This window comes from Rhinolophus sinicus, chromosome 9, assembly GCF_057876585.1.
Source record: "Rhinolophus sinicus isolate RSI-liver-muscle chromosome 9, RSI-T2T, whole genome shotgun sequence".
Classification (NCBI taxonomy): Eukaryota; Metazoa; Chordata; class Mammalia; order Chiroptera; family Rhinolophidae; genus Rhinolophus; species Rhinolophus sinicus.
In genome coordinates, this window is record NC_142509.1 from 19,971,592 (window position 1) to 20,043,680 (window position 72,089).

Sequence of the window (72,089 nt, forward strand, 5' to 3'; positions counted from 1 at the left end):
ACACATGCAGCACAGTAGCTGAAATTGGAATCACCACCTGGTTCGCTTCAGGATGACCCGCTGTCATTTTCCTCCAAGGACATCTGTGTCCTGCACAACCCAGACAGGCATGTGAACTGGGGACATGTGGGGTCACTGCTCTCACATCCTCCAAGTCCTTGATGGTGGCACTAACCTCTGCAGTCCCTCCAGAATGCGGTGTTGCTTTTTTGTTTATTATTTTTATAGATGGGGCAGTTCTCGTGGTTTACTATTGGCTTTTTCTTCTTAACTCTCCCCATTGCAGAAGTCAGGAAAACTGTACATTCTGCTAGTGACTGAGTGTGTCTACTCCAATTATGTAACTAGGAACCAGGAAGAAAACACAGGATGGCTTCAGAGATGTCGGGAGCCACCGTGAGACCGACCTGAGCCCAACCCCACTGATCCCCTGACCTCCCTAAGCCCCGATGACTCCAGAGGCCTGTCTCTGAAATCTCCTTGAACCTGGGCAGGGACACAGTGGAGGAGGACCCGAGTCCAAACCGTGGTTGAGACATTCCAAGGGCTCCCTGGTCCACTGCTACTGGATACTATGTTGTTCTTTTCTTCCCTGACTGATGGGTGTGTGTTTGTGTGGTGTATTAGGCAAAATGAACCCATTTACACTCCACACCTTCAAAATATTTCTGTGTCCTCAGCACTGGACTCAGCTCCACTGTCAGGGGAAGGATGGCGATGTCTGGGAGCCCTGGGTCTGCCCTGTGGGAGGAAGCAGCTGCTGTACCGTCAGCTCAAGGTCTGTGTGGAAGCGCGGAGGCCATGAGAACCTCACCCCTGAGGGCTTCACCCCGACTCACCTCTGAGAGCTCCCACGTTAGTCCCTCGGGGATGGGAACAGTGGTTTATGGGCCCCATTTATGTCCACAGGTTATAAATGTAGGAATATTAACATGATCACGAGTGATTGGTGTCTCCACACTCCATTCATTTTCAAGGCTCTCTGTTTCCTGTCTTAAGGTGACAATATAGCACCATTGACTTTGGAAAGTCATCACTACATTAAAACCACCTTCTTGAGAGGGTATCCCAACACCCCAAAAAAGTAAAGAGCTACGTTTTAAATGTAGTAATTCATACTTTGAAATTTATTATGAAACCTAATCAATTGCCTGACATTTGACCCATATTATAGATAAATATCAACTATGTAATCTCTCATAAGCATCATTCAAGCAATACCTATCACTTCTCAAAAATAACAGAATTTAAAAAAAAATCCGTACAAAAATTCTGTAAAAACACTATTTGTGAATTTACAAAATCTATGTATACCACTATGAATCCAACGTCCATCCTATATTTTTCTAATATAAATTAATAAATTGCTAATATCTTTTGAATAACTAGCATTTTTATTTTGAACTAACTCTTGCTCAGCTCTGTTGGTGAGCTTAATGTGACGTTATGTGTTAATGACTCTTGTGAACAGTAATGCAAGGGTAATAATATCACACACAGAAACTTCTAACATAAAACACCAAGCTTACTTATAGCTCATTCTATGACACCACATCTAGAGATTAAAGAGTTAAGTTCTATATTGATATGAGGTATTTGTGATTGCTTATGGATTCGACATTCTATAAAAATGGGGAAAAAAATCCTGACTTTTTTACACTCTATAAACCATTCAAAGAACTAATTCCTTATTCGTGTCCATGGAACACCCAAAAGCATTCTGGATTAAGATTCAAGACAACCCTGATACAAACGCTTTGTCAAGACACCTGGTAGCATTGGTGATGTTGTCAGTGTTTATAGCAAAATTAGTAATAATCTCATCTTGTTTCTGGATAAAGACTTCAAAGAAATAAAACCAACTGTTCTCTAAAGAGGGGAAAGCGTTGATTCTCCGAAAGCTCCCGTAGCTGCTTCCTGTAAACACCTTGTTGTCTCCACACGTGAGTTGTACTCATCTGGGATGTGGACGGAGACGTTTCATGTAATAACATTGAGAGGGAAGGTGAACACGCCTGTTCTGGAGTATTTATGACAAAACACATTGTTGGAGCAAGATCACAAGCCTTGTTCAAGGCCCATTTAAACATTTTCAAATGAAGTTGATTGGTTCACAAATCTCAAAGATTTGACTATGTTTTAATTATAGTTATTATTTGTTTCTCATTAATATGGAGTCTTTTCTTCCTGAAACACTATTGATCGAAATGACCTTCCTCAAAGCAGCTGAATCATCCTTCTATTTAAGTTTTACACAGACGTATAAAAATCTTATCTACAACTCCTATTTCTATAAACTCTCACTTTATGCAATTATTACAAAAACACCCATGGAACTCCAATCTTGTCACTTACTTTAAAAAGTTAAGGTCACGCACACACACATATGGTAACTAGTGACATTAAACGTGCAAAGAAGAATCCCTGTGTACGTGTGTTTATGAAACAGCCCAAAAAAGAAGTTAGTTGTAAGTGAGATAAATTGCAAAAAGGGGAGAATGAGGAAGCGCGGGATCCCCAGAATCTGAATATGAACTGAGAAGACAGCCCTGGCTGTCGCTGTGTGAGGGGTGGGTGGGAAGACGCTGAGGAGATGACTACAAGCTGATTTCTCATGTCCTCACCTGATCATATGAGGAAACACTCTGAGAAGAAAGAACAAATAATCCATCTGAAGTATCATTGCTGCAGGGATGACCTTGGCTCTGGGCGCTCACGGAGGGGGGATCCCATCTCCTGGGCCTGGGGCTCGGGAGGAGACAGGAACCTCGGCGGTGCTGGTCAGTGATGTTCAGCTTCATCCTCTAGTGGAAACAAGAGCTTCTGCTGCTGGACACACAATAACAACACAGAGGACCCATTTCTGAGAGGATGTGGTCGTTCAGTGGGTCCATAGTGTTGATGAGACAGGCCTGGTGCTGATGGGTCAGACTCACCCCATTCCAGCCCCTGTTTTTGCTTCTCCCAGGACAGTGGGTGTTGCTGTCTGTCCGAGGTCCCAGTGCCTGGAGAGGCTGGATCAGCAGGGAGAGATGCAGGGCCTGTGAGCACAGGGCAGGGTCCACACAGCAGGCAGAGGGGCAGAGTCCAGGAGGGATGAACACGAGTGTCAGGATCCTTTCCCGGCTTCATGTCAGGGGCGGTGAGGAAGACGGGAATCCAGGACGTGATGCGGACAATCCACACCCGTTCCTGAGGCCCAGAGCTGAGGCCCAGCTGCCTCCCTGCTCGTCCTCTACTCCATGCCCACATCATCCTCTTCGTCTTCTGGTACCTTCTGGGGTCCTGTTCTGCGGAACAACTGATGATAAGTACTGGAGGATGGGAATTCTGTGTCCTGGGTGCTACAAAGGCCCTGAGAGTCTGTCTTTCAAGGACGTATAGGTCCCGGGGACAAGACTCCCCCCGTAGGAATGACTTCCCACTACAGCCACACCCACAGGACCAGACAACCGACACCACATGTGTGGCTGGGACACACCCACGCTTTCTGTGACAGAGTGAGGCAGGTTTGGATGGGATCCATTTTGTGAGAAGGGTCTTCAGATTGTGTTCCCAGGAATTACAGATGCAGGTTCCATTTCTAAGCTCTGGAAATAGAGTCAGAGTCAGAGTCCCTTAAATGACATGCTGCCTTCTTCAATATAGAGCATTTAGGGTCCTGATTCTCCTCTACCTGGGGACAGGATACAGGGACGTGTATTGGGATGAGGTGACAATCACAAACATGTCACGTCAGATGTACATTTCAGGTACAGCACAGGCTCAGCGCCCAGTGACACCCAGCCAGGCCTGCTGCGCCCACACTCTGCCTGTCAGCCCTCAGGGCAGCGTCTCCCCACCTGGTCTGTGCCTCTCCCGGGGCTAACGCTGCTGTCCCTGCCTCATCATTATTTGGTTCCTGTGACTTCACATCTACTTCGTCCCCCTCTCCTCCCCCAGGTGCAAACAGATCTCATGTAACTAGAGAAGGATCGTTCATAGGCTATTGTTTCATTTAGGTGTTTCCTTCCAGTTTCCATTTCTTTGCTGAAATTGCCTACCTCATCCTTTATTGCAAGGACATTTTACCCGAAGACGTTGTTGTGAGTTTGTCATTTAATTGGGAAAAATTGTTATCTTAAACTCACTTAGTTTTTCTACCCACAAACTAGTTATATCCATGTAAGTTTCATTTAATTACCTCACAATGTTTTGTAATTTTTAGTGTACAAGACTTTCATTTTTCTCAGATTTAGCCTTAAATATTTCATGCTGATATTGCTATAAATGGTATTGTTTTTATTTTGTATTATTTGATACTTCATTGCTAGTATATAGAATACACTTCATTTCAGCGTGTTGGTTTGTATCACAGAATTCAGATTGTAACGCTCAGACCAGAAGCTTTTCTGACTCGCTCCTCCACCCTGAGCAGGACAGGGCCTGAGTCAACCTGATTTGACCTCGTCAAGTGTCGACATTGGGAGACTTTTTATCTCTGAGCAGGGAATACCTGCCTGTGAAAACATGAGCAGAGTGAGAATATATGAGCAATAAATCAAACAGTTGAACTGAAGAGAAGAATGTGACATGGTAACAAGTACCGGCCCAGGAAAAGCAGGTGCTGGATGAAGATCTGATCACACAAGTCACAGCTGAGCCTGACTTGGTCAGACTCACCAGCAGGGTGACTGCACCAGGCCCGAAGGGCAGAGAGGAGATTTCTGTCTCACTTCCTTGTGGGTCTGGAACACTGTGTGAGTGTTAGAGTTGCCATCCCACATATTACAGTAATAGTCAGCCTGGTCCTCAGGCTGCAGCCCAGAGATGAGCAGAAGCCCTGCATTGGCCAAGGTGTCTTTGGATCCAGAGAAGCGGCTGGGGACCCCGGAGCCCTGGTGCTTAATGGAGTCTGAGTAGAAACTCAGGAGATACCGGGGAGGGCTCCCTGGCTTCTGCTGGTACCAGTATATCCGGTAGCCCCCAACACTGAAGCCACTGCTCAGGGTGCAGGTGAGTCTGGCTGATGCTCCCGGAGATGCAGAGAGGGAGGGCGGCTGAGTCAGCACAGGCTGGGAGAGGGAACCTGAAAACACAGACACAAATGGGTGATGGGGCAGGGACCAGGATAAAGTTTCATGAGCGAGAAGAGACAAAACAAGGGTAGTGACTCCCCTACGCCTGTCCCCACCTGCGCAGTGACAGAGGAGCACGAGGAGGACAGGAGTCCAGGCCATGGTGCACACAGCCCTGAGCCCACAGTGGGGCTGGGCCGCCCCAGGCCTCCTTTTCTTCCCCACCCTCTGCCAGAGGAGGGGCTGTCCATGCAAATGTGTGTCCATCCACTGACAGCCCAGCCCCTCCTGAGCCCTGGTCTGGAGCTGAATTCACACCCTAGACAGCGAAGGATGGAGGTTTGCTCCCCTCTGTCCCCACTGGGAGTTGGCACCTGTTGAGACCACACAAAGGTCCCTGCTCAGGGGACTCTGCCAGGCATGAGAGGGCACAGCTGCTGAGTCTACATCAGGGAACATAGGGCCCAGGTTACAGGACCTGACTCCTTTGAGTGAATGGTCCTCACTGAACAGCTCTGTAAGGACCACTGGGAAGTCCCACAGCACCCCCTGCTCGTCACAGGACTCACCTCTCTCTGTGGCCCAAAGCCCTGAGAGCCCAGCTGGTGAGTGCAGCTCACCAGGTCACTGTCTCTATTCACACAGCCATGTTTGGTTGCTAGCGCTGTGATCTCATAGTGCTGGACTTGTCTACTATGGTTTCTCTTTGCTACAGGAGTTTTTATCTATGGAAGGTAGAAAAATGTACAGAAATAACCACTTAGAGTGTTAGCGCCGCAGAGCATGACAGGTGAGACCGCCCCATTCCGTGTCCCACATGAAGCACCACAGAGCCCAGCACTGCTCTCCATGCGGTGCAGACCCCGTGACTTCATTTAACCTTAAAGACCTCCTTCATCTCTATCTCCAAATACAGTCACATAGGAGTCAGGTCTTCAACATATGAACCGTGGAGGGCACACAATTCAATCAACAACAACCAGCAATTATTATACACTTTTACTGATGAGGGTGAGTTTGAATAGGATAAAATATATAAGCATGGGAAAGACAGTCTTATGAGTATCACCTTTTACATGGTGCCCCCCATAGGCTAGTGTAACAATGTGTCCTGTGCAGGATGCCCGTCAATTCCATCTTTCTCTCCAAAGTGTGTCGGGAACCATAGCCAATAGCCCAAGACTCTCATAGGAGCATTTGCTATGAGTCTTACCTCTTCCTATCTGCATTCTCTGACTAATTAATTTTTTAGCTTTCTTCCAGGGAACGTGCAAATGCCTTGTATTCAGCCCTGTTGCTCTGTGGTGGTCAGCGGAAATATGATGAAATGACAATGGATTCTTCTGGCTAATCTGCTGAAGAAACTTTGCAGCTACGTAAAAAATGTCTTATATATTTTATATCTAATACTGTTCATGCTTGGGTGTGTGCCATGGATTTTCTAGCATCAGATATGAGTTTGAGTATCATGCTCTTTATTTAAATAAAGTCTTGGGGAAATTTTCTTACTTGTTTGTTAGCACTTCTTTGTGATGTCATCTGGCTTGGTCCCTGTGTGAGTGAAGATGTTTGACTACTGATGAAGGAGTGGGCCACGTGGGAGCTGCCTCCAGAATCTAAGGATGCTAAGTATAGGATTTAGTGCACAGAGCTATTGTTACCAGATACATTAATGTCACCTGACATTTGAGTTTGCTTATGCCAGGTGTCTGGTCTCATTACCAGTGTCCCGTCTACACCAAGTTCACAGTCTACAGCTTCCCAGTGTACATGTGGGTTCAACCCTCATAAAAATCTATATGAATTATCCTTAGTTTGATTAATTTTGTGGTTGTTTTTGTTTATGCTGCTGTTATGAGGGTCTCCTGTTATATTCCATCACCTTCATTGTACAGGCCCTGGCATTTGACGTCTATATTAGTCACAAGAATAAAATGCTTTCAGCAAAAATATCCACTCTTTATGCTTCTCACTCTCGGTTTTTATTAATGCTTTATATTTAGCCTACAAATTTGTTATTTCTTCTTGTATCAGTGTGACATATTTATAATCACTTTTCCTTTTTATTAGTCTAGTTTTATACTTGTTTCCAGTATGGGGGTTGATAGAAATAAACCATTACTAGACAGGGACCTCCCTGTTCTTAGAATTTCTTCTTCTACTCCTAAGATATGGTGTTCACAGGACATGGTATCTCACCCCCACTGGTTCTCTGTTATGTATATTTTGTAATTGCCTGAATTGATGCTAAACAAACAACAGAACTTTCTAGAAAATGTTCTGTGATATTGGAATTCTCTCTGATAATGAAGGTTGGGTTTATAGGCTCTGTTTTAAGTACTGAGATGAACTTCAATATCATCTCAACCTGAATCAGAGGGCAAAGAATTATAAGACATGACATTAAATTTTACTTGCCTCATCTTAATTCATTACATCTACAAAAAACCATGTTCGAATATATGGTGATGGAAGGAGAACTCTGGGTGATGAACACACAATGGGATTTATAGATGATGGAATACAGAATTGTACACCTGAAATCTATGTAATTTTACTAACAATTGTCACCCCAATAAATTTAATAAAAAAACAAAAACAAAAAAAAACATGTTCAAATAACGTCATGTCCTAAGGTATTGGGGTTTTAGGACTTCATCACATAAATTGTTAGAGACATAGTTAAAACCATAACAATCAATTACCAAAGTTGATTCAGATTTCCTTAGCTTTTGCATAATGTCTTTTATTTTTTTCTGTTCTGAGATCCCATCTAGGATGGTTTGTTAAATTTACTCATCCTGTCTCCTGAGGCTTCTCTCCACTGACAGTTTCTCAGAGTCTCCTGGTTTTTGATGGCTTTGTCCACACTTAGTGAGTGGGAATTATTCCCAACATCCTTCAGGGGACGACTTTTTATATATGACTTGAAATTCTATTGCATAGGAAGTAAGTTCTTCTCTCTCCATTTATTTATTTATTCAACTATTTAATAGCATGAAACATGAACATCTATTTTATATCTTGAATTATAACCCAGTATAATTCTGTTTGTTTATTTGCAGAAATCATTCCAGTTTCACCAAGGGGAGCCCTTTAATTTGGGTCATTTTGTTTTAGACAAACCCTGTCATTGTGTGTGTGTGTATTGTCCACACAACCATATACGCTGATGTGTTTGTGTTTGTTTTGAATGATCCTCTACTTTCTGGCACTGCAAGATGCTCTGTGCTCATCTTACGTATTCCCTGTTCTGAGAATTCAACAAGAATATTGCATCTTTGTGTTGGGGGGGTGATGCTATTAGACACCAATATCTGGCTAAAGTCATACTCTTTACTTGGGTGTCATTGTTTTAAATTCTCCTCAGCTGACAGAATAATAAAATACATGTAATACAGTAAACTATCCCAGTAATGTACACTATATGTAAATATTTCTATGTGCAATTTTCTGTCTCCATTAAACTAAACATGAATTCATTCTGCGATCTCCAACTCTGAAGCATGAGCATGTGGACGACTCAAGCCTCCTCCCCTTGGCTGTATAAGTACATAAATTTCTATTCCTAAAGAAGGACACGTGCCTCCTACCATGTCCCTCCATTTACTTGATTGTTCATTTCCAGTCCAAGCACAGATACCTCAATATGGTTGATCACCACGCTCACGAGATTCAACTATATCACTGACAGCAGAGTGTTTATCTTCAGTTTCTTTTGCTTTTAGTCATAAAGGCTCAACTGATTTTCAAATTGGGTTAAGTCAGCAGCTTTCTTCCTCCCTGATTGTGCCATTCAGAGACATTGGGTCACCCTTTTGTAACGCAGGTAGATGGGTTTTGTCACATTGTCTTTTCCATCATGGAACCTCCATGTTCCTTAATTATTTTTATGTGTATAAACATAAATTTTATTAAGTTGTAAGTTTCCAATGAATTTGGACAATGCCACAGTGTCATTTAAATGCTATTACAATATCATATAAAATAGTTGTTGCTTACAAAATAATTTAATTGAAAAACAACCTATGCTGTTTTTAATATTGCATTGACAAGTGTACAGGCTTTGACATATTATTTATTGTAAGACTTATTCTTTTTTTAAGAAAACTTTGATTAAATCACACAAGAGGCATTTGATGAAATTATATCCATTATCTGGTAGAAACCGATTTTTATAAACTATTCAAACCCTGAGTTTCCTCATTACTTTTCTTCATTTTTGATGATGCGGATTTTCACTGAATTTACTTCCCCTTTTCCGCCCGCATTAATAAGCAGAGATTTGTTAGTCTGCATAGACTCTCATGCAGAGGACGAGGCCTCCTGTGTCCCCAGTTCACAGGGTGCTGTCTCCCTGGCAGGTGCCCCCTCAGCTCTCAGGCTGAGGGCAGAGAGAGGAGCGTGTACACAGCTGACTCTCCCAGGTCAGGCCCCATCCTGGCCTGGATCCACATGTCCTGAGGTATGTGGAGCATGTCTCCATGGTAACTATTTACTGAGCACCCACCTGGTGTTGGGCACAGTGGCTGGCAGGGGCATGCAGGCTGAGCTAGACACCCTCACCCCTGCCTCATGGAGCTGACCCTGCAGAAGCAGCATAGGGGTGGGAGGTGTACAGGGGCCTCCCTTCCTCCCCTTCCACACTGGATGCAGGGAGACCAGAGAGGCCGCTGCTGCCCTCAGGGGTCTGAGAGGGGATGATGTTGGTGGGATCATAGGGGGGCAGGAGTGAGGGACAACATGACAGCTGAGGGGACGTGGGCATGACATGAAGATTGCTAGTGTTTAGGTGATGATGTGGAGAAGTCCACAAAGTGACATAAACAGAGGAGGACAGAGATGAATCACATGACCCAGGAGAGGTGGCTGACCAGGAACAACGGGACTACACTTCAGAGAAAGGAGACTCTGGCCGGGCAGGTGCCTCAGGATGAAAGATGAGCTTTGGTTTGTCAGGTCACTGAGCTCGCTGACTCACTGAGTGTGATCTACTGAGGCTCCTGGAAAGGAAGACAGGGAGGAGCCGTGTGTCGGAGGGTGAGAAGTGACAGAGGGAGGACAGAGTCCTCCTTAGAAACGATTGGACGGGAAGTGTGAGATGGAGAAAGTCCAAAATCTAGATGCTCTTCTTTGCATGTTTCAATAGAGGGAATCATGTTATTTTGTAGATTTTGGTCCCAAAAGCAGGTAAACCCAAAGCTTACAGTTCCCTTACACTGTAAAACATTAACCGGGTTATGTCCAACAGACACACTTTCCTTCATTTACAAAAACAAAAGAGGAAGCAGCTGTCTTGCCAGAGGAGTGAGTTTTACTCAGAAAAGCCCCATTACAGGGGGGACAGCAGGTTTTTGTCTCACTTCCCCACATTCCTGGAGCACTGTGCGACCACTGAGACTGTCATCCCATGCTGAGCAGTAATAATCGGCCTCGTCCTCAGCCTGGAGCCCACTGATCGTCAGGGAAGCCGAGTTGCCAGACTTGGAGCCAGAAAATCGGTCAGGGACCCCCGAGGGTCTACTGCTACTACCATAGAGGAGGAATTTGGGGGCCGATCCTGGGAGTTGTTGGTACCAGCTCACAGTATTACCACCCCCGATGTTGGAGCTGCTTCCAGCGCAGGAGATGGTGACACTCTGTCCCGGGGCCCCAGACACTGAGGGTGGCTGACGCAGAACAGACTGGGCCCACGATCCTGGAAGAGGGAGAGACACAGAGATGGTGATTCTGGGTCTAGAGACAAGAGGAGGAGGCAGAGCCTCATGTGTCTTCCCAGGGTCCCTTCCCCTGTCCCCGTATCCAGTCACCTGTGCAGTGAGCGATGAGAGTGAGGAAGAGAGGGGACCAGGCCATGGTGGAGATGATCACCAAGTCCTGCCTTCTGTGGCCCCACAGCTGAAGCAGAGCTTCCCCCAAATGTCTCCCTTCCCCTCTTCATACTCTGAGACAGGGAGGGTCCACTCATGCAAATGAGACCCCCAGCTTTCTGATCCCTCACTGGGCCCTGAGTCAGGCCTCTCTGCCCTAGGATGTCATGGGTGCGGGCAGGGGAGTGGCTGTGTGGGGCCCAGGGTGTGGGGAGGACACAGCTGTGAGCACTGAGCAGAGGGCACCAGGCAGTGCCAGGTGGCTGGTCCCAGCTCTGATCACCCCAGATGCTCAGAAATGGGCCCTTTGCACCCCCTGGTGCCCAGACACAGACACATCATTGTGATATGGTGACCAGAGCCCATCAGAGACAGCTCCCGCCTCCCCTCTGATCCATCCCGTGCTCACCTGCCTTAGGCGAGGACACGTGACCACTTAGGCAGCCTCCTCATCACCGGAGGGCTGTCTTTCTGCTCCACTCAGATTACAGGGGTGTCTGTCCTCAGCTCCTTTGACTGTGGAGGTTATTTCCTTTTTTTCCTGTTTCTTACTTGGAGCATATTCCTCTGTCTTCTCATTTTGTTTGATTCTCTGTGTTTGTTACTATGGATGAGATGAAATAGTTATCTCTCCCAATTGGAAAACGTGGACTTGTGTAGAAGTGACCTCTGTGTAGACTGTGCTGTGTGCTGTGACAAGCTGCATGGGGTCAGGGCGACACTGGGTTTCCAGCTGACCTGCAGGTGTGGGCTCAACGCAGGTGGCCTGGTGCAGGAGTGTGTGCAGTGAGGCCCCGTTGTTCTTGCGGGAGAGAGGTTCCAGTGGGGTGTCCAGGATCCCGCCACTGAGGCCTTACACAGTGTCCAGTGCACCTGGGTCGAGCTCCCAGCTGAGCTCTCCAGGTGGAGAGGAAATGGAAACAATGGCGCTTACCTGCTCCTCCAATCTTGGAGAGTCCCCTCAGATCCCACAGCTTTCCCAGTCCCCAGCCTTCTCTATGAAGTCTCTCTCTCTCCTTTGTTGTGCAGAAGCTGCTCAATTCTCCCTCAGTTGTCTCTTAGGAGAAATTGCCCTAAATGTAGGTGTACATTCATTGTCTTCCTGGGAGAGGAGACCTCAGAGTCTTCCAATGCCATCATCTCAGACCTTTCCTTGCTAATTACTTGTTTGATAACATTTGCATGATTGTTTAATTTCTCATCATCTGTGTTTGAGAGGCTCAATGCATGTTAGAATGATTCTTGTTAACTTCTGTTATTGTTAATAACCAAATGTGCCTCTGAGAGGTTAGATAAAAAGTACTGTATGTTTAAAGTGTGGACACCGATTTCAATGTGTGTAGTTGTGGCTGGAGGTGACCTCACACCAGCAAGCAATTCTGCAACAGCAGCTGGGCTCCCTCTGATTCAACTCAGTTCTGTCACTATCAACCTGGAGGCAGCATCAGATTCCACACGTTAGGAGTTTAGTCCCACAAGACTGTCCCCTTTCCCTCAAATCCACCCCAACTTCAGATGCCACTCGCACAAATCCAGGTTGTCTATTACCTTTACTTCTGCTCAGCTATAGTTGGAAAGTTCCAATGGTCCATCCCCACACCCCTTGGGTTAGATTAATTTGTTACAGGGGCTCACAGAACTCAGAGGAACATTTTACTTACAAACTCAATGGCTGATTATGAAAAGATAATAACTCAGAAATAGCCAGATGGAAGAGACGCATAGGGTGAACTACTGGGAAAGTGTGAACTTACTTTCCAGTGTGCTACACTCTAGCACTGCTGAGTGTTCACCTACCCTGAAGCTTTCAGTGTCCAGGTTATTTGAGTTTTCATGGAGACTTAATTACACAGGCACAATTGATTGAATCATTGGCCATTGACAAGTCATTTAACCCCCAGCCCCTCTTACCTCTCCAAATGTCAGGAGACTGTGACTGAAAATTCCAATCCTCTAATCACATGGTTGGTTCTCCTGGCAACTAGCTCCCAACCTAAGGGAAGTCCCAAAGTCATCTCATTAACAAACAAAAGACTCTTACAGCTCTCATCACTTCAGAAATTCATGGGTTTTAGGCGCTCAGTCCCAGAAATGGAATAAAGACTAAACTTATATTTCTGATCATAAATCACAAGATCACGTCTGTGTATATATTACACACACTTATATATATGTGAGGTGTGATCAATAAGTACACAAGATGCTTAAATTAAAAAAAAATTACAGTAAAATATACATTGCCATTAATCGCTCTGAAAATACTCCGCCTTGCTTTGATTCTTCCTCCAATACTGGTTATGAGGCCCCCAAATCCTGTTATCTCACATCCTAGGCCCTGATTCATTTCATTGGCAAATGCTAAACGTATTGACCTGAGCAAAAGCAGGACTTCACGGAAATGGTGGTATAAAATGGAGGTTATTTATTATAATAGCGGCTGGGACCATAAGGCTCTAGATTCAAAATAACTAAAATGTATTCAATGCCATCAATAAAAATGAATCAGAGAGGAAAATAACTGAAGAGAAAGACATGAACCTATCCCCCCTGAAGATTCACAGCTCAGAGAATGACCAGCAAATCCAGGGCCAGGAGGAGGGGAGGTCCATGGGGTCTGGCAGAGATGGAACTGGATCCCCCAATGACACAAGCTGGACTTCTGCTCTCCTTCCATCCCATCCTCATCCACACCCACCATGTGTGGGCAACTGTTTTTCCTTCTGAGATCAAACTGATTGTGTTTGTACGGGGAGACCAGCAAGAAAAGGACTTATTTTCACTGATCCCATCCTCTGCTATTAGTAGCAAGTGTCAGAGGAAGACCCATCCTGAGCAGGTGCAGGTCACAGGCAGCATAGAGGAGGGACGGGTCACACAGGCGTGGAGGGCAGGTCGTGACCTCACCTCACCAGGGAGCAATAGCTCTTGGTGACATGGAGGTTAAAGCCAGCTGTGTGACACTGAGCATCTGTCTCATCCTCAGTCTGGAGCCCAGAGCTGGTCAAGGAGACCGAGCTGACAATCCCAGAGCTGAGAAAATCAGGCTGGGAACCCGAAGGTCAATCAGTGCTGTGCTAACTGCACACGTAGGGGTTCCCCCTGGGAGCCCTTGCTAGGGGAACCCCCAGTGTGTCTGCTGCTCCCTGTGCAGGAGAAGGTGCAGTCTGAGTCTGGGCCTTCTCCACAGCGTCAGGGGCTGAAGTCATTTTAATCAAATCCGGGTAGTTTCTGCTCCCTGTGAGTCCCCAGCCTACACCTACAGCCTGGACTGTTGACAAGTTCCATCATGTAGGAGAGGAGAGGAGGACACAGGCAGTCCCTGTGGACCCAGGAAAACCCTCATCAGAGTCCCCATGGCACAGAGTGTTGTCAGCTGTAGGAAAGTCACATCCATGGGACCTTCTTCACCCACATTCCTTGGAGCAGGCTCAGGATTTACACTGTACTACAGGCCTTAACGTCCTCCATGCCCAAACCCCAATCATGACTTCACAACTGATGTCTATGAAACCAAGTGTGATTTCTAGTCTGGCTCTGTCCCTGGAATACTTGCCAGGCCTTTGTCCCCACCCATCACCTCACATCGTCCCTGGGACACAAGTGCGTCGTCCCTGGGACACAAGGCTCCATGGCCAGCCCTGAGCTCAGGAGCCTGGGAGGGATGGGAAGGTCTCTGCTCTGACCCCTGGGAGAGCAGAGTCCATGCTGTGGAGGACGGTCCACTAGATGGGATGGTCCTGAGCTCTGAACACAAAACCTAGGGGACGTTGGTTTGTCTTTTTAAAGAGAAAAAGTAACCAGCTTAAGAGGCTCTGATGTTGAAAGCTTGAACCACCAGGCAAAGTGTCTGTATCATCATAGGTTTTTTTGTTACTGTTTTTCTTTTATAGAGAGTTCAGATTATTAAATAAGAAACTGGGAGAAGGACATTGTGATCCAGAAGCTACATCCAAGTATAATTAGTATATATTCAAGTTATTTTAAATTAGAGGAGCGTCATAGCTAAGGGCCCTGAAAAGGCAGAGGTTTTTGTTCCAGTTCCCCATCTGCGTGTGTCAATGTGACAACTTTACCGGGCCAGATCATACAGTAATAGTCAGCCTCGTCCTCAGGCTGCAGCCCAGAGATGAGCAGAAGCCCTGCATTGGCCGAGGTGTCTTTGGATCCAGAGAAGCGGCTGGGGACTCCGGAGCCCTGGTGTTTATCTGAGTCTGATTTAAATTTCAGGAGATACCGGGGAGGGCTCCCTGGCTTCTGCTGGTACCAGGATATGGTATAGCTGCCAACACTGATGTCACTGCTCAGGGTGCAGGTGAGTCTGGCTGATGCTCCCGGAGATGCAGAGAGGGAGGGCGGCTGAGTCAGCACAGGCTGGGAGAGGGAACCTGCAAACACAGACATAATGGGAGATGGGGCAGGGACCAGGATAAAGTTTCATGCACAAAAAGAGGCAAAACAAGGGTAGTGACTCCCCTTTGCATGTCCCCACCTGCACAGTGAGAGAGGAGCACGAGGAGGACAGGAGTCCAGGCCATGGTGCACACAGCCCTGAGCCCACAGTGGGGCTGGGCTGCCCCAGGCCTCCTTTTCTTCTCCACCCTCTGCCAGAGGAGGGGCTGTCCATGCAAATGTGTGTCCATCCACCGACTGCCCAGCCCCTCCCTGAGCCCTGGTGCTGGAGCTCAGCTCACACCCCAGACTGAGGAGGATGGAGGTTGGCTTCACCCCTGGGAGAGCCCTGGGAGGAAGCACCTGCTGAAACCACACAAAGGTCCCTGCACAGGGACCGGGGAGAGAAGACAGAGCTCTCTGCCAGGAGAGAGATGACACAGCTGCTGAGTCCCCATCAGGGAGCTCAGGGCCCTGCCCCCAGGCCCAGACTTGTGAGTGAATGGTCCTCACGGAACAGCTGTGAAGTCGCCACAGGACAGTCCCACAGCGCCCCCTGCTGGTCACAGGCGTACACCTCTCCATGGCCCAAAGACGGAGCCCAGCTGGTTTCTGCAGCTCACTAGGTCACCGTGTCTCCACACATCCATGGTCTGATTTCTAAAAATAAACCCACCGTATGCCTCACCAATTCCACTTTTGGGCATTTAACTAAAGAAAGGAAAATACCAACTGAAAAAGATATACACCCACAGATTTATGACAAGGTTATTTACTATAGCGAAGATACTGAAACAACCGAAGTGTTCATCAGTGGTTGAATGGATAAAGAAGGTGTCATATATATACACATATACATAATTCAGCCATTGACAAATGAATAGATTTTGAGGTCAGTCTGTTAAGTGAAATAAGTCAGACAGAGGAAGGCAAATAATGTGTGATCTCACTTATAAGTGGAATTAAAATAAAACCAACTAAACAAAACAAAAATGTGCAAAAATCAAACAAAAAAAACAGCACATAGCTACAGAGAAGAGATTGCTGTTCCCCAGAGGTGGGGTGTGGGTGGTGGGAAAAATGGATGAAGGGCGTCAAAAGATACAGACTTTCATTATGAAAGAAATAACTCATGGTTATGTGATATACAGCATGATGACTACAGTTAATAATATACTGTATTGCATTATTGAAATTTGCCGCGGTGTAAATCTGAAAAGTTGTCATTACGAAAGAAAAATAATTATACCTATGTAAGGTGACAGATGTTAAGTAGACTTGTTGTTATCATTTCTCAATGTATACAAATATCATGTCATTATGCTGTACATCTAAAATAATATAATGGTATATATTAATTGTACATCAATTAAAAACTATACTTCAATAGAACTGGAAAATTATTTGAGTTACGTTTGTGTGTTGGATTGCTTAGAAAGACATATTATATTTTTTAGAAATGTATAATCTACTATATATGCATGGGAGTGGAATAAAAAAATCAAGATTGCTCATATATTTATAATTCTTATAATTAGATAATGGATACAGTTGTTCACTTCTATTCTCTAATATTTGTATGTTTTTGAATTTTTCCTTATTATAAACATTTATTTATAAATTACATAAGTAGCAGCTTTCAAAAACTAAATTGAGTTAAGAAGAAGAATTTCAAAAGGGAGCATTCTGGTCTTTCACAAATTGAAGTTAAACAGTAATAATAATAATAATAATATATTAATAATGATGATGATTATGATGATAATAATATACATGCATCGTTGAGTTGAATTAATTCTGGAGCAGAGTCTTTGCTTCTCTGTACTCTGACCCCCTCTTCCCGTGGAGTGTCTGCTCTCACTTGCCAAATCTCTGCCACCTTCACACCTCTCGGGTGGGCGTGGGGAGTGTTTCCCTTAATAAAATATGGACACAACATAGTCTTGGCACTCAGAACACCTCCAGTCAATAGCTGCTTTTTGGCACTGCCACATTTCATGTCCAATTTAGAACAAACTGTGTAACTCTCTGCCTCGCTCTTCCTGCTCACCTGCTCCCACTTTCTCCATCAACCTCGCTTTGCCTCAATTGTGTCAGATTCTTCCAGCTCCAGAATGGAAACTCTGCACATGCTGTTCCCTAGCCTGCAATGCTGTTCCCTTGGCACCCATATGGCACCTTCAACACTCACATTGATTTTCTCTGGGCAAAAATCAGTATCCTTCCAATGAATGTCCTTTTTACTTAAGTTTGTTTGGGTACTTTTGTTTCCAAAGAGATAGTAATAATAATTCACGATATAATCTCTTCCAGGAGGCTCCCGTCTCTTTTTCAATGATTATTCTCAGTGCAAACACTAACTAAGTCACTTTAGGAAAGTCTTTAAAAGTAAGAAAATTCACCACAATTTGAACAGTTTCTTCAAAATTATGCTTCAAAATCTAATGATTTTCAAAAAGATATGGAATAAAAATATTAAGTCTAACCAGGTTTCATGTCCTTTGATTTGATTGAATGTGTGCGTATGTGTGGATGTATATGTTTTGTGTATGTGTGTGCATGTGTATGTGTGTGAATGTTTGCATGTGTATGCATGCATGCATGTGTGTGCATGCGTTGTCTCTGTGTATCTATGTACTGCATGCTTGTGATTATATGCATATGTATGCGTGTTTGCAACTGTGTATGTATGTACTGCATGCATGTGATTGTATGCATATGCATGTGTGTTTGCATGTGTGTATATATGTACTGCATGCATGTGATTATATGCATATGTATGTGTGTTTGCTGTGTGTATGTATGTACTGCATGCATATGTTTAGGTTTGTTTGTTGAATCCATCCCTGGTTTTCTCGTACATAAGCCAACACGATAATATATTTTGTATACTTTTTACTTTACAATAACTGTAGCTTCTGTACCCAATTTTGTGTATGATACTTTTCTCATAACCATATATTTAGAGATCTTTCCATAAATGACTTCCACACGTTGTTTTTAATACTGTAAAATATTGCATTGGTTAGGTGTGCCATCCCCAAATAAAGGACATTGAGATCTGAGATATAAGCTATTTGGCACCATTTCAGATGTCAGGTAGTGTTCTTCACATGAGCTTGATAACCCTGGTATTTATAATATATTATTTTCTTCAATGATTATCTAAAATATGTAATATTTTTATTTTCATATAAAAATGAGGTTCAAAGACTATTAAAAATAAAGTCTAAAACAAAGAAAATTAGTTGAACACCCACAAAGAAAACACAGTTGGTTAAAAACCATGTAAAATACTAAACTTTAATAGCAGACAATGAAAGACCATTTTAGTTATACTGAGTTTGGGAGATTAGTTGTTAAATTAGGTAATGCAGCCGGAAACAGTGGGCTGACGGGAGCGTTGCTATTCATAGGTGTCGGGAATGGAAAACGGAATGAACCATATGAGTCACGTTCAACTACAACAGGGTGAACCACTCGTCCTGTTTACGCTGGATGCTCCTGAATTCAGCGCTGAAAGTCCCATATTCGAGGGCACCCTCGGTCCTGAGAAATGCAGGGTACATGGTCCCACCATGTTGAACTTCCAGTTGTTGAATTTAATACAAGTTTATTAGCTTTAAAAAGATTTTATGGAGGACTTCCGGAAAAATGGCGGCGTGAGGTGAGCCTCTGTAAAGCTCCCCTGGAATTTACAACGAATCGAACAACAAAAACTCCACAAAGGACTCCCTGCACAGCAGACAGGCAACACGAAGAGGCCCACTACCGACTGAAATCACCTACAGGTGGGAGATTCGCGCGAGTGGAGGGAGGAGGAAAGGGAGAAGTGCGCGGAGACGGAGACGCGCGGGCGGAGGACGCAGACCTAGCTCAGTGCACCGAGCTCGCTGCTTCCCGGAACTACCGCAGCTGTGGGAGAGGGAAGAACTCGGACTGCTAGGGCTCCGCCAGGGCTCCACAGGGCTGAGGGGACAGCATATAACACGGCTGAACCCAACGCTCACGGCAGATACCTCGGAGAAAAGACTGGAGGAAAAGGCTGAAAACGGTGGTTTAAGCCCACACTGCCGAGCAGAGAACGGAGCCTTAGGCACTGAGACTAGCCGCCCCCTCCCTCCCCTCCCAGAGCTCGTCCCGCCCCCACCTGCCCGGTGCTGGTGCTAGAAGCGAAACAGTAGCAGTGTCAGATCAAAACAACAGAAAATTTGCTGTTTTGAGAACTGTGGACTGCAAACACAATTTCACAGCCCAACTAGTTCCAGCAAAGGGGAGAGAGCTGTGGAAGCAGGACCGGCTGTGGTGGTGGTTGCCGCCATTGCTCTGGGCCACCTCTCACAACTCACCCCGCCTCTGACCCCACCTATCTGGGCGGATCCCTGCAGGAGTAAACAGAACTGCTGAAACCTACGGGCTCTGAATCAGGAGCTGGAAGAGCTTTGGAACATCAAAAGCTCTCCGCATACCCACCGGGACACTGGGCCCTGTGACCTAGACGAACTATTAACAGAGGAGAAGCCCGTCTCCCAGGGAATCCCCCCATTGTGTGAGAAGTTGGAATAGTGCAGAGAAAACATAGCACTACTGTGTGGGAGAAGGAAAATAAGTTGCAGTTGGAGAAATAATAAAACATTCTACCAACAAGTACTGGCAAACAAAAGAAAGATTGCTTTCTATCAGCCTCTTGCAGAAGCGACTCCTGTAGATGTCTAGGAAGAGAAATAGTAAACCAGTAATCGCCATGAATAACCAAGGCAACAAGATAACTCAGAAAGAAAGTGAAAAATCTCCAGAGAAGGCACTTAAAGATACAGAAATATGTGACTTAAATGACAGAGAATTCAAGATTGCAGTTCTGAAAAAACTCAACGAGATACAAGAAAACACAGATAGGCAGTTAAAGGAACTCAGAAACTCAATCAAAGAACAGCATGAGCATTTTACGAAAGAGATTGAAATCTTAAAAAAGAACCAAATAGAATTTCTGGAGATTAAGAACTCAATAGAAGAAATTAAGAATGAAATAACCAGCTTAGGTAGTAGAGTTGACCAGATGGAGGAAAGAGTCAGTGACATCGAAGATAGAAACCTGGAAATGACACAGAGAGAAGAAGAAAGAGACTTGAGACTTAAAAGAAATGAAAGAACTCTACAAGAACTTTCTGACTCCATCAGAAAGAGCAATATAAGAATAATGGGCATACCAGAAGGAGAAGAAAGAGAGAAGGGAACAGAGAATATATTCAAACAAATTGTCGATGAGAACTTCCCAAATTTGTGGACAGAACTGGACCCTCGAATCCAAGAAGCAAATAGAACACCTAGTTACCTCAATCCCAACAGGCCTTCTCCAAGGCACATTGTATTGAAGCTGTCTAAAATCAACGACAAAGAAAGAATCCTCAAGGCAGCCAGGGAAAAGAAGACGGTAACATACAAAGGAAAGCCCATTAGATTGTCATCAGATTTTTCAGCAGAAACTCTACAAGCCAGGAGGGAGTGGAACCAAATATTCAAACTATTAAAAGAGAGAAATCATGAGCCAAGAATAATATATCCAGCAAAGATATCCTTTAGATATGAAGGAGGAATAAAGACCTTTCCAGACATACAGAAGCTGAGGGAATTTTCTAATACACGACCTGCACTACAAGAAATACTAAAGGAGGCTATTCGACCACCATCAACAGGGACAATTTGTGGCAACCAAAACTCAAAAAGGGGGAGAGTAAAGGCCTGAACCGGAATATGGGAATGGAGAAAGTAAGCGTGCTGAAGATAATGGAATACTTTAAATATCAAACTTTCTTTTACATAAACTTAAGGGTAACCACTCAAAATAAATCCAGAATTGAAATATATACTGAAATAAAAGAAGAAACAGAGGGAAACATCATAGAATACCACCACACAGAAGTAATAGACAACAACAAAAAGGCAAAGAAACAATGGAGACACAACCTTACCAGAAAACTAAGGATAGAATGACAGGAAATCCTCACATATCAATAATCACCCTAAATGTAAATGGACTGAACTCACCAATAAAAAGGCACAGAGTAGCAGATTGGATCAAAAAACTAAACCCAACCATATGCTGTCTCCAAGAGACACATCTCAGCTACAAGGACAAGCATAGACTCAAAGTGAAAGGGTGGAAATTGACACTCCAAGCAAATGGTACCCAGAGAAAATCAGGTGTAGCCATAATGATATCAGATGAAACAGACTTCAAGGTGAAAAAGATAACAAGAGATAAAGATGGACATTTCATAATGGTGAAGGGGACTGTACAACAAGAAGACATAACAGTCATCAATATTTATGCCCCCAATCAGGGAGCACCGAAATACACCAAGCAACTACTAACAGAACTAAAGGGAGAAATTGACCAAAACACAATTATACTAGGGGACTTAAATACATCATTGACAGCTATGGATAGATCATCCAAACAGAAAATAAATAACGAAATAGTAGCCCTAAATGACACATTAGATGAAATGGACATAATTGACATTTATAGAGCACTTCATCCTAAAACATCAGACTATACATTCTTTTCTGGTGTACACGGAACATTCTCAAGGATAGACCATATATTGGGACATAAAATCAGTCTCAACAAATTTAAGAAGATTGAAATCATACCATGCATATTCTCTGATCACAAGGCTTTGAAATTGGATATCAACTGTAAAAAGAAAGTGGGGAAAAACACAAATACATGGAGATTAAACAACATACTTTTAAAGAAGGACTGGGTCAAAGAAGAAATTAGAGGAGAGATCAAAAGATACATAGAAACAAATGACAATGAAAATACATCCTACCAAAATTTCTGGGATGCAGCGAAAGCAGTTTTAAGAGGGAAATTTATCTCATTACAGGCCTATCTCAAGAAACAAGAAAACTCCCAAATAAATCACCTCATGTTACACCTTAAAGAACTAGAAAAAGAAGAACAAGTAAAACCCAAGGTCAGCAGAAGAAAGGAAATAACAAAAATTAGAGCAGAACTAAATGAAATAGAGAACAAAAAGACAATAGAAAAAATTAATGTGACAAAGAGCTGGTTCTTTGAAAAGATTAACAAAATTGACAAACCCTTGGCTAGACTTACTAAGATAAAAAGAGAGAAGACACTGATTAACAAAATCAGAAACGTAAAAGGGGAAGTTATCACGGACACCACAGAAATACAAAGGATCATCCAAGAATACTATGAAGGACTATATGCCACCAAATTCAACAACCTAGAAGAAATGGACAAGTTCTTAGAAACATATAGCCTTCCAAGGCTGAACCATGAAGAACTGGAAAATCTAAACAGACCGATCACCAGTAACGAAATTGAATCAGTCATCCAAAACCTTCCCAAAAGCAAAAGTCCGGGACCAGATGGCTTCACTAGTGAATTCTACCAAACCTTCAAAGAGGATCTAATACCAATCCTGCACAAACTCTTCCAAAAAATTGAAGAAGAGACAGTACTGCCTAACTCATTTTATGAGGCCAACATTACCCTGATACCAAAACCTGGTAAGGACAGCACAAAAAAAGAAAACTACAGACCAATATCTCTGATGAATACCGATGCAAAAATCCTAAATAAAATTCTAGCAAATCGAATACAACAATGCATTAAAAAGATTATTCATCACAACCAAGTGGGGTTCATCCCCGGGGCACAAGGATGGTTCAACATCCGCAAATCCATCAATGTGATACATCACATAAACAAAATAAAGGACAAAAATCATATGATTATATCAATTGATGCAGAAAAAGCATTTGACAAGATACAACATCCATTTATGATCAAAACACTTAATAAAATGGGTATAGAAGGAAAATACCTTAACATAATAAAGGCCATATATGACAAGCCCTCTGCTAATCTCATAATTAATGGAGAAAAACTGAAGCCCTTTGCTCTACGTTCAGGAACACGACAGGGATGTCCCCTATCACCTCTGCTTTTCAACATAGTGTTGGAAGTCCTTGCCAGAGCAATCAGGCAAGAGAAAGAAATAAAAGGCATCCAAATTGGGAATGAAGAAGTTAAATTATCACTCTTTGCAGATGACATGATGCTATATATAGAAAACCCTAAAGACTCCACCAAAAAGCTATTAGAAACAATCAACGAATACAGTAAAGTTGCCGGCTACAAAATCAACGCACAAAAGTCCATTGCCTTCCTATATACTAACAATGAAATCTCAGAAAAAGAAATACAAAAAACAATTCCTTTTGCAATTGCAGCAAAAAGAATAAAATACCTAGGAATAAACTTAACCAAGGATGTGAAAGACCTATATGCTGAAAACTATAAGACATTTTTGAAAGAAATTGAAGAAGACACAAAGAAATGGAAAGACATTCCGTGCTCATGGATTGGAAGAATCAACATAGTTAAAATGGCCATATTACCCAAAGCAATATACAGATTCAATGCAATCCCCATCAAAATCCCAATGGCATATTTTAAAGAAATAGAACAAAAAATCATCAGATTTGTTTGGAACCACAAAAGACCCCGAATAGCCAAAGCAATCTTAAGAAAAAAGAACTATAATGGAGGTATCACACTTCCTGACTTTGGCCTGTACTACAGGGCCACAATAATCAAAACAGCATGGTATTGGCAGAAAAACAGACACATAGACCAATGGAATAGAATTGAGAACCCAGAAATAAAACCACATAAATATGGACAGATAATTTTTGACAAAGAAGCTAAAAACATACAATGGAGCAAAGACAGCCTCTTCAATAAATGGTGCTGGGAGAATTGGACAGCCACGTGCAAAAGAATGAAACTGGACTGCTATTTGTCACCATGTACCAAAGTTAATTCAAAATGGATCAAAGACTTAAGCATAAGACCTGACACAATAAACTGCATAGAAGAAAACATAGGTACTAAACTTATGGACCTTGGGTTCAAAGAGCATTTTATGAACTTGACTCCAAAGGCGATGGAAGTAAAAGCTAAAATAAACGAATGGGACTATATGAAACTTAAAAGCTTCTGCACAGCAAAAGAAACCATTGACAAAATAAAGAGGCCACCAACTGAATGGGAGAAGATTTTTGCTAACAGTGCCTCCGATAAGGGGCTAGTATCCAGAATATACAAGGAACTCATGCAACTCAACAACAAAAAAACAAACAACCCAATTGAAAAATGGGCAGAGGACTTGAAGAGACATTTCTCCAAAGAGGACATACAAATGGCAAATAAACATATGAAAAAATGCTCAACATCACTAATCATCAGAGAAATGCAAATCAAAACCACAATGAGATATCACCTCACCCCAGTCAGAATGGCTATCATCAACAAGACAAATAGTAACAAATGTTGGAGAGGCTGTGGAGAAAAAGGAACCCTCATACACTGTTGGTGGGAATGCAGACTGGTGCAGCCGTTATGGAAGGCAGTGTGGAGGTTCCTCAAAGAATTACGAATAGAATTGCCGTATGACCCAGCAATCCCTCTCCTGGGTATCTACCCAAAAAATCTGAAAACATTTAGAGATAAAGACACGTGTGCTCCAATGTTCATTGCAGCTTTGTTTACGGTGGCCAAGACATGGAAACAACCAAAATGTCCTTCGATAGATGAATGGATAAAGAAGTTGTGGTACATATACACAATGGAATACTATTCGGCAGTGAGAAAAGATGATATAGGAACATTTGTGACAACATGGATGGATCTTGAGAGAGTAATACTGAGCGAAACAAGTCAGACAGAAAAAGCAGAGAACCATGTGATTTCACTGATATGTGGTATATAAACCAAAAACAACAAAAGAACAAGACAAACAAATGAGAAACAGAAACTCATAGACACGGACAATAGTTTAGTGGTTGCCAGAGGGTAAGGGGGGTGGGGGGGGAGGTGAGGGTAAGGGGGATCGAATATATGGTGATGGAAGAACTGACTCTGGGTGATGAACATACAATGGGATTTATAGATGATGTAATACAGAATTGTACACCTGAAATCTATGTAATTTTACTAACAATTGTCACCCCAATAAATTTAATTAAAAAAAAAAAAAAAAAAGATTTTATGTATGCAAGGTGATAATCAAACTTTACTCATACAAATTATATGTTTTAAATGCTATACAACTGCAGTAATACTTATATTCAAAACTAAGATTAAGTGTTCATTCCAGTATAGATATAAATTTTAAGAAACATTAAATAGCATATAATTGTTTTTAAAATTATACAATTACACAATTGTACATAATTATAATAAGCATGTGTCACAATGAGATTTCCAGAGACAATAGAGAAAAAGGTGGAATCCAGACCAGGTCCACACTTGAGCTACATCAGGAGACCCCTTTCCACGTCTGCCTTTGGGCTTGGTGCTCAATGAGAAGCCGCTGCAGCTCAGGCACCTAAGTCAACTCACGCAGGAAAAGGAGAAAAGTTGGTGCACAAATGATCTCAGTCCAGCCAGACACCAAGCTGAAAGGTTGTGCGGGCTGCAACTGAAAGATCAAGGACCAGTATCATCTAAAGGCACTGGACAAACGCTGGCATGAAGACTTACTGAAGGGTACCTGCTGTGACTGTCATTTGGGAGAGGTCACATTTCTGTCATTGGGACTCCCTGGAAAGCTGAGGATTCTGATCACGTGAGCTTCCGCCCATGAGATGATTCATAGACCAGGCTGGGCCAAGGGCAGGTTCATGTCCTGGTTTCCTATCAGAACCTGCCCCTATACCGAGCACCACTGCACACCAGCCAGCAGTAGTACTCAGCCTCGTCCTCGGGCTGGGCCCCCGGGGGGTTCAGGGCATTTTTGCTCCTGAGGATGGAGCCTGACAACTGGGCAGTGGTACATACATCTCTCCTGTGTATGTCAGACACCAACGTTGTGGGAACTTGTCCGGACTTCTGCTGGAACCAGGATGGGCAGTGATCATTGGTGACCACTCCAGTGCTGGAGCCACAGGGGAGAGTGACTGTCCCTCCTGGGGACACGGTCAGTGAGGGCTCCTGAGTCACCACAGCCTGAAGTGAGAAGAGACACATGTCAGAAATGAGGAAGGAAGGCATAGGGATCCCTCCAAAGGCTGGTCTCTGAAATGTCCATGAACCTGGGCACTGAGTGAGGAGGGGGAGCAGGAGGAGAGGCATCCAGCCATGGTGCAGACGTTTCAAGGACACTGGGCCCACAGCTGACACTGGATTCCCTGATGGCTTTTCTCTCCAGCAGCTCCTTGGGGAAGGGTTTGTGTTTGAGTCAGTGACACTTCATGTAAATCTGAGCCCTTTAGGTCCCAACCCTGCCCCCAATTACTGTGTGTCCTCAGCCCAGGACTAACTTCAATGTCAGGAGAAGGGATGGGAGCCTGTGAGTTCTGAGCCTGTCCCTTGGGAGGAAGCACCTGCTGTTAAATCTAACTCAAGCCAGTGGGCACCATTCAGAGCCCATTGAATCGGAACTTGCTGCCGGCCTTGCTCACCTCAAGCGGATCCACAGCGCCCCCTGGTGACATCCTCAAGAGGGTAGTTACAGTGGTGGGAATTAATTCAGAGCAGAAGGCCCCTTTTCTTTCAAATGTATTTTAATCTTTTCAAAGTTCCACTTTATTATGCAGGTAACGCCAGACTCATTGCTTTTCTGTCTTTGATAATCTTTGTTGGTAATTTATTTCTACAGGTGCATTAATTTTCTCTCAACACCTGAAATTCCATGGAAGTGTCACCCTGTTCCTCAGTTCATCTAGCGATGTGCATAGTCCATCTACTGCCATTCTCGTTTCTATAATTCCTCTTCAGTTTGTATAAATTACATATTGTATAATTTATATGCAATTTTTATAATTTATATTTCATTTCTGAGTTTTTCTCCTACTCATTTGTTTCAAGAGTGCCCATGCTTGCTCGTCAAGGTTACTTTATGATTTCTGCTTTAAAATTGGTGACATACACAACTGTCTTACCAAACAGGAACAAGCTTACATGTTAATCTGCGCAGGCAAAGATACAAACAAACAAACAAACAACACATACAGCACAGTAGCTGAAATTGGAATCACCACCGGGTTCGCTTCTGACGACACCCACTGTCATTTTCCTCCAAGGACATCTGTGTCCCGCATAACCCAGACAGGCAAGTGAACCGGGGACGTGTGGGGTCACTGCTCTCACATCCTCCAAGTTCTTGATGGAGCCACTACCTCTGCAGTCCCTCCAGAAATGAGGTGTTGCTTTTTTGTTTATTATTTTCATCGATAGGGGCAGTTCTCGTGGTTTTCTATTGGTTTTTTCTTCTTAACTCTCCCCATTGCAGAGGTCAGGAAACCTGCATTCTGCTAGTAACTGAGCGTGTCTACTCCAATTATGTAACTAGGAACCAGGAAGAAAACACAGGACGGCTTCAGAGATGACGGGAGACTCCGTGAGACCGACCTGAGCCCAACCCCACTGATCTCCTGACCTCCCTAAGCCCCGATGACTCCAGAGGCCTGTCTCTGAAATCTCCTTGAACCTGGGCAGGGACACAGCGGGGGAGGACACGAGTCCAAACCATGGTTGAGACATTCCAAGGGCTCCCTGGTCCACTGCTTCTGGATTCTATAATGTTTTTTTCTTCCCTGACTGATGGGTGTGTGTTTGTGTGGTGTATTAGGCAAAATGAACCCATTTACACTCCACACCTTCAAAATATTTCTGTGTCCTCAGCACTGGACTCAGCTCCACTGTCAGGGGAAGGATGGCGATGTGTGGGAGCCCTGGGTCTGCCCTGTGGGAGGAAGCAGCTGTTGTACCGTCAGCTCAAGGCCTGTGTGGAAGCGCGGAGGCCATGAGAACCTCACCCCTGAGGGCTTCTCCCCAACTCACCTCTGAGAGCCCCTACGTTAGTCCCTCGGGGATCGGAACAGTGGTTTATGGGCCCCATTTATGTCCACAGGTTATAAATGTAGGAATATTAACATGATCACGTGTGGTTGGTGTCTCCACACTCCGTTCATTTTCAAGGCTCTCTGTTTCCTGTCTTAAGGTGACAATATAGCACAATTGACTTTGGAAAGTCATCACTATATTAAAATCACCTTCTTGAGAGGTTATCCCAACACCCCAAAAAAGTAAAGAACTACATTTTAAATGTAGTAATTCACACTTTGAAATTTATTATGCAACCTAATCAATTGCCTGATGTTTGACCCATATTGTAGCTAAATATCAACTAAGTAATTTCTCATAAGTAGCATTGAAGCAATACCTATCACTTCTCAAAAATAACAGAATTAAAAAAAATCTGTACAAAAATTCTGTAAAAACACTATTTGTGAATTTACAGAATCAATCTATGTATAGCACTATGAATCCAACGTCCATCCTACATTTTTCTAATATAAATTAATAAATTGCTAATATCTTTTGAATAGCATTTTTATTTTGAACTAACTCTTGCTCAACACTGTTGGTGAGCTTAATATGACGTTATGTGTTAATGACTCTTGTGAACAGAAATGAAAGGGTAATAATATCACACACAGAAACTTCTAACATAAAACACCAAGCTTACTTATAGCTCATTCTATGACACCACTTCTAGAGATTTAAGAGCTAAGTTCTATACTGATATGAGGTATTTGTGATTGCTTATGGATTCGACATTCTATAAAAATGAAAAAAAAGATCCTGACTTTTTTACACTCTATAAACCATACAAAGAACTAATTCCTTATTCGTGTCCATGGAACACCCAGAAGCATTCTGAAGTAAGATTCAAGACAACCCTGATACAAATGCTTTGTCAAGACACCTGGTAGCATTCCTGATGTTGTCAGTATTTATAGCAAAATTAGTAATAATCTCATCTTGTTTCTGGATAAAGACTTCAAAGAAATAAAACCAACTGTTCTCTAAAGAGGGGAAAGCGTTGATTCTCCGAAAGCTCCCGTAGCTGCTTCCTGTAAACACCTCGTTGTCTCCACACGTGAGTTGTACTCATCTGGGATGTGGACGGAGACATTTCATGTAATAACATTGAGAGGGAAGGTGAACATGCCTGTTCTGGAGTATTTATGACAAAACACATTGTTGGAGCAAGATCACAAGCCTTGTTCAAGGCCCATTTAAACATTTTCAAATGAAGTTGATTGGTTCACAAATCTCAAAGATTTGACTATGTTTTAATTATAGTTATTATTTGTTTCTCATTAATATGGAGTCTTTTCTTCCTGAAACACTATTGATCGAAATGACCTTCCTCAAAGCAGCTGAATCATCCTTCTATTTAAGTTTTACACAGACGTATAAAAATCTTATCTACAACTCCTATTTCTATAAACTCTCACTTTATGCAATTATTACAAAAACACCCATGGAACTCCAATCTTGTCACTTACTTTAAAAAGTTAAGGTCACGCACACACACATATGGTAACTAGTGACATTAAACGTGCAAAGAAGAATCCCTGTGTACGTGTGTTTATGAAACAGCCCAAAAAAGAAGTTAGTTGTAAGTGAGATAAATTGCAAAAAGGGGAGAGTGAGGAAGCGCGGGATCCCCAGAATCTGAATATGAACTGAGAAGACAGCCCTGGCTGTCGCTGTGTGAGGGGTGGGTGGGAAGACGCTGAGGAGATGACTACAAGCTGATTTCTCATGTCCTCACCTGATCATATGAGGAAACACTCTGAGAAGAAAGAACAAATAATCCATCTGAAGTATCATTGCTGCAGGGATGACCTTGGCTCTGGGCGCTCACGGAGGGGGGATCCCATCTCCTGGGCCTGGGGCTCGGGAGGAGACAGGAACCTCGGCTGTGCTGGTCAGTGATATTCAGCTTCATCCTCTAGTGGAAACAAGAGCTTCTGCTGCCGGACACACGATAACAACACAGAGGACCCATTTCTGAGAGGATGTGGTCGTTCAGTGGGTCCATAGTGTTGATGAGACAGGCCTGGTGCTGATGGGTCAGACTCACCCCATTCCAGCCCCTGTTTTTGCTTCTCCCAGGACAGTGGGTGTTGCTGTCTGTCCGAGGTCCCAGTGCCTGGAGAGGCTGGATCAGCAGGGAGAGATGCAGGGCCTGTGAGCACAGGGCAGGGTCCACACAGCAGGCAGAGGGGCAGAGTCCAGGAGGGATGAACACGAGTGTCAGGATCCTTTCCCGGCTTCATGTCAGGGGCGGTGAGGAAGACGGGAATCCAGGACGTGATGCGGACAATCCACACCCGTTCCTGAGGCCCAGAGCTGAGGCCCAGCTGCCTCCCTGCTCGTCCTCTACTCCATGCCCACATCATCCTCTTCGTCTTCTGGTACCTTCTGGGGTCCTATTCTGCAGAACAACTGATGATAAGTACTGGAGGATGGGAATTCTGTGTCCTGGGTGCTACAAAGGCCCTGAGAGTCTGTCTTTCAAGGACGTATAGGTCCCGGGGACAAGACTCCCCCCGTAGGAATGACTTCCCACTACAGCCACACCCACAGGACCAGACAACCGACACCACATGTGTGGCTGGGACACACCCACGCTTTCTGTGACAGAGTGAGGCAGGTTTGGATGGGATCCATTTTGTGAGAAGGGTCTTCAGATTGTGTTCCCAGGAATTACAGATGCAGGTTCCATTTCTAAGCTCTGGAAATAGAGTCAGAGTCAGAGTCCCTTAAATGACATGCTGCCTTCTTCAATATAGAGCATTTAGGGTCCTGATTCTCCTCTACCTGGGGACAGGACACAGGGACGTGTATTGGGATGTGGTGACAATCACAAACATGTCACGTCAGATGTACATTTCAGGTACAGCACAGGCTCAGCGCCCAGTGACACCCAGCCAGGCCTGCTGCGCCCACACTCTGCCTGTCAGCCCTCAGGGCAGCGTCTCCCCACCTGGTCTGTGCCTCTCCCGGGGCTAACGCTGCTGTCCCTGCCTCATCATTATTTGGTTCCTGTGACTTCACATCTACTTCGTCCCCCTCTCCTCCCCCAGGTGCAAACAGATCTCATGTAACTAGAGAAGGATCGTTCATAGGCTATTGTTTCATTTAGGTGTTTCCTTCCAGTTTCCATTTCTTTGCTGAAATTGCCTACCTCATCCTTTATTGCAAGGACATTTTACCCGAAGACGTTGTTGTGAGTTTGTCATTTAATTGGGAAAAATTGTTATCTTAAACTCACTTAGTTTTTCTACCCACAAACTAGTTATATCCATGTAAGTTTCATTTAATTACCTCACAATGTTTTGTAATTTTTAGTGTACAAGACTTTCATTTTTCTCAGATTTAGCCTTAAATATTTCATGCTGATATTGCTATAAATGGTATTGTTTTTATTTTGTATTATTTGATACTTCATTGCTAGTATATAGAATACACTTCATTTCAGCGTGTTGGTTTGTATCACAGAACTCAGATTGTAACGCTCAGACCAGAAGCTTATCTGACTCGCTCCTCCACCCTGAGCAGGACAGGGCCTGAGTCAACCTGATTTGACCTCCTCAAGTGTCGACATTGGGAGACTTTTTATCTCTGAGCAGGGAATACCTGCCTGTGAAAACATGAGCAGAGTGAGAATATATGAGCAATAAATCAAACAGTTGAACTGCAGAGAAGGATGTGACACGGTAACAAGTACTGGCCCAGGAAAAGCAGGTGCTGGATGAAGATCTGACCACACAAGTCACAGCTGAGCCTGACTTGGTCAGACTCACCAGCAGGGTGACTGCACCAGGCTCGAAGGGCAGAGAGGAGATTTCTGTCTCACTTCCTTGTGGGTCTGGAACACTGTGTGAGTGTTAGAGTTGCCATCCCACATATTACAGTAATAGTCAGCCTGGTCCTCAGGCTGCAGCCCAGAGATGAGCAGAAGCCCTGCATTAGCCGAGGTGTCTTTGGATCCAGAGAAGCGGCTGGGGACCCCGGAGCCCTGGTGCTTAATGGAGTCTGAGTAGAAACTCAGGAGATACCGGGGAGGGCTCCCTGGCTTCTGCTGGTACCAGTATATCCGGTAGCCCCCTACACTGAAGCCACTGCTCAGGGTGCAGGTGAGTCTGGCTGATGCTCCCGGAGATGCAGAGAGGGAGGGCGGCTGAGTCAGCACAAGCTGGGAGAGGGAACCTGCAAACACAGACACAAATGGGTGATGGGGCAGAGAACAGGGTAAAGTTTCATGAGTGAGAAGAGACAAAACAAGGGTAGTGACTCCCCTTTTCCATGTCCCCACCTGCGCAGTGACAGAGGAGCACGAGGAGGACAGGAGTCCAGGCCATGGTGCACACAGCCCTGAGCTGCCCCAGGCCTCCTTTTCTTCTCCACCCTCTGCCAGAGGAGGGGCTGTCCATGCAAATGTGTGTCCATCCACTGACTGCCCAGCCCCTCCCTGAGCCCTGGTCTGGAGCTGAATTCACACCCCAGACAGCGAAGGATGGAGGTTTGCTCCCCTCCGTCCCCACTGGGAGTTGGCACCAGTTGAGACCACACAAAGGTCCCTGCTCAGGGGACTCTGCCAGGCATGAGAGGACACAGCTGCTGGGTCTACTTCAGGGAATATATGGCCCAGGTTACAGGCCCTGACTCTTTTGAGTGAATGGTCCTCACTGAACAGCTCTGTAAGGACCACTGGGCAGTCCCACAGCGCCCCCTGCTGGTCACAGGACTCACCTCTCTCTGTGGCCCAAAGCCCTGAGAGAGCCCAGCTGGTGAGCTCAGCTCACCAGGTCACTGTCTCTATTCACACAGCCATGTTTGGTTGCTAGCGCTGTGATCTCATAGTGCTAGACTTGTCTACTATGGTTTCTCTTTGCTACAGGAGTTTTTATCTATGGTAGGTAGAAAAATGTACAGAAATAACCACTTAAGGTGTTAGCGCCGCAGAGCATGCCGGGTGAGACCGCCCCATGCCGTGTCCCACATGAAGCACCACAGAGCCCAGCACTGCTCCATGCGGTGCAGACCCCGTGACTTCATTTAACCTTAAAGACCTCCTTCATCTCTATCTCCAAATACAGTCACATAGGAGTCAGGTCTTCAACATATGAACCGTGGAGGGCACACAATTCAATCAACAACAACCAGCAATTATTATACACTTTTACTGATGAGGGTGAGTTTGAATAGGATAAAATATATAAGCATGGGAAAGACAGTCTTATGAGTATCACCTTTTACATGGTGCCCCCCATAGGCTAGTGTAACAATGTGTCCTGTGCAGGATGCCCGTCAATTCCATCTTTCTCTCCAAAGTGTGTCGGGAACCATAGCCAATAGCCCAAGACTCTCATAGGAGCATTTGCTATGAGTCTTACCTCTTCCTATCTGCATTCTCTCACTAATTAATTTTTTAGCTTTCTTCCAGGGAATGTGCAAATGCCCTGTATTCATCCCTGTTGCTCTGTGGTGGTCAGCGCAAATATTATGAAATGACAATGGATTCTTCTGGCTAATCTGCTGAAGAAACTTTGCAACTACGTAAAAAATGTCTTATATATTTTATATCTAATACTGTTCATGCTTGGGTGTGTGCCATGGATTTTCTAGCATCAGATATGAGTTTGAGTATCATGCTCTTTATTTAAATAAAGTCTTGGGGAAATTTCCTTGCATGTTTGTTAGCACTTCCTTTGTGATGCCATCTGGCTTGGTCCCTGTGTGAGTGAAGATGTTTGATTACTGACGAAGGACTGGGCCACTTTGGAGCTGCCTCCAGAATCTAAGGATGCTAAGTATAGGATTTAGTGCACAGAGCTATTGTTACCAGATATATTAATGTCACCTGACATTTGAGTTTGCTTATGCCAGGTGTCTGGTCTCATTACCAGTGTCCCATCTACACCAAGTTCACAGTCTACAGCTACCCAGTGTACATGTGGGTTCAACCCTCATAAAAATCTATATGAATTATCCTTAGTTTGATTAATTTTGTGGTTGTTTTTGTTTATGCTGCTGTTATGAGGGTCTCCTGTTATATTCCATCACCCTCATTGTACAGGCCCTGGCATTTGACGTCTATATTAGTCACAAGAATAAAATGCTTTCAGCAAAAAGTGTCCACTCTTTATGCTTCTCACTCTCGGTTTTTATTAATGCTTTATATTTAGCCTACAAATTTGTTATTTCTTCTTGTATCAGTGTGACTTATTTACAATCACTTTTCCTTTTTATTAGTCTAGTTTTATACTTGTTTCCAGTATGGGGGTTGACATAAATAAACCATTACTAGACAGGGACCTCCCTGTACTTAGAATTTCGTCCTCTACTCCTAAGATAAGGTGTTCACAGGACATGGTATCTCACCCCCATTGGTTCTCTATCACGTATATTTTGTAAATGCCTGAGTTGATGCTGAACAAACAACAGAACTTTCTAGAAATTGTTCTGTGATATTGGAATTCTCTCTGGTAATGAGGGTTGGGTTTATAGGCTCTGTTTAAAGTACTGAGATGAACTTCAATATCACCTCAACCTGAGTCAGAAGGCAAAGAATTATAAGACATGACATTAAATTTTACTGGCCTCATCTTAATTCATTACATCTGCAAAAAACCATGTTCAAATAACGTCATGTCCTAAGGTATTGGGGTTTTAGGCCTTCATCACATAAATTGTTAGAGACACAGTTAAAACCATAGCAATCAATTACCAAAGTTTATTCAGATTTCCTTAGCTTTTGCATAATGTCTTTTTTTTTTTTCTGTTCTGAGATCCCATCTAGGATGGTTTGTTAAATTTACTCATCCTGTCTCCTGAGGCTTCTCTCCAATGACAGTTTCTCAGAGTCTCCTGGTTTTTGATGGCTTTGTCCACACTTAGTGAGTGGGAATTATTCCCAACATCCTCCAGGGGAAGGCTTTTTATATATGACTTGAAATTCTACTGCATAGGAAGTAAGTTCTTCCCTCTCCATTTATTTATTTATTCAACTATTTAACAGCATGAATCATGAGCATCTATTTTTTATCTTGAATTATAACCCAGTATAATTCTGTTTGTTTATTTGCAGAAATCATTCTAGCTTCACCCAATGGGGGGCCTTTTAATTTGGGTCATTTTGTTTTAGACAAACCCTGTCATTGTGCGTGTGTATTGTCCACTCAACGATATACGCTGATGTGTTTGTGTTTGTTTTGAATGATCTTCTACATTCTGGCACTGCAAGATGCTCTGTGCTCATCTTATGTATTCCCTGTTCTGAGAACTCAACAAGAATATTGCATCTTTGTGTTAGGGGGATGCTATTAGAAACCAATATCTGGCTAAAGACGTACTCTTTACTATGGGGTGTCATTGTTTTAAGTTCTACTCAGCTGACAGAATAATAAAATACATGTGAGTAAACTATCCCAGAAATGTACACTATATGTAAATATTTCTATATGCAATTTTCTATCTCCATTAAACTAAACATGAATTCATTCTGCGATCTCCAACTCTGAAGCATGAGCATGTGGATTACTGAAGCCTCCTCCCCTTGGCTGTATAAGACCCACAGGGGTCTGCAAGGGATGAGGTTGGTGGGATCATAGGGGGGCAGGAGTGAGGGACAACATGACAGCTGAGGGGACGTGGGCATGACATGAAGATTGCTAGTGTTTAGGTGATGATGTGGAGATGTCCACAAAGTGACATAAACAGAGGAGGACAGAGATGAGTCACATGACCCAGGAGAGGTGGCTGACGAGGAACAACGGGACTAGAATTCAGAGAAAGGAGACTCTGGCCAGGCAGGTGCCTCAGGGTGAAAGGGGATGCACTTTGGTTTGTCAGGTCACTGAGCTCGCTGGCTCACTGAGTGTGATCCACTGAGGCTCCTGGAAAGGAAGACAGGGAGGAGCCATGTGTCGGAGGGTGAGAAGTGACAGAGGGAGGACAGAGTCCCCCTTAGAAAAGATTGGACGGGAAGTGTGAGACAGAGAAAGTCCAAAATCTAGATGCCCTTCTCTGCATGTTTCAATAGAGGGAATCATGTTATTTTGTAGATTTTGGTCCCAAAAGCAGGTAAACCCAAAGCTTACAGTTCTCTTACACTGTAAAACATTAACCGGGTTATGTCCATCAGACACACTTTCCTTCATTTACAAAAACAAAAGAGGAAGCAGCTGTCTTGCCACAGGAGTGAGTTTTACTCAGAAAAGCCCCATTACAGGGGGGACAGCAGGTTTTTTGTCTCACTTCCCCACAGGCCTGGAGCACTGTGCGACCACTGAGACTGTCATCCCATGCTGAGCAGTAATAATCGGCCTCGTCCTCAGCCTGGAGCCCACTGATCGTCAGAGAGGCCGAGTTGCCAGACTTGGAGCCAGAAAATCAGTCAGGGACCCCCGAGGGTCTACCGCTACTACCATAGATGAGGAATTTGGGGGCCGATCCTGGGAGCTGTTGGTACCAGCTCACAGTATTACCACCCCCGATGTTGGAGCTGCTTCCAGCGCAGGAGATGGTGACACTCTGTCCCGGGGCCCCAGACACTGAGGGTGGCTGACGCAGAACAGACTGGGCCCACGATCCTGGAAGAGGGAGAGACACAGAGATGGTGATTCTGGGTCTAGAGACAAGAGGAGGAGGCAGGGCCTCATGTGTCTTCCCAGGGTCCCTTCCCCTGTCCCCGTATCCAGTCACCTGTGCAGTGAGCGATGAGGGTGAGGAGGAGAGGGGACCAGGCCATGGTGGAGATGGTCACCGAGTCCTGCCTTCTGTGGCCCCACAGCTGAAGCAGAGCTTCCCCCAAATGTCTCCCTTCCCCTCTTCATACTCTGAGACAGGGAGGGTCCACTCATGCAAATGAGACCCCCAGCTTTCTGATCCCTCACTGGGCCCTGGGTCAGGCCTCTCTGCCCTAGGATGTCAGGGGTGTGGGCAGGGGAGGGGCTGTGTGGGGCCCAGGGTGTGGGGAGGTCACAGCTGTGAGCACTGAGCAGAGGACACCAGGCAGTGCCAGGTGGCTATTCTCAACTCTGATCACCCCCAGACACTCAGAAATGGGCCCTTTGCACCCCCTGGTGCCCAGACACAGACACATCATTGTGATATGGTGACCAGAGCCCATCAGAGACAGCTCCCGCCTCCCCTCTGATCCGACCCCTGCTCACCTGCCTTAGGCGAGGACATGTGACCACTTAGGCAGCCTCCTCATCACCGCAGGGCATCTTTCTGCTCCACTCAGGTTACAGGGGTGTCTGTCCTCAGCTCCTTTGACTGTGGAGGTTATTTCCTGTTTTTCCTGTTTCTTACTTGGAGCATATTCCTCTGTCTTCTCATTTTGTTTGATTCTCTGTGTTTGTTACTATGAATGAGATGAAATAGTTATCTCTCCCAATTGGAAAACGTGGACTTGTGTAGAAGTGACCTCTGTGTAGACTGTGCTGTGTGCTGTGACAAGCTGCATGGGGTCAGGGTGACACTGGGGTTCCAGCTGACCTGCAGGTGTGGGCTCAGGGCAGGTGTCCTGGTGCAGGAGTGTGTGCGGTGGGGCCCCATTGTTCTTGCTGGAGTGAGTTCCCGGCAGGGTGTCCAGGAACCCTCCACTGAGGCCTTACACAGTGTCCAGAGCACCTGGGTCGAGCTCCCAGCTGAGCTCTCCAGGTGGAGAGGAAATGGAAACAATGGCGCTTACCTCCTCCTCCAATTCTGGAGTCTCCCCTCAGATCCCACAGCTTTCCCAGTCCCCAACCTTCTCTATGAAGTCCCTCTCTCTCCTTTGCTGTGCAGAAGCTATTCAAGCTGTCTCTCAGAAAAAAAAAAATGCCCTAAATCTAGGTGTACATTCATTGTGTTCCAGGGAGAGGTGAGCTCAGAGTCTTCCAATGCCACCGTGTCAGACCCGCCCTTGCTAATAAATTGTTTGATAACATTTGCATGATTATTTAATTTCTCATTATCTGTGTTTGAGAGGCTCAATGCATGTAAGAATAATTCTTGTTAACTTCTGCAATTCTTAATAACCAAATGTGCCTCTGAGAGGTTAGATAAAAAAGATTGTATGTTTAAAGTGTGGACACCAATTTCAATGTATTAAGTGTGGGGAGAGGTGACCTCACACCAGAAGCAGTTCTGCAACAGCAGCTGGGCTCCCTCTGCTTCAACTCAGTTCTGTCACTATCTACCTGGAGGCAGCATCAGATTCCATAGGTTACGGGTTCAGTCCCACTAGACTGCTCCCCACCCCCAGCCCCAGCCCCAACTTCAGAAGCCAGTTGCACAAATCCAGGTTATCTATCACCTTTACTTCTGATCAGTTATAGATGGAAGGTTCCAACGGTTCCTCCCCACCCCCCTTGGGTAAGATTAGTTTGTTACAGGGGCCCACAGAACTCAGAGGAACATTTTACTTACAGATCAGTGGCTGGTTATGAAAGGATATCACTGAGAAATACCCATATGGAAGAGATGCAGAGGGTAAACTAGGGGCAAAGTGTGTGGAGCTTCCATGCCCTCTCCATGGAGCTAGTCTCCAGCACCTCCAGTGTTCACCTACCCTGAAGCTTTCAGTGCCCAGGTTATTTGGGTTTTCATGGAGGCTTCATTACATAGGCACAATTGATTGACTCATTGTCCATTGACAAGCCATTTCACCTCCAGCCTCGCTCCCCATCCCAGAGGTCAGGAGCCCATGACTGAAAGTTCCAACCCTGTAATCACATGGTTGGTTCTCCTGGCAAATATCTCCCAACCTGAGGTGAGGCCCTAAGGCATCTCATTAACAAACAAAAGACTCTTTTATAGCTCTCATCACTTAGGAAACTCCAAGGGGTTTAGGAGCTCAGTGACAGAAATGGAATAAAAACTAAGTATGGATTTCTTATCATAAATCACAATATCATATATGTGTATATATTAGACACACTTGTATGTGTGTGAGGTGTGGTCAAAAAGCACAGTGAATGTTTCAATTAAAAAATATGTTACAGTAAAAGACACATTGCCATTAACCCCCCTCAAAATAAGCCCCCTGCTTTGAGCACTTATCCCATCATTCTTTCCACTTTCTGAAGCAGTTCTGAAGTCCTCTTTCATGAGTGTCTCTAGTTGTGCTGTTGTGGCTGCCTCGATGTCCTGAATCGGTTGAAAACATTTACCTTTCATGGTCATTTTGACTTTGGGGAAGAGACAGAAGTCCTACGGTGCCAGATCCAGTTAATGAGGTGGATGAGAACACACCGTAATGTTTTCATTGGACAGAAATTGCCATAGGCCAGAAGTGATGTGTGACACGGAGACTTGTCATGATGGAGGATGATTTACAGCACACTTTAAAACACACCTTCTCTCAACCGTAGCTCACACCTCACTGACGAGACCAAACAAGATGAAACTGGTCACACACTGTTACTAAGGTTCCACGTGCTCCTTCCCACGTTGCAGAACCCTGCCTTTCTCTTGGACGGCACTCGGCAGCTGCGTTCACCATATTTGTTGATCACACCACGTATGTGTATTCATGCACACATAATGCACCTATATACACACTTATGTAAATTTTTGAAAAGAATGAGAGGATCTCAAATTTAGTACAAAAGGAAAAATGACAAAGGATAATTCAATATCTGAAAACACAAAAATATTAGCTTCCATGGAAACTATAAGCTAAAACAAAATGACAACATACTTGTTAGAAATACAATCTAAAATATGACCAAGGACATAGTATTTATTACACACGTCACCATGCATAAGCTGGGAGGTCACAGTCACTAGCAGGGCCCTGATGTGTGTCATCCCTACACACTGGCTCCCCATTCACAAGGCACCAAGGCTCACGTACTCTCTCTCATAGAGAAGGTCCAGGTGGCGATTAGGGGCCAGTGGTGAAGTGATGATGGGAAGGAAGCTGCACATGGCAGAAGGACCAGGGCCCAAGAGCTCCCCCTGCAGGAGGAGCAGAGAGCAGCTCCCTCTGCTCTGTGGGTGACTGCATGTCCCAGATAAGAGCTGCTTCGGGCTGTGCTTTTATCCCTGAAGGCCCGTGCTGATGCCTGCTGCCCACCATGGGCTGGGGATGGATGTCCCATTGCAGTGACTGCATCATTTCCTCCCTCAGTGTGTCAGGACCACATGCTGAGAGCTCAGAGATTCCTGTCATGATGGTAGCATCTGACCTATGGCTCAGAAGCTGTTCATATCATATCAGAACCTGTTCCCTCCTCCAAGTTCATCGTCACCAACTGCACAGGCCTCCCAAAGATCCTGTTCTCAGCCCTAAATTCCCTGGAGGTGAAAGCAAATGTTTCAAACAAGAGCTCTAGTTGCTAACAAGCAGAGTACTCCTTACATCTATGTTCATAGATGATATTGTCCTCATATTTTCAGATCTGATTCTGTTCCTGTTGGACTTGGTGTCACGATTTCACTAAAATAAGAACTTGAGTTTGAGATAAACGATCTCTATTTTAAGTTCATAGAATGTTTCTTGAACGTTTGATGGAATTCGCTCATGATACCTCTGGCTTCGACTTCGTTTGAGGGAAGATGCTCATTGATCCGGTGCACATACGTCTGTATGTGGATAAGCATTACTTTTTTTTTCTCTTATTAAACACAGAACCTCGGAAACTATGGAGATGGTCAAGTGAGGAGTCAGCACAGTCACTGGAAGCAGTGAGAGAAGGTGGTAGAAGCAAGGGGATGACTGACACCTGGGCTCAGATGCCAGGAGCAAAGGACAGACACATGTGCCCCGAATGGAATCTCCTTGTCCAACGACTGAGGAAGGTGAGAAGAGGAGGCTGGGCCGTTTGGAAGAAGCCCCACAACTCTGATGGTTGGAACTGAGACCCCTGCCCTATTCCCCAAGTAGCTCGTACTCTCAGTTTTCTTGGTTAGGTTTCCTCATGAAAATGAGTTCCTGAGGTGTGACTGTCTGTGCATCTTTCCTGGACGTCAGGCCTGGACAGCAACTCCATGCAGGGTAAATAGTGACATGTGGTGCAAGGGTGTGAGTCAGAGCTGAGATAGGTCCTGAGGCACCAGATGCAGGAAAGTCACATGTTGTGAGGACACGACTTGACCGAGTGTGGGAGGGCCATGAGAGTATTGTCCCACCTGGCCAGGCCCACGACCCTGCCCTCTGAGGACTGTTTACCTGAACCTCTGCTGGGCTCAGATCCTCCATTTGAGTCCCTGAGACTCCGCCCAGCACCCTGCACAGGCTCCCTGATTTTGTAGATGAGTCTCCGGTGACACCACTCAGGACAGTAGAATGAGTAGGTGCCCTCCATTGGGTTTGTGCTAAGACATTAGTTGTCTCCGGGTCACTATTGTCAACAAGGCTGCTAAATACAGCGTGTCCTGCGCATTCCTTAAATGACCATATGTGTCAGCACAACCTGGCCTGTGAGTTTGCTTCTCCAGGTGTCTGGGTGATTGTCCAATAGGACCCTCTACAACCAACTTTAAAGCTTACACTCCCCCAAAATGCCTCATACGTGGAAACACCTCTGCATGGTTTCCCTTAGAAGTGATCTTCTTAGTGTCTGTGCTGTGTTTGTCGCTGTCGCTGTGTGAGGGTCTCCTGATAGGTGCCCCTCCCCCAGGTGCAAGCAAACCTCATGGAACTAGAGAAGGATCATTCATCGGCCGTTGTTTCATTTAGGTGTTTCCTTCCAGTTTCCATTTCTTTGCTGAAATTGCCTACCTCGTCCTTCATTGCAAGGAAATTTTACCCAAATACCTTGCGGTGAGTTTGTCATTCAGTTTGGGAGAAATCATTATCTTAATCTCACTACGTATTTCAACCCATAAACTAGTTATATCCATGTCAGTTTCATTTAATTCCCTCATAATGTTTTGTACTTTTTAGTGTACAAGACTTTCATTTTTCTCAGATTTATACTTAAATGTTTCATGTTGATGTTCTTAAAAAATGATATAGCTTTTCATGTGGTGTTTTTTGTTTCTTTGTTTGTTTGTTGTTGTTGTTTTCTGGAGGCTGCATCTCACAGTGGAGCATGTGTGGATCGAACTGGCAACCTTGGTGTTATTAGCACCACGCTCTAACCAACTGAGCTAACCGGTTACCCTGTAAACGATGTCGTTTTTATTTTTCATATTTCGATACTTCATTGCTGGTATATAGAATACACTTCATTTCAGCGTGTTGGTTTGTACCACACAATTCAGATTGTAATGCTCAGACCTGAAGCTTATCTGACTCACTCCTCTACCCTGAGATGAACAGGGCCTGAATCAACCTGATTTGACCTCGTCAAGTGTCAACATTGGGAAATTTTTTTCATCTCTGAGCAGGGAAGATCGGCTGTGAAAACATCAGCACAGTGAGAATCTGTGAGCAATAAATCAATCTAACAGTTGAACTGCAGAGAAGGATGTGACATGGTAACAAGTACTGGCCCAGGAAAAGCAGGTGCTGGATGAAGATCTGACCACACAAGTCACAGCTGAGCCTGACTTGGTCAGACTCACCAGCAGGGTGACTGCACCAGGCCCGGAGGGCAGAGAGGAGGTTTCTGTCTCACTTCCTTGTGGGTCTGAAACACTGTGTCAGTCTTAGAGTTGTCATCCCATATATTACAGTAATAGTCAGCCTCGTCCTCAGGCTGCAGCCCAGCGATGAGCAGAAGCCCTGCATTGGCCGAGGTGTCTTTGGATCCAGAGAAGCGGCTGGGGACCCCGGAGCCCTGCCCTTTATCTGAGTCTGATTTAAAGGCCAGGAGATACCGGGGAGGGCTCCCTGGCTTCTGCTGGAACCAGTATATGTATTTACCACCAACACTGATGTCACTGCTCAGGGTGCAGGTGAGTCTGGCTGATGCTCCCGGAGATGCAGAGAGGGAGGGTGGCTGAGTCAGCACAGCCTGGGAGAGGGAACCTGCAAACACAGACACAAATGGGAGATGGGCAGGGACCAGAGTAAAGTTTCATGAGTGAGAAGAGACAAAACAAGGGTAGTGACTCCCCTTTGCATGTCCCCACCTGCGCAGTGAGAGAGGAGCACGAGGAGGACAGGAGTCCAGGCCATGGTGCACACAGCCCTGAGCCCACAGTGGGGCTGGGCTGCCCCAGGCCTCCTTTTCTTCTCCACCCTCTGCCAGAGGAGGGGCTGTCCATGCAAATGTGTGTCCATCCACTGACTGCCCAGCCCCTCCCTGAGCCCTGGTGCTGGAGCTCAGTTCACACCCCACACTGAGGAGGGTGGAGTTTGGCTATTTTGTGTAAATTGTCCTCACTGAGCAGAGGGGTAGGGACCACAGGGCAGTCAGTCCTACAGCGCCCCCTGCTGGTCCCAGGGCATACACCTCCCCATGGCCTAAAGCCCTGAGAGCCCAGCTGGTTTCTGCAGCTCACAAAGTCACTGTCTATTCACACAGCCATGTCTGGTTCCAACAAATGGAACTACCTTATGACCCGGCAATTACACTTCTGGGTATTTATCTGAAGAAAATGAAAACACTAACACAAAAAGATATCTGCAATCCCCATGTTCACGGCAGCATTATTCACAAAAGCCAACATATGGAAATCACATAAGTAATCATCAATGGGTGAAAGGATAAAGAAAATGTTATATATGTATAAAATATATATAATGTTATATAAATATTGTGTATTTAATAATGCAATATAAATATTATATATGTCATTCAACTATTAAAAGCAATGGAATCTTGTCATTGGGACAACATGGATAGAGCTTGAGGACATTACGCTGAGTAAAGTAAGTCAGACAGGGAAAGACAAATACCATATGATCTCACTTATATATGGAATCTAAGGAAACAAAATGAAAAACAAACAAACAAATATACAAAATGGTCATAGATACAGAGAATAGATTGTCGGTTGCTGGAGGCAGGACTAGGGAGTGGGAGACATGGGTGAAGGTCAAAGGTACAAACGTGCAGTTATAAAATAAGTTAGTCATGGGGATATAATGTGCAGCATGTGGACTATAGTTAATACTGTATCGCATGTTTGGTAGTTGCTATATATTATAAATTACATAAGTAGCCACTTAACAAAAACTGAATTAGCTGAGTTAACAGGAGGATTTAAGCAGACTGAATAATCTTCTTTCATTGAAGTTAGCTAGTAATGGTAAAATAATTATAATAATTAATAATAATAATAATAACAGCGTTTCCATGGTTGACTTGGCATTAACCCTGGAGGCGGAATCTTTGCATCTCCGTACTCTGACCTCCTGCCCATGGAACGTCGGCTCTCACCTGCCAAATCTCTCCACTTCACTTCACACTTCTGGGGTGGGGGTGCAGAGTGTTTCCCTTAATAAAATAGGGACATGATATAGACTTGGCACTCAGAACACCACAACTCAATAGCTGCCTTTCAGAGCTGCTCCATTTCTTGTCAGTTTTAGAGAAAATTGTGGGACAATCTGCCTCCCTCTTCCAGCTCACCTGCTCCCACTTTCTCCACCCACCTCGCTTTACCTCAACTGCATCAGGTTTCTTCCAGCTTCAGAAACTCGCACATGCTGTTCCCTAGCCTGCAATGCTCTTCCCTTGGCACCCACACGACACTTTGAACACTCTCATTGACGTTCTGTGGACAAAAATCAGTAACCTTCCAATGAGTGTCCTTTTTATTTAAGTTTCTTTGGATACAGTTTGTTTGCAAACAAAGAAAACTGAATTCATGATATGATCTCTTGCAGGAGGTCCCTCTCTGTTTTTCACTCAGTTCTGTATTCTCAGTGCAAACACGAACTAAGTCACCTCTGAAAGTCTTTAAAATTAAGTAAATTTACTACAAATTTAAACAGTTTCTTGAAAATTATGTTTCAAAAAGCCAATAACCTTCAAAAAGACACACAGGAGGTAAAAATACTAGGTCGAACCAGGTTTCCTGTTCCTTTCAGCTCCAAACATTTACAGGGTAACCACACACACTCTTATCTATGTATGTGTGTATGACTGTGTGTGTGTGGGCAAGCATGTGTGTGTTTCTATATGTATGTCTGTGTGCATGTATGTGTATATGTATATGTACGTAGTGCATGTATGTAGTTACATTTGTTTGTTGAATCCATCCCTGTGATTTTTTATATAAAAGCCAACACTGCAATATATTGTTATGTCCCTCCTTCTTCAAAAAACTGTGGCTACAACACAATTGTGAGCATGATTCTTTCCTCTTTACCTTATATTTGGAGACCTTTCCATGAAAATACCTTTCACTTTTATTTTTAAAACTGCAGAAAATTCCACTGGTTAGAGGTACCGTCCCCATTTGAAGGACACTGAGAGCTGAGATATAAGCTGTGTCACTACATCAGATTTCAGATAGTTTTCTTCAGTCGTTGAAAACCATGACCATTTCATCTTGATATTTATAAATATATTCTTTTCACAGTAATTGTGTTAAATAATGCCTTTTAATTTTTACAGAAAAATTTGGTCCAAAGACCGTCAGCAATAAACTCTGAAACAAAGAAAATTAATTGAATAACACTCAGAAAACAAAGATGGTTAAAAATCACATAAAGTACTAAACTTTAACAGCAGACAATAAAAGACAATTTTAGTTATGCCAAGTTTGGGAGTTTAGCCCCTAAATTAAGTAATTAACCTTGGAAACAGTGGGGTGATGGGAGCGTTCCTATGCGTAGGTGTCGGGAATGGGAAACGGAATGAACCATATGAATCACATTCAACTACAACAGGGTGAACCACTCGTCCTGTTTACGCTGGATGCTCCTGATTTCAGCGCTGAAAGTCCCATATTCCAGGGCACCCTCGTCCTGAGCAATGCAGGGTATATGGTCCACCCATATAGAACTTCCAGTTGTTGAATTTAACACAAGTTTATTATGTTTGAAAAGATTTTATGTATGCAAGGTGATAATCAAACTTTACTCCTACAAATTATATTTTTAAGTACTATACAACTGTAGTAGTACTTACATTAAAAGTAATATTATGTGGTCACTCAGGTATATGTTGATTTAAATTTTAAGAAACATAAATAGCTTATAATTGCTTTTAAAAACAATTGCACGGGACTAATGATACAATTATACTAAGCATGCATCATAATGAGACTTCCAGAGACAATAGAGAAAAAGGTGGAATCCAGACCAGGTCCACACTTGAGCTACATCAGGAGACCCCTTTCCTCGTCTGCCTTTGGGCTTGGTCCTCAATGGGAAGCCGCTGCAGCTCAGGCACCTAAGTCAACTCACGCAGGGAAAGGAGAAAAATTGGTGCACAAATGCTCTCAGTCCAGCCAGACACCAAGCTGAACGGCTGTGCGGGCTGAAACCTAAACATCAAGGACCGGTATCTTCTGAAGACTGCCGGAAGTGGGCCTGCTGTGATGGTCCTTAGGGAGAGGGGGGCCCCACACTATACACGAAAGGTAGTCTCATCCTTGTCGCAGAGACTGTCTGAGGCTCTTCCGTGTGACGGGAAACAGTGCTGCCTGTGCCAGCTCATCCCCACCTGTCAGATGGTGATGCCAAGGACCGTGTTTACCGCCTGCATTGCTTTACGTTAGTTTTGTAACCAGAGGTTTTGTGTTGGAGATAAATTTGTCCTAAAGAATAACGTGATCCTTTGCCAGACGTACGGCGAGGAGGGTTTAATGACAGGTTATGCACCCCAGGTTCGCTGATCTAACAACATCACCCCGTTAAGAATACAAAGCACTACATTCTTTTTTTTTAATTTTATTTTTTAAATTTATTGGGGTGACAACTGTTAGTAAAATTACATAGATTTCAGGTGTACAATTCTATATTACATCATCTATAAATCCCATTGTGTGTTCACCACGCAGAGACAGTTCTCCTTCCATCACCATATATTTGATTCCCCTTTACCCTCATCTCCCACCCCCCACCCCCCTTACCCTCTGGTAACCACTAAACTATTGTCTGTGTCTATGAGATTCTGTTTCTCATTTGTTTGTCTTGTTCTTTTGTTGTTTTTGGTTTATATACCACATATCAGTGAAATCACATGGTTCTCTGTTTTTTCTGTCTGACTTATTTCGCTCAGCATTACTGTCTCAACAACCATCCATGTTGTCACAAATGTTCCTATATCATCATCAACAAGACAAATAGTAACAAGTGTTGGAGAGGCTGTGGAGAAAAAGGAACCCTCATACACTGTTGGTGGGAATGTAGACTGGTGCAGCCGTTATGGAAGGCGGTGTGGAGGTTCCTCAAAAATTACGAATAGAATTGCCATATGAGCCAGCAATCCCTCTCCTGGGTATCTACCCAAAGAATCTGAAAACATTTATACATTTATACATAAACACACGTGTGTTCCAATGTTCACTGCAGCTTTGTTTACAGTGGCCAAGACATGGAAACAACCAAAATGTCCTTTGATCGACAAATGGATAAAGAAGTTGTGGTACATATACACAATGGAATACTATTCGGCGGTAAGCACTACATTCTTTTATCAGTGTTTGCTCCCCAGGTATATGAAAATTAACACGGAAACCTGCTGAAAAGCGTAGATACATGAAAGTAGGATGGTTATAAGGGATGGAAGGAGGACTGCATCTGCATGCAGTGAAATTGCCCCAGTTGAGGGTTGAATGTTCGTTATGGAAGAAAAAATGTAATGTAAAAAAAATGAATCCACTCAAACTCTGAAACGTATACAAGTTGATAAGGAGTAAACTTTCTTAAAAAATGTGTAATATCCATGTTGCCTAGATTTTATTTAATGAACTTGCATTCATTAAAAATGCTATTTGAAGAAAATATAAACTTGAGTCTTATACACAATGAGGGTTACTTTTCTTTGTTCTTAGCTAGCAAAGTCCATCATTGGGACATCTCTTTCTGGAGGACAAATGTTTGACCTGAGAGTATTCAGCTGATCCAGCTTTCACAACTCCCTGTGGATTATAAAATTATTGGGCTCTGGTGTAACTGGAATATGTCTTCCAACCTCATTCACTGTGATCCCCTCCACCTTAGTGTTCAAAGGGGCTAATAATCTGTCTGGTTACCTCTCTGTCATTGGGATTAGCTGGAAAGCTGAGGAATCTGATCATGTGACCTTCCGTCCATGAGATGATTCATAGACCAGGCTGGGCCAAGGGCAGGTTCATGTTCTGATTTCCTGTCAGAACCTGCCTCTATACCAAGCACCACTGCACACCAGCCAGCAGTAGTAGTCAGCCTCGTCCTCGGGCTGGGCCCCCGAGAGGGTCAGGGCACTTTTGCTCCTGAGGATGGAGCCTGAGAACCGGGCAGGGGTACATACATCTCTCCTGTGTATGTCAGACACCAACGTTGTCGGGACTTGTCCAGACTTCAGCTGGAACCAGGATGGGCAGTGATCATTGGTGACCGCTCCAGTGCTGGAGCCACAGGGGAGAGTGACTGTCCCTCCTGGGGACACGGTCAGTGAGAGCTCCTGAGTCACCACAGCCTGAAATGAGGAGAGACACATGTCAGGAATGAGGAAGGAAGACCTCCAAACGCTGGTCTCTGAAATGTCCATGAAGCTGGGCACTGAGTGAGGAGGGGGAGGAGGAGAGGCATCCAAGCCATGGTGCAGACGTTTCAAGGACACTGGGCCCACAGCTGACACTGGACTCTCTGATGGCTCTTTGATGGCTACTCCCTGGAGAAAGGGTTTGTGTTTGAGTCAGTGACACTTCATGTAAATCTGAGCACTTTAGATCCCACCCCTGCCCCCAATTACTGTGTGTCCTCAGCCCAGGACTAGCTTCAATGTCAGGAGAAGGGATGGGGAGCCTGTGAGCTCTGAGCCTGTCCCTTGGGAGGAAGCACTTGCTGCAAACTCTAACTCAAGCCAGTGGGCACCATTCAGAGCCCATTGAATCGGAACCTGCTGCCGGCCTTGCTCACCTCAAGCGGATCCACAGCGCCCCCTGGTGACATCCTCAAGAGGGTAGTAACAGTGGTGGGAATTAATTCAGAGCAGAAGGCCCCTTGTCTTTCAAATGTATTTTAATCTTTTTAAAATTTCACTTTATTATGCAGGTAACACCATACTCACTGCTGTGTGATGCATTATGGAAAATGAACCATTTATACTACACATCTCCAAAAAAAGTTTCTGTGTCCTCAGCACTGGGTTTAGCTCCACTGTCCGGGGAAGGATGGCGATGTCTGGGAGCCCTGGGTCTGCCCTGTGGGAGGAAGCAGCTGCTGTGTCATCAGCTCAAGGCCTGTGTGGAAACACGGAGGCCATGAGAACCTCACCCCTGAGGGCTTCTCCCCGACTCACCTCTGAGACTCATTCAGAAGGTGCTGAGGAGGGTGCACTGAGGTTTGGAGAGTAACACAGGGTGGGAGTGGAGGGAAAGACAACTAGCCTCTTCCATGATGAGGGTCATCAGGAGGCCAGCAACTGGCTTTTCCAGACACAGAGGAGACACAGTTCCTTGCTGAGGAAGCTGAATTGCACACCAGGGGAAAGACTGAGCCAACCATTCTGATATTGGCATACCCCATTGAGAATGTACTTCCAGCCCCAGCACTGCAAAGCTGCTAGGAGTGACTTTCAGGGTGACTCCCCATGATCCCCACTCTGTCCCATCTGTCTATACCTCCTGTCTCCCAGTATCTCCCATTTGCTGTCCTCCAGCCGGAATGTTGGGACCCTCCATACCCCACTCTCCTGCATTCTACCCTCCAAGACGTCTTTATCCTGGAGAACAGGGGAGAATAGAGTGAGAAGAGCAATGGGAAAGGCGGGTTCCTTACCCTCTGAGACCCAGACCTCCTCCTGTCAGAGAGGGGGTTCCTTCCTCAGGGGTGAGGGGCCTTGGGGTCTCCCCTGCTGCAGCTGCTGCTTCCAGGGGACACTTTCTCCTTGAGACAGACCTTGCTGGCTTCTCCTCCCGGAGCTCTCTCTGTCGGTATTCATAGTGTCCACACCCTGCTTTCAAGCTGTCCCCACTCCCAGAAGGGGGACGATGGAGAAAAGCATGACAAGTTCACTGCTGACTCAGTGAAGTTTCATCAAATGTGAGATGAGAGTAACCTAGAGACGTGCATTTCTAGAACTCCTGAAGAACAGCCCCGTATGTCAGGAGCCAGTCCCATTTCCTGAAAATGTGAGGTTAAATAATTCTGCCCCACCCGGATGTGTCATCACATTGTCTCAGTACATTGAGCTCACCCTCACCCACACGTGCCCAAGAGCCCAGCCTCGCGTCCTCTCTGCCAGTCGCATTCTCAGTCCCTCCTTCCTGCAGACAGGGGACCTGACCTTTCTTCTCCACCTCACCTGCTCCTCTCCTCGTCCACGTCTCCCAGTCTGACATGTGCGTCACCCCCACCCCCAGCTGTTCCCCCTTCATTCTCTCACCCTGTTCCTGCTCCTTCTTCTTCGATGTAGCACGTAGACTTCAAACACTTCACCAGACTCCATATCTCCTTGTCAACCCCTGTAAGGCTCCTGTGCTCTCTCTGCAGCTTCCTTCTCCTCGTTTTCCTGAAATATATCTTGTTCCTATTTATATTTTTACTTTCATGTCCTCTCCCTTCCCCCAGACAATGTCTCTCCTGAGCATGAAACCATGTTCTGTCTTGTCCACATTGTATCCTGAGCCCTAGACCCAAGTCAGGCACGTAGTAGGTGTTCAGTAAATGGTGTGGACACACATCATCTGGACAGTCGACTACCCCAGGTAGACAACGGCTGGACTGTGTGTCCCTGGATTTGTACTGACCCTTTCATATAGACCAAACTGTGTCCCCTCCAAATCCTATGTTGAACCCCAATCCCAATGTGACTGTCTCTGAAAATCAGGACTAGTAGGTGGTAATTAAGGTCACCAAGGTCATGAGGGTGGTGCCCTAATCAAGCAGGGCTGGTGTCTTTATAAGTAGAGGAAGAGAAACCAGGGGTGAGCGCACACAGAGAACAGGCCATGTGGGGACTCAGGGAGAACGCAGCCGCCTGTAAGCCCAGGACAGAGGCCTCAGGAGAAGCCAATCGCCAATTGTACTTCCAGCCTTCAGAACAGTGAGAACATACATTTCTGTGGGTTATGCCGCCCAGTCTGTGTATTGTGTTGTGGCAGCCCTGGCAGTAACACACCCCTCATGGCCTCTGTCCCCAGGGCAGCCTGTCCCAGCACCCAGGAATTTCTGTTCAGTTTGAGAAAATCTGCCAATGTGCGGCCACCAAAGGCAGTCTTTGGTGGCGGAACTTGTCAGGACAAGGACACACTGTCTAAAGTTTACTGGGCTGGGTTTGAGACCTCACTTTTAAACCAAACAAAAGAAGAAGGAGCTGATGTCAGAGGAGTGGGGTTTACTCAGAAAAGCCCCATTACAGGGGGGACAGCAGGTTTTTGTCTCACTTCCCCACAGGCCTGGAGCACTGTGCGAGCACTCAGGCTGCTGTCATAGGAATGGCAGTAATAATCGGCCTCGTCCTCTGCCTGGAGCCCACTGATGGTCAGGGTGCCTGAGTTGCCAGACTTGGAGCCAGAGAATCGGTTGGGGACCCCTGAGGGTCGTTTGCTATTATCATAGATGAGGAGTTTGGGGGCCTTTCCTGGGAACTGCTGGTACCAGTGCACATAGTAACCACCCCCGATGTTGGAGCTGCTTCCAGTACACGAGATGGTGGCACTCTGTCCCGGGGCCCCAGACACGGAGGGCGGCTGAGTCAGCACAGACTGGGCCCAGGATCCTGGAAGAGGGAGAGACACAGAGATGGTGATTCTGGGTCTAGAGACAAGAGGAGGAAGCAGGGCCCCATGTGTCTTCCCAGGGTCCCTTCCCCTGTCCCCGTATCCAGTCACCTGTGCAGTGAGCAATGAGGGTGAGGAGGAGAGGGGACCAGGCCATGGTGGAGATGGTCACCGAGTCCTGCCTTCTGTGGCCCCACAGCTGAAGCAGAGCTTCCCCCAAATGTCTCCCTTCCCCTCTTCATACTCTGAGAGAAGGAGGGTCGTCTCATGCAAATGAGAACCCCAGCTTTCTGATCCCTCACTGGGCCCTGGGTCAGGCCTCTCTGCCTGAGGATGTCAGGGGTGTGGGCAGGGGAGGGGCTGTGTGGGGCCCAGGCTGTGGGGAGGTCACAGCTGTGAGCCCTGCTCAGAGGGCACAGGCTGTGCCAGGTGGCTGGTCCCAGCTCTGATCACCCCAGACTCTGAGGAACAGACCTTTACCACCCCCTGGTGCCCAGTCCCAGACACTCCATTGTGTGACATGGTGACGAGGGCCCATCAGACTGCTCTGTCCTCTCCCCTGCCTGAGGGCCAACCCCTGTGTCTCCTTATGTGGCCTCCCCATCACCTCAGGGCATCTTGATGCTCCACTCAGACTCCTCAGGGTGAGTCTGCACACGGCTCCCTTGGCTCTTCAGTGGTCAGGACTAAGGTGGTGTCTCTTATACAAACTCCTCTCAGGTCAGGATCAAGTCCAGAGTTTGGACGGCCCCATGGAGGGTTGTCCTCTTCTGTGCAGCACACGGGTTCTTTCCTCATAAGCGATTCCTCCCTGGTGCCCAAAGCTCTCTTTCCTGTGGATCCCCCAGAGCCCAGAGGACAAAGGGGCTCTTCTCTCTAGGGAGGGGAGGTTGTGGGGAGGAAGCCCCATGTGCATTGCTCGTGGGTGATGCTGTGTAAATCTTTATCGTCTGTCTATAACTCCACACATTCCAATGCTACCGTCATCCACGTGTTCTTTTTTTCTTCCTACATGTGATTTACTCCTGGGTTTCTATTCTCCATGAACAGGATACTAGTCTGCTGGGATTCATGCCACATAAATATCTCTGTAGCATTTTACTTAACAGCATGAAGGGCAAACATGCTAAGTACTGAGAATGGAATCAGTTACACTCCTGAGGTTCTTTCACCGGTGGCTGTTCCCAGGTGAGCCTCACAGGTGGTAGCTCTTAGGACCAAAACTCAAATAGAGGGTGAGAAAAAATATGGTTCATTCTCAGAGTGAGTCCTGTGAGTCTGTCTGACAGTGGGATAAATTAGCACACTTTTATCTTAAAACAATGCCCCCTATACGTTATTTTTGCCAAAGAGAATAACCTCAGTAAAGGAAACAAAAAGAAAAGCTGTCCTATTTATCAATTTGTTAAAAAAAAAAAGATGTTTTCACATGACTAGAAAAATTCAGGAATTTTATGCACCAGACTCTTAACTGAATAGTTTGGGGAGCAGAAAAACTGGCTGACTGTCTGTTTGGCCCACTCTGTGTGTGCGTGTTGGACTGGGCTGTATGACTTTGGAAGTTTAAATGCACCAACATGTTTAAATGGGTGAGTGAAAATATAAGGTCATTACCTTAATAAAATATGTCCGTGAACTGACTGAAAGAAAAAAAAAAACACAAAAAACTAAGTTATATTTTTATCTTGTATTTACAAGGCTATTTTTTTTATTAAATTTATTGAGGTGACAATTGTTAGTAAAATTACATAGATTTCAGGTGTACAATTCTGTATTACATCATCTATAAATCCCACTGTGTGTTCATCACCCAGAGTCAGTTCTCCTTCCATCACCATATATTCGATCCCCCTTACCCTCATCTCCCACCCCCCACCCCCCACCCCCTTACCCTCTGGCAACCACCAAACCATTGTCTGTGGCTATAAGCCTTGTTCTTTTTTCAAGGCAATTTTTCAGGTTTGGTACATTTTTTGTGTGACTAAGGCACATAATAAGCACTTTATGAAGTTGTATTCATTATTGAGTACAAATTAATTTTTGCAGACATATTTGTACCTCTAATTTTCTTGGTATTACTTCCTCATTGATGATGCAGAGTTTTTTTCTTTTGTTTTGTTTTTATTGTGACTTTAATTTTTCCTTTTCATCCCACTCTAATACAGACAGATTGGCCCAGGCTGAGCAGTCTGTCACACACACAACAGCCTACCCGTCTCCACTCTTCCCATGGGGCCTGCCAAGGGCGAGGGGACTGCGTCCCAAGGCAGCGTGTCCTGTAACTGTGTCTTCTCTCCACCTTGTCAGGGAACCACTGCTGCGAGCTCCAGTGCTCTCCCCCCGATTGTGGCTCTTACACTAGTTCATCACCTGTCGTGTCTGCTCTCCCTCCAAGTCCACGGTCACCATCCCCAAGAGACTTCCCGGTACCTCAGACTCAGCCCGAAGCCTCCCTAGTGGTCAAGGGAAACCTTTCTCCATCTAGATGATTCCACTGGCTAACATGCTGAGTAATGTTGACATCTATGTGCATGGAGGAAACTGACATATGATTTTCAAACCTGATCCTGTTCCTGTTGGCTTGGATGTCATGATTTTTAAGGAGAAGGAAATAAGTGTGGGCTACACACCTTCTATTTTAAGTCTTTTAAAAGTGCCATGCATGTTTGTTTGAACTCTCTTATGATGCCTTCTGGATTGGATTGTGTTCAAGAAGGTATATATATATATATATATATATATATATATATATATATATATATGTTGGAATATATTACATATTTTTCTTATTTCTCTTCTTATACACAGAGCCCCAGACATACCATGATTACCAGGGATTCCAGAGTCCCCACAATCCCTGGAAAGAATGGGATGACACCTGTGGCCAAATGCCAGGAGGAAAAATAGCAAATATGTCTCCAATGGACCCCTAATGGAATGTCCTGTCCAATGACTGAGGAAGTTGAAGCAGAGGAGTCCCGGCCATGCTGGACGTGCCCCCATAATTCTGCTTTTTGGCCACGTTGATACAATTGTGACCCTCCTCCCAGGTGTCCCTTATTTTAACCTACTTGGTCAAGTCTCTATGCAAATCAGTTCCTGCTGTGTGACTGTCCATCTGTCACTTCCTGGACATCAGTGCTGGACCATGACTCCTTAGGGACTGAGAAGGAAATATGAAGCCAGGGTGTGAGTCAGAGCCAGTGCTCACGTGGCTCCTGGGAACCAAGTTCAAGGCTTCACGTTCCCCAGAGCAGCATGTTTGTTCTTACCTGGTAATAATCGTACCTGGGTCACTCTTAAAAGTTAACTTATGTTGTTGTAATCACTACTGTCACTGCTGTTCCTCAGTGTCTCCTGTGGTCCCCAACCCCGATGGCTGTGGTTTTTGATGCCTGTCTTTCCAACAAGAACACAACGTTATCAGGGAAATTGTCTCTGCTCTTGCTCTGCTTTGCGTTCTCATATACCCTTCATTGTCAGCCTTATGGGTCTTTATTTTCTTGTGAGTCTGATATTTGTCAGACATTTTAGTCTATTTAATTCATATTTCTCACTACAAATGGTGATATAAAACAGGAATTTGTTTCACTCTAATGATGGACTTGATTTTATAGGGTCTAGGTCCCAAATAAATCTGATTTATCCATCATCCTCCAAACTAATGTGCGAGCGAGGGAAAGGCATTGAAAGTCATGGGTTACCTGGGGCCATGAGCACATCATGTTCTGAGAACCATCTACTAAGTGGGGAGTTATCACTCAGTATCTGCAAATTCAGGAGCTCCCCAAATCTCTAATATCAGATGAAAGACAGAAACCCAGATCTCTAAGGTTTCAGAGCTCATGGAATTAGCAGTAAATCCAGGCTGGTACCACTGGACATATAGGGGGCAGGACTGAGGGCCACTGGTTCTGCCGTGTCACACTATGCTCTTCCCGTCTCATCCCCAACCGGCAACACTGGAGACTATTTTGCTTTAGAAACAATGGAATTCTATTTGCTTTGAGAGATCAGTGTCTACAGAAGGAGATACTTTCACTGGACCCATAAAGATAGAGTCGACAGCTTGAAGACCTCTGGTTTTAGAAGCAGAAGTGACAGCAGAGGGCAAAGCCTGAGTAAGTGTTGGTCATAGGTAGGGACAAGGGAGTGGATGGGACAGACCGTGAAGTGAAGGGCAGAGTTTGTCACACGTCCCCATAAACAGGTTTTTGTGGTGTTGGGGTTGTGTTCAACCCAAAAGAGTGACCATCAGCCTGGTCCTCAGGCTGTGGCCGAGGCGGTCAAAAAGGTTCTGGTAACAAAACTGGAGCAAGTGAGTCAGGCTCAAACCCCTGGACGGTCCCTCACTGTTGTCCTAGGTCACAAAGGTGGGGGCACTGCCTGGAAGCCCTTGGTACCATTGCCATGGTAACCACCAGTGTGCCCTTTGCTTCCTGTGCAGGAGAAGGTGACTTTGGACATGGGCTCATCAAGAGCTTCACACTGTGAGTGACACAGGCACATACTGGGGATTTCCTTCTCCTAATGTCCCACAGTGCCCCCCCTTCCCTGATTGTTGGAAACACCAGTGGGGTCTGAGAGGAGACTGGACACGGTCAGTGCCTGTGGTCTCAGGAAAACCCACTCACAGGAGTCCCCGTTGTCCTAAGTGGGGTCAGCTGTAAGAGTCTCTCATCCATGGACCTACTTCATCGCCTTCCATTGAGTAGCCTCAGCATTTTCCCAGCACCTGTGGAGCATCTCCCATCCTCTCATGTCGCTCACAGAAGTATCCTGGCCTCAGGCCACAAATCGTCACCGCCACTTGCCTAACTACCCTTTTCAGGGCATCACAAGTGAACACACAGGTACCAGTGAGGACCACAGCTCAGCTCTGTGCCTGGAATTAAACCAGGGCCTGTGTCCCCACCCAGCACGTCACATCTTAGTACCTCATCCCTGGGACACAGGGCGCTTCAGTCACCATGAGCTCAGGAACCTGGGAGGGATAGAAAGTTCTCTGCTCTGACCCCTGGGAGAGCAGAGTCCATGCCGTGGAGGATGGTCCAGCTCCTGTGATTGTCCCCCAGGATCTGATAAAGAAGGAAAGTTAGGAGAGTCTCAATGTCTTTATCTCAAGTGAAAAGGCGCAGCTCCAAAGCTCTGGTTTTATTACATCAGAATAACTAGTCAATATTGCAGTGTCATCATCAATACTTTGTTTTTAGTTTTATTTCCATTTTTCTGAGACCTCAGACACATGGAACGCAAAAAAATGAAACAAGACCCACTATAAACCAGAAGGTACATCCAACTATAGTTTTGTGTATATGCCATTTATTTTAAAATGTTCAATTTTCATGAAACAAGACTCAGGGGATTGAGGTTTTTGTGCACTTCCCCATCTGTGTGTGTCACTGTGTCCAGTACCACCGTGATCTATAGCACAGTAATAGTCAGCCTCGTCCTCAGGCTGCAGCCCAGAGATGAGCAGAAGCCCTGCATTGGCCGAGGTGTCTCTGGAGCCAGAGAAGCGGCTGGGGACCCCAAATCCCAAACTAGTACTGCTGGAGTAGTACAGGAGAAACCTGGGAGGGCTCCCTGGCTTCTGCTGGTACCAGTATATGCCATAGCTGCCAACACTGATGTCACTGCTCAGGGTGCAGGTGATTCTGGCTGATGCTCCCGGAGATGCAGAGAGGGAGGGCGGCTGAGTCAGCACAGGCTGGGAGAGGGAACCTGCAAACACAGACACAAATGGGAGATGGAGCAGGGACTAGGGTAAAGTTTTCTGAACAAGAAGAGACAAACAAGGGTAGTGACTCCCCTTTGCATGTCCCCACCTGTGCAATGACAGAGGAGCACGAGGAGGACAGGAGTCCAGGCCATGGTGCACACAGCCCTGAGCCCACAGTGGGGCTGGGCTGCCCCAGGCCTCCTTTTCTTCTCCACCCTCTGCCAGAGGAGGGGCTGTCCATGCAAATGTGTGTCCATCCAGTGACTGCCCAGCCCCTCCCTGAGCCCTGGTGCTGGAGCTGAATTCACACCCCAGACAGCGGAGGATGGAGGTTTGCTCTCCCTGTTTCCCCCCGGGGAGTTGGCACCTGTTGAGACCACACAAAAGTCCCTGCTCAGTGGACTCTGCCAGGCATGAGAGGACACAGCTGCTGGGTCTACTTCAGGGAACATGGGGCCCACGTTACAGGCCCTGACTCCTTTGAGTGAATGGTCCTCACTGAGCAACTCAGTAAGGACCACTGGGCAGTCCCACATCGCCCCCTGCTGGTCACAGGGCACACAGCTCCCCATGGCCCAAAGCCCTGAGAGCCCTGCTGGTTTGTGCAGCTCACCAGGTCACTGTCTCTCTCTATTCACACATCCATGGCTGGTTCCTAGCACTGTGATCTCATACTGCTGGACTTGTCTACTATGGTTTGTCTTTGTCACAGGAGTTTTTATCTATGGAAGGTAGAAAATGTACAGAAATAACCACTCTAAAGTGTTTGCGTCCCAGACCATGACAGGTGAGACCGCCCCATGCCGTGTCCCACCTGACGTGTCCCACGTGTCCATGCTGTGCAGACCCCATGACTTCATTTAACCTTAATGATCTCCTTCATCTCTATCTCCAAATACAGTCACATCGGCGGCGTCTTCACATATGAACCGTGGAGGGCACACAATTCAGTCAACAACAACGAGCAATTATTTTTATTTTATTTTATTTTTAAGAAGGGTGCAACTCACAGTGGCCCATGTGGGGATTGAACTAGCAACCTTGGTGCTGTCAGCACCATACTCTAACCAACTGAGCTAACCGGACACCCTCTATTATAAATTTTTAATGATGAGGATGCGTTTGAATAGGAAAAGATATATAAGCATGGGAAAGACATTTTTGTGAGTGTCACTTTTACATGGTGTCCCCCATAGGCTAGTGTAAAAATGTGTCCTGTGCAGGATGTCCGTCAATTCCATCTTTCTCTCCAAAGTGTGTCGGGAACCATAGCTAATAGCCCAAGACTCTCAAGGAGCATTTGCTATTAGTCTCACCTCTTCCTATCTGCATTCTCTCCCTAATTCATTTGTTAGCTCTCAACATGCAAATGCCCTGTATTCAGCTGCGTTGCTCTGTGGTAGTCAGCACACATTTTATGAAATGATGATGGATTCTTCTGGCTAATCTGCTGAAGAAGCTTTGCAACTATGTCAAAAATGTCTTATATATTTTATATCTAAAACTGTTCATGCTTGGGTGTGTGCCATGGATTTTCTAGCATCAAATATGAGGTTGAGTATCATGCTTTTTATTTAAATAAAGTCTTGGGGAAATTTTCTTGCATGTTTGTTAGCACTTCCTTTGTGATGCCATCTGGCTTGGTCCCTGTGTGAGTGAAGATGTTTGATTACTGACGAAGGACCGGGCCATGTTGGAGCTGCCTCCAGAATCTAAGGATGCTAAGTATAGGATTTAGTGCACAGAGCTATTGTTACCAGATACATTAATGTCACCTGACATTTGAGTTTGCTTATGCTAGGTGTCTGGTCTCATTACCAGTGTCCCATCTACACCAAGTTCACGGTCTACAGCTTCCCAGTGTACATGTGGGTTCAAACCTCATAAAAATATACATGAATTATCCTTAGTTTGATCAATTTTGTGGTTGTTTTTGTTTATGCTGCTGTTATGAGGGTCTCCTGTTATATTCCATCACCTTCATTGTACAGGCCCTGGCATTTGACGTCTATATTAGTCACAAGAATAAAATGCTTTCAGCAAAAAGTGTCCACTCTTTATGCTTCTCACTCTCGGTGTTTATTAATGCTTTATATATAGTCTGGAAATTTGTTATTTCTTCTTGTATCACTGTGACATATTTATAATCACTTTCCATTTTTATTAGCCTAGTTTTATACTTCTTCTCAGTATGGGTGTTGACATAAATAAACCATTACTAGACAGGGACCTCCCTGTACTTAGAATTTCGTCCTCTACTCCTAAGATAAGGGGTTCACAGGACATGGCATCTCACCCATATTAGTTCTCTATCATGTTTCTTTTGTAAATACCCCCGAGTTGATGCTGAAGAAACAACAGAACTTTCTAGAAATTGTTCTGTGATATTGGAATTCTCGCTGATAATGAGGGTTGGGTTTAGAGGCTCTGTTCTCTAAAGTACTGAGATGAACTTCAATATCACCTCAAGCAAAGAGTCAGAGGACAAAGAATTATAAGACATGACATTAAATTTCACTTGCCTCATCTTAATTCATTACATCTGCAAAAAACCATGTTCAAATAACGTCATGTCCTAAGGTATTGGGGTTTTAGGACTTCATCACATAAATTGTTAGAGACACAGTTAAAACCATAGCAATCAATTACCAAAGTTTATTCAGATTTCCTTAGCTTTTGCATAATGTTTTTTTTTTTTTTTTCTGTTCTAAGGTCCCATCTAGGATGCTTTGTTAAATTTGGTCATCCTGTCTCCTGAGGCTTCTCTCCACTGACAGTTTCTCAGAGTCTCCTGGTTTTTGATGGCTTTGTCCAAACTTAGTGAGAGGGAATTAATCCCAACATCCTTCAGGGGAAGTCTTTGCATATATGACTTGAAATTCTTCGGCATAGGAAGTAAGTACTTCTCTCTCCATTTATTTATTTATTCAACTATTTAACAGCATGAATCATGAGCATTTACTTTATACCTTGAATTATAACCCAGTATAATTCTGTTTGTTTATTTGCAGAAATCATTCTAGCTTCACCCAAGGGGAGCCCTTTAATTTGGGTCATTTTGTTTCAGACAAACCCTGTCATTGTGTGTGTGTGTATTGTCCACACAACCATATACGCTGATGTGTTTGTGTTTGTTTTGAATGATCCTCTACTTTCTGGCACTGCAGATGCTCATCTTATATATTTCCTGTTCTGAAAATTCAACAAGTCTATTGAATCTTTCTTTTGGGGAATGCTATTAGAAACCAATATCTTGCTAAAGGTGTACTCTTTGCTATGGGGTGTCTTTGTTTCAAGTTCCTCTCAGCTGACAGAATAAGGAAATGCTTATGAATAAACTATCCCAGAAATATACACATATATGTAACTATTTCTATATGCAATTTTCTGTCTCCATTAAACTAAACATGAATTCATTCTGCGGTCTCCAACTCTGAAGCATGAGCATGTGGATTACTGAAGCCTCCTCCCCTTGGCTGTATAAGTACATAAATTTCTATTAAAGAAGGACACATGCCTCCCACCATGTCCCTCCATTTACTTAATTGTTCATTTCCAGTCCAAACACAAATACATAAATATCATTGATCACCACCCTCACGAGATTCAACATCATCAGTGACAGCACACTGTTTATGTTTAGTTTATTTTGTTTTTAGTTTTAGAGGCTCAGTGATTTTCAAATTTGGTTAAGTCAGCACCTTTCTTCCTCCCTGTTTGTGCCATTCAGACGTTGGGTGACCCTTTTGTAACGCAGGTGGATGGATTTTGTCACATTGTGTTTTCCATCATAGAACCCCCCAAATACAATAATTATTTTTATGTGTATAAATACAAATTTTATTAAGCTGCAAAGTTGCCAATGAATTTGGACAATGCCATAGTGTCATTTAAGTGCTAATATAGTATCATATAAAATAGTTTATTGTTCAAAAATCATTTAATTGAAAGACAACCGAAGCGGATTTAATTTTGCATTGACAAATATACAGGCTTTGAAATATTATTTATTGTAAGACTTATTTTTTTAAAGAATATTTTGATTAAATCACACAAGAGACAATTGATGAAGTTATATCCATTACGTTTGAGAAATTGATTTACCTCCGTACTGCTTCATTTTTGATGATGCAGAGATTTTCATTGTGAATTTACTGTCCCTTTTCCTCCCGCATTAATAAGCAGAGATTCGTCAGTCTGCACAGACTCTCATGCAGAGGACGAGGACTCCTGGGTCCCCAGTTCACAGGGTGCTGTCTCCCTGGTGGGTGTCCCCCAGTTTTCAGGCTGAGGGCAGAGAGAGGAGCGTGTGCACAGCTGACTCTCCCAGGTCAGGCCCCATCCTGGCCTGGGTCCACATGTCCTGAGGTATGTGGGGCATGTCTCCATGGTAACTAATTACAGATCACCCATCTGGTGTTGGGCACAGTGGCTGGCAGGGGCATCCAGGCTGAGCTAGACACCCTCATCCCTGCCCCATGGAGCTGTCCCTGCAGAAGCAGCATAGGGGTGGGAGGCGTACAGGGGCCTCCCTTCCTCCCCTTCCACACTGGATGCAGGGAGACCAGAGAGGCCGCTGCTGCCCTCAGGGGTCTGCGAGGGGATGATGTTGGTGGGATCATAGGGGGACAGGAGTGAGGGACAACATGACAGCTGAGGGGATGTGGGCATGACATGAAGATTGCTAGTGTTTAGGTGATGATGTGGAGAAGTCCACAAAGTGACATAAACAGAGGAGGACAGAGATGAATCACATGACCCAGGAGAGGTGGCTGACCAGGAACAACGGGATTAGAATTCAGAGAAAGGAGACTCTCACCAGGCAGGTACCTCAGGGTGAAAGATGTGCTTTAGTTTGTCAGGTCACTGAGCTCGCTGACTCACTGAGTGTGATCCACTGAGACTCCTGGAAATGAAGACAGGGAGGAGTCATGTGTCGGAGGGTGAGAAGTGACAGAGGGAGGACAGAGTCCCCCTTAGAAAAGATTGGACGGGAAGTGTGAGATGGAGAAAGTCCAAAGTCTAGATGTTTGGGTGTTTCCATAAATGGAATCATGTTATTTTGCAGATTTTGGTCCCAAGAGAAGGTAAACCCTAAGCTTACAGTTCTCTTACACTGTAAAACATGAACCAGTTTATCTCCAACAGACACACTTTCCTCATTTACTAAAACAAAATTCTATGTTTTAAAAACACATTCTTTAAAATTTCTTGCCATCTCAATGTTCTCCTCAGTAAAAGATGAATTGAATGTAATCTGGGACATAAGTTGATGCTCTATTTGTATGAGACTCATGTGTGTTACTTCTTGAAAACTATTCTCTGACAGTTTGGGAGCTTATTCACTGGGATGTATCAGCGGATTCTTCTACCCAATTTATTTACACTGTTTTGACGGAGGACTGATCTTTAAACTCAAGATTCCATTTCTGGGGTCCTGGAATGATTCCCAGGAGTTACTATAACTTTCTTTGATTAACGTGTATTTTTTCAAATACACACACAGATACACACACACACACATACACACAAACACACACACACACACACACATTTTTTGTGACAATGGGCTGGAGATGATTGTTTGGGGTCATTAGCTGATTGGTGGAAAGGGCATGAGAACATAAGGGAGACAGTAGAATGTGGGAAAATAAATGACCCTAGACCTGAGGACATAACATGACATTATAGACAAAACATTCCAGTAGGACACTGACAAGGAGAGTCTAAGGTGGGGAAAAAGCAGGAGAGTTCAAATGGAGCTCACATCATTGACTTGTGTCATGAAGTGGCAGAGTCACAGCAGAATCAGAGTCAGGGTGACTGCCACCTACTTCCCTGTGACTGGGACACTGTGAGTGAGAGGTTCTCAGCAGTGACACAGAGGTGACCAAGGGAAGAGTTGCCTTAGTTTGGGAGCAGAAGGAGCCCCATATGGAGTGTGTGGGCAGAGGTTGTAATTTGCGTGCTTGGCCCTAGTCTCGCCCTCAACAGACAGTCAGTGACAGGTGGAGAAGAGGGTCCCAGGGATGGTGTGAAAGTGGCTGATATTTAGTTCTGGAACCTCCTTTATATTCTTACTACCTTTGGGAAGGGAGGCCATCTTCCTACCTCTCCTGAGACTACCTGAGTTCAGATCAATACCCGTGAACAGGAGTGAGAGTGTCTTGGCCTGTAACTGATCTATTGCAGGAATATGCACGTGGTCAGGGAACGAGCTGCAGTTTACGAAATGGGAGCAGCCTGGCCTGTGTGTCCTGCGCAGATGTCAGAGACCACAGTCCACGTCCTAACCGTAACTAACAGTGAGTGTAGAGGGAACAGTGAGGTACCATATGGCAACTACTTGGTGAAACTGCCATCATCTCTTCTCCTGTTCGGACCCAGCTCTCCCAGCCCTGTGGCTCATCTGTGTCTGACCCCAGTTCCAAGTGGATAAGCCCTGTGGTGCGTAATCCAATTCGATGTCACTTCCCAGGTCACCATGACGGTGTCAGGGAGATGCTGTGAGTGATCTGGTCCAGTCCTCATAAGGCTGGGGTTCCTGATCGTGGGTCAGGGAGGGCAGCCTCTCTCTTTCTGGAGGGTTTGTTGTGTGAATGCGATGTCCGAGGCTGCACAGCCACTGTGTCCCCACATAGGAAATAAGCCTGGGACACAATATTTTGGTGTATTTGACCGATTTCATCTCTCAGACACAGTCAGCTCCCTGTGCATGGGGACCCTTCCAGGCTTTTCTGCACTGTACCCGGACCCTGAACCCCAAGTCAGGCACACAGTAGGTGTTCAATAAATGGTGTGGACGCACATCATCTGGACAGTTGACTATCCTGAGTCAGACACAGTGGGAACCTGTGTACCTGGGTCTGTCCTGACTCTTGATATGCACTGAACTGTGTTCCCTCCAAATTCTGCTGAAACCCCAAACCCCCATGAGACTATCTCTGGAGATAAGACCTGGTGGGTGGTAATTAAGGTACCCAAGGTCATGAGGGTGGTGCCCTAATCAAGTAGGGCTGGTGTCTTTATAAGAAGAGGAAGAGAAACCAGGGTGAGCGCACACAGAGAACAGGCCATGTGGGACCCAGGGAGAATGCAGCCGCCTGTAAGCCAAGGAGAGAGGCCTCAGGGGAAGCCAACCTGCCAAGACCTTGATCTTGGGCATCTAGAATTTAAATCTATGAGAAACTACAATTCAGTTGGTTAAGCTGGCCAATCGGTGTACTGTGTTGTGGCAGCCCTGGCACTAACACACGCGTCATGGTCTCTGTCCCCAAGGCAGCCTGTCTCAGCAACCAGGAATTTCTGGTCAATTTCAGGAAATCAGACAATGTGCGGCCACCAAGGACAGGTTTTGGGAGCAGAACTTGTGAGGAGAAGGGCACACTGTCTAAAGTTTAATGGGGTGGGTTTGATACCTCACTTTTAAACCAAATAAGAGAAGGAGCTGATGTCAGAGGAGTGAGGTTTACTCAGAAAAGCCCCATTGCAGGGGGACTGCAGGTTTTGGTCTCACTTCCCCACAGGCCTGGAGCACTGTGAGCACTCAGACTGGCATCAAAAGACTGGCAGTAATAATCGGCCTCGTCCCCAGCCTGGAGCCCACTGATGGTCAGGGTACCTGAGTTGCCAGACTTGGAGCCAGAGAATCTGTTGGGGACCCCTGAGGGTCGTTTGCTATTATCATAGATGAGGAGTTTGGGGGCCGATCCTGGGAACTGCTGGTACCAATGCACGCCAAAAAACCCGATGTTGGTTCTACTTCCAGTGCAGGAGATGGTGACACTCTGTCCTGGGGCCCCAGACACAGAGGGTGGCTGATTCAACACAGACTGGGCCCAGGATCCTGGAAGAGCGAGAGGTACAGAGATGGTGACTCTGGGTCTAGAGACAAGAGGAGGAAGCAGGGCCCCATGTATCTTCCCAGGGTCCCTTCCCCTGTCCCCGTATCCAGTCACCTGTGCAGTGAGCGATGAGGGTGAGGAGGAGAGGGGACCAGGCCATGGTGGAGATGGTCACCGAGTCCTGCCTTCTGTGGCCCCACAGCTGAAGCAGAGCTTCCCCCAAATGTCTCCCTTCCCCTCTTCATACTCTGAGAGAAGGAGGGTCCACTCATGCAAATTAGACCCCCAGCTTTCTGATCCCTCACTGGGCCCTGAGTCAGGCCTCTCTTCCCTAGGATGTCAGGGGTGTGGGCAGGGGAGTGGCTGTGTGGGGCCCAGGTTGTGGGAGGTCACAGCTGTGAGCACTGAGGAGAGGGCACCAGGCAGTGCCAGGTGGCTGGTCCCAGCTCTGATCACCCCAGATGCTCAGAAATGGGCCCTTTGCACCCCCTGGTGCCCAGACACAGACATATCGTTGTAATATGGTAACCAGAGCCCATCAGAGACAGCTCCCGCCTCCCCACTGATTGGTCCCCTGGTCACCTGCCTTAAGGTGAGGACATGTGACCCCTGTGGTAGTGGCCCCATCACCTCAGGGCATCTTCATGCTTCACTCAGATTACAGGGGTGTCTGTCCACAGCTCCTTGGACTGTGAAGGTTATTTCTCTTTTTTCCTGTTTCTTATGTGCAGCATATTCCTCTGTCTTCTCATTTTCTTTGACTCTCTGTATTTGTTTCTATGGATGAGATGAAATAGTTTCTCTCCCAATTGGAAAACGTGGACTTGTGTAGAAGTGACCTCTGTGTAGACTGTGCTGTGTGCTGTGACGGGCTCGTTGGGGTCAGGGCAGACACTGCATCACCTGGGGTGCCAGCTGGCCTGCAGGTGTGGGCTCAGGGCAGGTGGCCTGGAGCAGGAGTGTGTGCACTGGGGCCCAACTGTTCTTGCGGGAGTGAGTTCCCGGTGGGGCGTCCAGGAACCCTCCATTGAGGCCTTACACAGTGTCCAGAGCACCTGGGTCGAGCTCCCAGCTGAGCTCTCCAGGTGCAGAGGAAATGGAAACAATGGCGCTCACCTCCTCCTCCAATCCTGGAGACTCCCCTCAGATCCCACAGCTTTCCCAGTCCCCAGCCTTCCCTATGAAGTCCCTCTCTCTCCTTTGCTGTGCAGAAGCTGTTCAAGCTGTCTCTCAGAAAAATAAAAATGCCCCAAATGTAGGTGTACATTCATTGTGTTCCAGGGAGAGGTGAGCTCAGAGTCTTCCAATGCCACCGTGTCAGACCCGCCCTTGCTAATAAATTGTTTAATAACATTTGCATGATTATTTAATTTCTCATTATCTGTGTTTGAGAGGCTCAATGCATGTTAGAATGATTCTTGTTAACTTCTGCTTTTCTTAAACCAAATGTGCCTTGATAAGTTAGATAAAAAATATTGTCTGTTTAAAGTGTGGACACCAATTTCAATGTGTGAAGTTCGAGGGGGGAGGTGACCTCACACCAGAAGCAATTCTGCAACAGCAGCTGGGCTCCCTCTGATTCAACTCAGTTCTGTCACTATCTACCTGGAGGCAGCATCAGATTCCACAGGTTATGGGTTCACTCCCACAAGACTGGCCCCCATTCTCCCAACCCCACCCCAACTTCAGAAGCCACTCACACAAATCCAGGTTATCTATCACCTTTACTTCTCATCAGCTATAGATGGAAGGTTCCAACGGTTCCTCCCCACCTCCCTTGGGTAAGATTAATATGTTACAGGGGCCCACAGAACTCAGAGGAACATTTTACTTACTAGATCAGTGACTGGTTATGAAAGGATATCACTCAGAAATACCCAGATGGAAGAGATGCAGAGGGTAAACCAGGGGCAAAGTGTGCGAAGCTTCCATGCCCTCTCCATGGAGCTAGTCTCCAGCACCTCCAGTGCTCACCTGCCCTGAAGCTTTCAGTGCCCAGGTTATTTGGGTTTTCATGGAGGCTTCATTACATAGGCACAATTGATTGAAACATTGGCCACTCACAAGCCATTTTACCTCCAGCCTCGCTCCACATCCCAGAGATCAGGAGCCCATGACTGAAAGTTCCAACCCTGTAATCACATGGTTGGTTCTCCTGGCCAATATCTCCCAACCTGAGGTGAGGCCCTAAGGCATCTCATTGAAAAACAAAAGACTCTTTTATAGCTCTCATCACTAGGAAACTCCAAGGGGTTTAGGAGCTCAGGGACAGAAATGGAATAAAAACTAAGTATGGATTTCTTATCATAAATCACAATATCACATATGTGTATATATTAGACACACATGTATGTATGTGAGGTGTGGTCAAAAAGTACAGTGAATGTTTAAGTTAAAAAATATGTTACAGTAAAAGACACATTGCCATTAACCCCCCTCAAAATAAGCCCCCTGCTTTGAGCACTTATCCCATCGTTCTTGCCACTTTCTGAAGCAGTTCTGAAGTCCTCTTTCATGAGTGTCTCAAGTTGTGCTGTCGTGGCTGCCTCGATGTCCTGAATCAGTTGAAAACATTTACCTTTCGTGGTCATTTGACTTTGGGAAAGAGACAGAAGTCCCACGGTGCCAGATTCAGTGAATGAGGTGGATGAGGACACACCGTAATGTTTTCATTAGACAGAAATTGCCATAGGCCAGATGTTATGTGTGACACGGAGCCTTGTCATGATGGAGGATGATTTACAGCACACTTTAAAACACACCTTCTCTCAACCGTAGCTCACACCTCACTGACGACACCAAACAAGATGAAACTGGTCACACACTGTTACTAAGGTTCCACGTGCTCCTTCCCACGTTGCAGAACCCTGCCTTTCTGTTGGACGGCACTTGGCAGCTGCATTCACCATATTTGTTGATCACACCACATATGTGTATTCATACACACATAATGCACCTATATACACACTTATGTAAATTTTTGAAAAGAATGAGAGGATCTCAAATTTAGTACAAAAGGAAAAATGACAAAGGATAATTAAAATATCTAAAAACACAAAAATATTAGCTTCCATGGAAACTATAAGCTAAAATAAAATGACAACATACTTGTTAGAAATACAATCTAAAATATGACCAAGGACATAGTATTTATTACACACGTCACCATGCATAAGCTGGGAGGCCATAGTTACTAGCAGGGCCCTGATGTGTGTCATCCCTACACACTGTCTCCCCAGTCACAAGGCACCAAGGCTCACGTACTCTCTCTCATAGAGAAGGTCCAGGTGGCAATTAAGAGCCAGTGGTGAAGGGATGATGGGAAGGAAGCTGCACATGGCAGAAGGACCAGGGCCCAAGAGCTCCCCCTGCAGGAGGAACAGAGAGCAGCTTCCCTGTGCTTCGTGAGTGACTGCTTGTCCCAGGTAAGAGCTGCTTCCGGCTGTGCTTTTATCCCTGAAGGCCCGTGCTGATGCCTGCTGCCCACCATGGGCAGGGGATGGATGTCCCATTGCAGTAACTGCATCGTTTCCTCCCGTAGTGTGTCAGGACCACATGCTGAGAGCTCAGAGATTCCTGTCATGACGGTGGCATCTGACCTATGGCTCAGGACCTGTTCATATCTTCCCTCCTCCAAGTCCATGTTCACCAACCGCACAGGCCTCCCAAAGATCCTGTTCTCAGCCCAAACACTCCCTGGTGTTGAAAGCAAATCTTTCAAACAAGAGTTCTATTTGCTAACATGCAGAGTACTCCTTATATCTATGTCCAAAGTGGGGAAAACAAGGAGAGCTCAGCTGGGGCTTTACTAGATGACTTTGCATCCCAGAGGGACAGAGTCACAGCGGAATCAGGATCAGGCTGAGTCTCAGCTCACTCCCTATGACCAGGATCCTGTGAAGTAGTCAGCAATGACACAGAGGTGACAGAAGGGAGGGGCAGTGTCTCTGGTTTGGGAGCAGAAGCCCTCACATGGAGACTGTAGGCAGAAGATTTGTGTTTTGACCCCAGAAACTTGTCCTCATCCAACAGGGTGACAAGTGAAGGAGCAGTACCCTGGAGTAGTGGGCAAGTGGCCAACACTGGGGGTTCTTTTTTTTTTAATTAAGCTTTATTGGGGTGATAATTGTTAGTAAAGTTACATAGATTTCAGGTGTACAATTCTGTATTACATCATCTATAAATCCCATTGTGTGTTCACCACCCAGAGTCAGTTCTCCTTCCATCACCATGTATTTGATCACCTTTACCCTCACCTACCAGCCCCCTCCCCCCTTACCCTCTGGTAACCACTAACTATTGTCTGTGTCTATGAGTTTTTGTTTCTCATTTGTTTGTCTTGTTCTATTGTTGTTTTTAGTTTATATACCACATATCAGTGAAATCATATGGTTCTCTCATTTTTCTGTCTGGCTTATCCACCTCACCCCAGTCAGAATGGCTATCATCAACAAGACAAATAGTAACAAGTGTTGGAGAGGCTGTGGAGAAAAAGGAACCCTCATACACTGTTGGTGGGAACGCAGACTGGTGCAGCCGTTATGGAAGGCAGTGTGGAGGTTCCTCAAAAAATTACAAATAGAATTACCGTATGACCCAGCAATCCCTCTGCTGGGTATCTACCCAAAAAATGTGAAAACATTTATCCATAAAGACATGTGTACTCCAATGTTCATTGCACCTTTATTTACGGTGGCCAAGACAGGGAAACAAATAAAATGTCCTTTGATAGATGAATGGATAAAGAAGTTGTGCTATATATACACAATGGAATACTATGCGGCGGTAAGAAAAGATGATATAGGAACATTTGTGACAACATGGATGGATCTTGAGAGTGTAATGCTAAGCGAAATAAGTCAGAGGTGGTGTTTTTAAATGGAATTTGTCTACCGGGTTTGTTCTGTAGCCCCTCCTAAAGGGATTAGCAAAATAACCTATTCCCATCTATCAGATCTGTTCCGTTTGTTTGGCCAAAAGGAATTTTATGATTAACTTCAAGACACCTTTTCATTCTGTCCTGGAGCAAAGGAGTGATTTCAAAACCTGGAGTTTTAGGATATGGCTGTATTTGTTTATTCCACCAGGGACCGCCCTATCTACCTAATGATATGCTACCTAACCTGTCTCAACGTGCTCCAGTATCCTGAATACCAGGATTCCTGATCAATGGGTCAGGGAGGGCAAGTCTTTCTCCTTCTGATTGTTGGGTGGGGGAGGGGTGTTGTGTGGATGTGATACTTGTCACTGTAGAGACATTTTGTCCCCATGTGGGACATAAACCCTGGACACAATATTGTGGCTTGATTGTCCTCTTTCCTCCCAGACAATGTCTATTCTCTGAAAACATAGGAAACATCCCTATGTTTTCTAAAAAGTATCCTTAGTACCTAGAACCAAGTCAAGCACATAGTAAGTGTTCAGTAAATGGTGTGGACACACATTGTCTGGACAGCCGACTATACTGACTCAGACACAGCTGGATCTTGTGTCCCTTGTGCTGTCCTGACCCTTGATATGGACTGAACTGTGTCTCCTCCAAATCCTATGTCCAAACCCCAACCCCCAACGTGACTGTCTTTGGAGATCAGGCCTCGTAGGTGGTAATTAAGGTCACCAAGGTCATGAGGGTCGTGCCCTAATCAAGTAGGGATGTTCTTTTTATAAGACAAGGAAGAGAAACCAGGGGTGAGCGCACACGGAGAACAGGTCCTGTGGGGACTCAGGGAGAATGCAGCCGCTTGTAAGCCAAGGAGAGAGGCCTCAGGAGAAGCCAATCCGCCAATTGTACTTCCAGCCTTCAGAACCGTGAGAACATATGTTTCTGTAGGTTAAGCCGCCCAGTCTGTGTATTATGCTGTGTTGCCCTGGCACTAACACACCCCTCATGGCCTCTGTCCCCAGGGCAGCCTGTCCCAGCAACCAGGAATTTCTGTTCAGTTTGAGAAAATCTGACAATGTGCGGCCACGAAAGGCAGTCTTTGGTGGCAGAACTTGTCAGGACAAGGGCACACTGTCCAAAGTTTTCTGGGGTGGGTTTGAGACCTAACTTTTAAACCAAACAAAAGAAGAAAGAGCTGATGTCAGAGGAGTGGTGTTTACTCAGAAAAGCCCTATTACGGGGGGACAGCAGGTTTTTGTCTCACTTCCCCACAGGCCTGGAGCACTGTGAGCCCCCAACTGGTATCAGCAGACTGGCAGTAATAATCGGCCTCGTCCTCAGCCTGGAGCCCACTGATGGTCAGGGTGCCTGAGTTGCCAGACTTGGAGCCAGAGAATCGGTTGGGGACCCCCGAGGGTCTATTGCTATTACCATAGATGAGGAGTTTGGGGGCCTTTCCTGGGAGCTGCTGGTACCACTGCACACTGTAACCACCCCCAATGTTGGAGCTGCTTCCAGTGCAGGAGATGGTGACACTCTGTCCCGGGGCCCCAGACACGGAGGGCGGCTGAGTCAGCACAGACTGGGCCCAGGATCCTGGAAGAGGGAGAGACACAGAGATGGTGATTCTTGGTCTAGAGACAAGAGGAGGAGGCAGGGCCCCATGTGTCTTCCCAGGGTCCCTTCCCCTGTCCCCGTATCCAGTCACCTGT

General features: G+C 45.3%; 1 long non-coding RNA gene, 1 pseudogene and 3 gene segments (V, D, J or C); 1 reads left to right on the forward strand and 4 right to left on the reverse strand.

Annotated features, from left to right (window-relative positions):
- Positions 1–36,409: 36,409 nt before the first annotated feature.
- On the reverse strand, positions 36,410–37,158 carry LOC148757303 (uncharacterized). The gene is made up of 2 exons (XR_016022370.1): positions 36,927–37,158; positions 36,410–36,814 (listed from the first exon to the last, which is right to left on the reverse strand). It is a non-coding gene; the product is annotated as an uncharacterized LOC148757303 (long non-coding RNA).
- A 5,563-nt stretch (positions 37,159–42,721) lies between these two features.
- LOC148757304 (immunoglobulin lambda variable 5-37-like) lies at positions 42,722–43,281 on the reverse strand. The segment is given in 2 exon segments: positions 42,722–43,131; positions 43,236–43,281. Coding segments are annotated over 2 exon segments (456 nt in total).
- A 2,644-nt stretch (positions 43,282–45,925) lies between these two features.
- LOC148757305 (LIM domain only protein 3 pseudogene) lies at positions 45,926–46,895 on the forward strand (annotated as a pseudogene).
- Positions 46,896–47,939: 1,044 nt separating this feature from the next.
- LOC148757306 (immunoglobulin lambda variable 1-40-like) lies at positions 47,940–52,181 on the reverse strand. The segment is given in 2 exon segments: positions 47,940–51,928; positions 52,041–52,181. Coding segments are annotated over 2 exon segments (426 nt in total).
- Positions 52,182–71,611: 19,430 nt separating this feature from the next.
- Positions 71,612–72,089, reverse strand: part of LOC148757307 (immunoglobulin lambda variable 1-40-like) — a 520-nt gene continuing 42 nt past the window's right edge. Inside the window, 2 exon segments of the V gene segment in view lie at positions 71,612–71,973; positions 72,086–72,089. The exon segment at positions 72,086–72,089 is cut by the window's right edge and continues 42 nt beyond it. Coding sequence covers positions 71,612–71,973; positions 72,086–72,089 — 366 coding nt within the window.